The sequence below is a fragment of the Nuphar pumila genome, chromosome 16, assembly GCF_984573655.1.
Source record: "Nuphar pumila chromosome 16, dmNupPumi1.hap1.1, whole genome shotgun sequence".
In the NCBI taxonomy this organism is placed as follows: Eukaryota; Viridiplantae; Streptophyta; class Magnoliopsida; order Nymphaeales; family Nymphaeaceae; genus Nuphar; species Nuphar pumila.
Window position 1 is genome coordinate 68,820,159 of NC_143264.1, and position 72,089 is coordinate 68,892,247.

The following is a 72,089-nucleotide window of genomic DNA, read 5'->3' on the forward strand; positions in this document are numbered from 1 at the left end:
GAGTACCAAAAGGAGGTGTTAGACAGATTGTAGTCCTCATTCATGGTATACAGTTGTTTCTCATAGTTAATGTGTTTCATATTTAATTTATTTAAGTAATGTCTACTAACTTTCTAAAAATATTTGTAGGCTTCGAATCACTTCGCAACTACGGTGGAAGAAAATGATACAAGGAAGGTGTGGCAGAAGGTGGCTGCCAATCGATTTGCAGACATGTTGCACACACAATATGAAGACTGCAGCAAAAAAAACATCTGGCGTAATAGATGATCCACTATAATGGAAGGGTCATGGCCCTATTACTATCAGGAAAGATTATTGGGATGAAATATGCGATAAGTGGGCGGAAGATGCATTTCGAAATCGCTCTGCGAAGGCTGCACAAAATCGAGCGAAAATGCCCGAAGCCCATCTACACACAGGTGGATCTAAGACATTTGGGAGCCACCTGAAGAAAATGGTAACTCATCAATATATCATATTAATTTTATAAGTATTGTTGCAAACTTGTGAACTAAATCTTTTGTCATTTAACTTCGTAGGAAGCAGAAAAGGAGACATTGTACCATATAAGGATGTGTTTGTTGAAATAAATAAACGGAAGACCACGGGAGTCTTCGTATCAGAGAAGGCGAGAACGACAACGGTATGTATTTATTCTATTAATAATTGGTTGAGTTTTTATGAATGCTCTTTTTAAAAGATAAATTTTCAATAAAATCTTTGGAAAATCGTCAACCAAAAGTAAATAACCGACTTTCCACAAAAGTGGTAAGCACGGGTCAAATCCACAGGGAACGAGAATTATTCAATTATTTCTAAGAAATTTGATTTATTAATCAACAAATACCAGTCAACAAATACACTGTTAATAACAATTACAAATTAACCCTAAATCTAACTAGAAAAGCAGTTCAATCTTCTGTTGCATGTCAAGGGTATTTTTGTCTTTTTGTCACTTATCAAGTTTTCGCACTTGGACAAGAATCTCCTGGAATGTTTAATATGCTTTTCAACCTAATAACACAGAAAAATGCAAAGTTAGTAAATGATTCAATGAAATTAAACTAAAATTTAAACTAAACCTAATTTTGAATAAATTAATATAAGCAAAATCTAATTAACATTAAAATAACAAATGAAATATCCAAATAATTATAAAATTAAACAATCTAGGTCTAACTATGCTGAATGATGCAGATTCAGCAACTAAAATGCAGAAAACAATGAAAATTGACAGAAAATGACTAAAATAATCAAATGACTATCTTACCCCAAAATAGTGCAAAAATGACTTCTGAAAGCTTTTCATAAATAGACTTTTTGACAGAGCAAACAAAGTCCAAATTTCTCGAAATTTATTCTATTCTGTAACCAACAGATTCAAAAATCTGACAGTTTTTACAGAATTAAAAAATGATATCTGAAACTCCAGATATATGTGTTTCAAAACCAGGGAAAATCTGGATATCGCAGATCCCGAATTTGAAAACCCGAAAAAAACTGTTTTCACAAAACGCTTAAAAACCAGACCAAACCAACTCAGAATGAGCTGAAATTTGGTGTGCAGACAGTGAGCACGTCAATAAAGAGAACAGAAAAATAATTTTTAGAAAATTCAAAAATTTTGCACATAAAATGATGAGTGTGTGACAGGGCAAAAATCGAGTTTTGAGTTCAATGCACTATTCACTTTGGAAGTCTATCTTTAGCACTAAGAATGCAATCTAACACTAATACAGACCTAAATACTGCTGAATGACAGTCAATATGCAAACAATGAATGCAATTATACAAAATGCATGAAAAAGCAACTAACACACTCACTGCACGATTAAAGCTAATCTATCAAATGCAAATTAGTCTAATTAAAATAGAAATCCTAACAACAATGTCTAAGTGTTTAAACTAAGTACTTTTAACCCAATACTCTAACTGAAGTACTACAATAAAACGTGAACTAATCTAATGTTAAAAACAAATAAGGTTAAATATGCAACTCATGACCAATGGGGCACGGCTATAGGTTTAACTTAGACTCGGTTCACGCCCCTCCTAGATGGGTCAACTAGGTTGACTCACTCAGATAATGACTAACTTAGAAACCGAAAAAGTGAAACCTAATTAATTAAAAATGACAATGACAATTAAAACTAAAGACTCTCTATACCTTACACGCCTAACTTAAATAAATTAAATCCTAATTAAGACTTACCTACTAAGGACTCAATCATGAACCTAATGTTAATTTAAACCTAACTAAAATACTAAGGCTAAAGTTAATCTAGGTTAATATAGAAGTGAGTAAATAGGCTTAGCAATGTTAAAAACGAATTTGGTAATGTAGCTATTCTAATAAATGCTTTGTTAAATCAAATGGAAAGTCTCAAAATATAAAACCGTCCAGCAAGAATGGGGCCCCACATGTTTTCAACTTAGCATTAAAAGCACTAGACAATGTTTGAAAATATTTCCCAAAGCCTTGTACACGTTTTTAGAAAGAACTTTAAAACTTAAAATTAATTTCCAAAAGTGTAAAGGAGGAAAAGCTTGCTATATTTGCTGGACAAGAGGAGTTACACTTTTTATTCAATGAGAATCCACGAAATTGAATGAGTCTTGCAAGTTACCAAATTCGTTTTACAACCAAACTTACCTAAGTACCCTCCTAAAAATTAATTTTCTTAACTAAGTAACCTACCTTATTACTAAATTATTATATGAATTAAGTCAATAAGTAAAACTGAAATGTAAAACACGAATTTGAGAAAGACTAATTTAGCTAATAATCAAATTAACACTTACCAAAACACAACCCTAAAAAACGTTTCCTAAGTTAAGACCAATGAACCTAGACACTATCATGAACCTTCTATATTCGAAAGGACCTACCAATTGAAGTCTAGAGATCTACTGAAGCTCTAATGGCTGACGCCCCTACTTGGGGAAGATGACTCTCTACACCTAAGACTCGATTTTACATAAGCTAACGAAATCCAAATTTTTGTTCTTGCTTTTCAATATGACAAACTTACCCTAACAACAACTAACTTAACTATTCGACAAATTAGCTATTGAAAGTGCTGATCATGACTTACTGGGATTTCAGCAGACACAAAACAGAAACACAAATTAAACCAATCAACAATACATCAAACGAGACATGACCTAACTCAACAACTACTCGAACTTGACAATCCTAATTTATGATCAATGACCCAATACGAACACCACTAGCTTGCTGAAATTTCTTGAACAAAATAAATTCTGGAACGAACACTACTACTAACGAAATACAGAATTACGAAAATGCAAAACAAGAAAATCGATTAGACTGGATCTAACCGATTGAGCTATGACTCAATGAATGTTCAAAAAACAATCACACAGCACAATTAAACTAACACCACTTAAAATATCTAATCAAAACATACTGAGAACAACTAGAACAGAATATGATTGACACATTTTACTTTAAAAAACAATATGCAGCACACATACACGATGCAATACCAAGATCGACTAGGATGAATCTAGTCGATTCTTGGGTTTTGACTCAAACAAGACCCCAAAACACATCCAACGACAACATGGACATAAAATAAATTTTGAAATATGTTTTATCTGCTAAACTAATACAGAAAACCAGAAATAATTAAAAACAAAAATCGGCTAGAAAGGGTCTAGCCGATTTTCACATTTTTTTGTTGAAAACAAGATAAAATACCCAGAAACAAACGAGCAACCTAGATCTAACGGGTTGGTCTATGCACGAAATCTGCCCTAAGGCTGGAAAGATAAAACACAGTACACAAACAGAAAAACAAAACAAGCAAAACTTATCACACACGATTTGGGTTTTAACTAGAAGAAGGGAACGAAGAAGACCTACCTCCAGGGCGATCCAACGATTGTGGGGAAGAAGTGAGTGGAAGTTGACTTTGGATTGGTGTTCCGGATTGTTTAATGATGCTGGAACGTCACCTTGAGAGTGGGTTTTGCAGCTGCACCACATTGGAAATCCACCAAGGATGGGAAAGGGGCCGATTCGCGATGGAAGGGCTTAGAAAACTGGATGGAGGTAGAGTCGGTTCTTCTTGTTGGAGTGTCTCGCACTTCCACGCAAGATAGATGTTTTCCACCTCTGCTACACCTGCAAAAACACAGCAAAACAAGATTAGATCCAGCAAGGAAGACAAAGCAATGGAAGGAATGGTGAAGGGAGATAAAGAGATGTTTGATTTTCAAGCAAAACTTGATCCTCAATGCAAATGGTGTGAAATGGGAGGTTGGAAGAGGGGCTGGAGCAAGATTCACAAGGGGGCCATCAGTTCCAAAGCCAAAAACGTGTAGGGTTTGCTCCAAAGAACCCCAAAATCGACCCGAGAAGATGATCTAACTTAGTTTGAGGATGTTTTTCTGGATTCTAATCCGTTAGATTCGTTTAGAGGTATGTTTTCTACATTCTTAACCAATGAAATATGAGATTTACCCATTAAATGGGCTAAATCCATATTTTCAAAGGAAAAATCAATTTCAGCCATGGATTCCCTATATTTTTTTATTTTCTTATTATATTAGTGTATTCTAGCATTAAATTTAATTTCGTTATGCTGTTTATGTATTTTTTTCATTATTTTCCATGTTTAAATCATAGTTTTTAATGTTTTATTAGATTTTTGTGTGTTTTGATTCCAGGACTGTAGAAATCATGTTGTTTCACATTTAAATATTCGGTAGAAAATTTTGATTTTTTAATGGTCAATCCACGGATATGTTATAGCTCCCTATAAAAAAAAATCAGAAGGTTTTGGGTTTGGAAACTCTGTCAGAAAAATACAAAGTAAAACTGTGATTCTTGTTACTTAAAATCGCTATTGATATTCAGGTATAAGTTTCAGATATGATATTTTTGTCATCTAGGATCTGATTCATGATCCATAAATTGCAATAGCTTAGTATTAAAATATATTATTTACTATAATTTTCTCATAATTTTCTGTCACTGTCTGTTATTTTTCCTCTGTCAGAAGGTAGGACCAACTTCATAGAACTCATTATGCTTTATTCAAACCCTAATTCAACTTGTATTGATTGTATCTCCCTAACTGGAGATTCGATCGATGATCTATAAAAAGAGAAACTCTTTATCTAATTGTATTCTATTCACTGCTAAACTTTTAGAATTTTCTGTTGTGGTTTGCTATTTTTCTCTATATTTGAAACTGGAAGTATCTGTTTTGATAGATTTTATATTCATTAAATTCAAGTACAGATTGCCAGAATGATATCGCCCTAACTGGAGATGATTTTTTCAATCTGTAAAAAGGAAAATCTCTATTTTTCTGTCTATTATGTCTTTGTAAAATCTTATGAATTTCTATGGTGATTTGACCCCTGATTTAGGTCTGACACTGTGACAGGTACGTGCGCGCGGGTAAAAATAGCATATTTTAGAGTTTTGGTATAATTTTTATATTTAAATTATGTCAAAAATAGATTTTTATGATTCCAGTTTAATTTTAGGGTTATTATAAGTTCACATGTCAATTTTTATTAATTTTGGAATTCATTTGATGCTTAAATTGATTATATTGTGAAACAGGGTGCCTGCAGGATCCCGAAACATTGGCAAAATCATAATTTTTTTGTGATATTTCTGATTTTTTTATATAAGTTCATGTTTTTAATCATATAGGAGTGCTTCACACTCGATTTTATGGTTATTTGACATTATTTAATTTCAAAATCTAAAGTTTTACCAAAATATTTTTTGAAAATCCTAATTTTAAGGCCATAGTCTTGTTTTTAGGAGTATTTTTGTCAATTTTCCCCAAATTCTGAATTTAAAAGTTATTTATATTTATTATTTATTCAATTTTATTTCATATTTCATTATGTTTATATCTAGAAAATCATGGAAAAGGGCTTATATCTTGCAAAATCCTGTAATTTCTATATATTACTAGATAAATCTAGAAAAGCCAACATATCTTCACTAACAAGTTTTCTAGTTTTGCAGGGTTATTTAAGGCTATATTTTCTTTTATTTTCATTTATTTAAATTCAATTAGTGATGTAAATTGTAAATAAATTTAGAATAAGAATTTCAATTTCTGCTTAGATTAGGATTTGCATGTGCATATAGTTTGATTTCTATAATAATGTTAATGTGTGATGAATGATGATTCATGCATATTCAAACTCACCATGGTCAATACGAATGACATGTGCACTAGATTCTAGGGAGTTAGTGAACTTGATCGAGTTTGTATCTATGGTCATAGTCAGAATACGAACAGAATTCAGATTTACCATCTTCTTTTAAGCCACAATCAGCCTACACTCTTAGGCTATCTTCAAAAACCATTGCATATTTCAATCTTTTATAAATATTTTCTCCTTTTATAATCAAATGAGATATATTTAATCCATATCTGTGGCCATAGTCAGGGATATGAGGCAAATTTATTTCATCTAAGTTCTATAAGGCACAAAAATTCTTTTATCAATGATTTCTCAAAAATTCTTCAGAAAATATCTTTGGCAAATTACATTCATGCATAATCTAGGTTTAGATGGCATCATAAACATATTTCACAGGGCCACACGCCCATCCTTTTGATGAATTTTCCAAATCCCATCTCATAAAATTGATTTTCTCAAACTTACCCTGATTTCCTTCAAAAATGATTTTCTCAAGAACCTTTGGTTTTTCGAGGATGTTTCAAGTATTTCCCAATCTCAATCCATGAATTTCCAAGTTATATCCTCAATTTTAAAGACCAAGTTCAGAGAAATCAACTTTCGCTAAGTCATTTTAAACTTTCTCAAAAATCGTTTTTCTTAAAAATCTCTAAATCTTTTTCCAGGATTCAACTTTCTCAAAAGATCTACTTTTCTTCAGAAATTGACTTTCTCTTTTTTCAAAGAGCATTTTCCAATATGATTCACGATTTTTAAAGTATTCTCTTTTCCAAATACTTCAGATCTTCAAGCAAACATCATGTTTTCAAACCTGCATTTTCAGAAATTCATAGCACATGCCTGATTCTTTGTGTATTTAGGAAATAGACCATGATTTAGATAAGTTGAGAAAATCAAAGCATTTGATTGATCCTTGGTTCAATTACCCCTGGTAAAGGTGCCAGGAACGGTTGAACCTCGTACCGATAGGCGAGTTCCATTCTATGAAATTTTTCTGCATTTTATAATGGAGACGAGTTATTTTCAAAATCTTTTTCAAAGGTCAATTTGACTTGCAAAAGTAAAATTTTACAATGATAATAGTAATAGCAGCCCACTACACCATTTTTCCCGAGATGAGGCTGATAGAGACTCCAGCAGTGGTGCACTCTTAAAAATATGCTTCACAAACTTCAGTTCAGGCACTGAGCCCTTGAATGAGCTGATGGGCTATATCATAAGTCACTTTTACGTATTTGTCTTCAATATACTTTAAGATAAATATGTAAAAGAGATTTATGATGTAGCTCATCGGCTCTTTAAGGGGACAGTGCCTGAGCTAAAGTTTGTTAAGCATATTCGCAAGGTGCACCATTGCTTGAGTCACTATCAGCCTCAGCCCGAGGGAAATGGTGCAGTGGCATGCCATTACTAATGAGCTTATTTTCTTGGAGAGGATGTATCCACAACTATAAATAGAATCGCTTTGCAGCAGGAAATGAACTCGATGATGAACGATACAGATGTTTTGGTGATCGCTTCTGTAAAAATGGGAGTCTCATAAAGATAGATATGCGTTTGACGAAAATGTCCTCCCATAAATAGCTTTCCACATTCCCGCACATGGATTACATTAGAAGCTCATCACTAATTTGGATGTGGGTTTCATACTTGTGATGATATCTGTTTTCTTTATTGATGATGGTCATGTATTGTATCTAAGCCAAACCATTGGTCATGATGTATTGTATCTAAATTCTAATATTTTTTGTATATGAATGTGGTTTTAATTCATGTGGATTTGTAGTTACGAAATTACGGCGAGAACGATATGTGTTTGTAAAAGCAAATCGCAATAGCACGTGGCCTTCATACGTCATTGTGTAAATCGCGATGGTACGTGTCATTCACTTAGACAAACCTCATTGTCTAAAAGACAGATGTCATTAGGTAAATCACGATGGTATAACGATTTACATAATGATGTTTATGTCGGCCACATCTGGATAAAAATTATAGCGCATGAGTACAGAGCACGTTTGTGCAAATCGTTTCAGCCGTTTATCAAAATTTATGCAAAGTGATTCATTACTAGTAGATTGCTTTTATGTTTCATAATTCACCGTTTCAGACATTTATTAACTCAATTGTATAAATCACAATAGGAACAACTCGTAAAAGCAAATTAGTGGCATTTTCACTGTACACAACACTAAATGATTGTTTGATTTTTATTTATGAACGTCGATCATTATAACAATTTGTTCAGTGATAATGGTTTAGTCCATTTTCCTTTGTTATGAAAATATTGTCATAACATCATACAAATCAATATGAAAATTCATGTTGATAGCTTATAAATCAATATACAGAATCAGCATATAACTTGATATTTAGAATCATAACGATAACATATAAATCGATATTAAGAATCAAAAGAATAACTTAAATCGATATAAAAAATCAGCACAAAAATTGATATTAAGATTCAGAACAATATCTTAAATCGATTTGGAAATTCGTTTTGATATCTTAAAAATTAATATTTAGAATCAAAACAATATCTTAAATCAATATTAAGAGTCAAAACATTTTCTTAAATCAATATGGCAAATCCTATTGATATCATAGACATTGTTGTAATGTTTAGTCAATTTGCTTTTATTACAAAAATATTGTCATAGTATAACACAAATCGATGATCAAATATCATACAAATCAACATGGAAATTCTTGTTTATAGCTTATAAATCGATATAACAAATCATCTTCATAATCAAGGGTTTAGGTATAGGGTTTAGTTTATAGGTTTTAGGGTTAGGGTTTAGGGTTTAAGGTTTAGTAATATATTAAGAGTTTAGGGTTTAGGGTCAGGGTTTAGTAAGATATTAAGGGTTTAGGGTTAGGGTTTAGTAAGATATTAAGGGTTTAGGGTTTAGGTTAAGGGTTTAGGGTCTAGGGTTATGGTTTAGTAAGATATTAAGGGTTTAGGGTTTAGGGTTTAGGTTTAGGTTTAGGGTTTAGGGTTTAGTAATATATTAAGGGTTTATGGTTTAGCATTATGGTTTAGTAAGATATTAAGGGTTTAGGTTTAAGGTTAGGGTTTAGTAAGATATTAAGGGTTTAGGGTTATATTAAGGGTTCATGGTTTAGCATTACTGTTTAGTAAGATATTAAAGGTTTAGGGTTTAGTAAGATATTAAGGGTTTAGGGTTTAGGTTAAGGGTTTAGGGTTAGGGTTTAGGGTTAGAGTTTAGTAAGATATTAAGGGTTTAGGGTTTAGGTTAAGGGTTTAGGGTTAGGGTTTAGGGTTTAGGTTTAGGGTTTGGGGTTTCAGGTTTCGGGTTTTAGGGTTTAGGGTTTAGGATTTAGGTTTAGGTTTTAGGTTTTAGGGTTAGGGTTTAGGCATTAAGGGTTTTAGGGTTCCTGCTTTAAACGTACAAATCGGTGCTTCAAACGTACAAATCAATATAGAAATCACACCCTTTATAAGTACATATAGTTGTAACGTTTAGACTTCAATATTAAACATCATTGTACGATTTACCAAACTTGATTACAAATCTTGTTAACTTTATAAATCATAAATCTCTACTGCATTAAATGTATAAATCATTGCTTCTTTAAATGTGTAAATCATGAATCATAAATCATAAATCATAAATCATAAATCATAAATCGCCACAACGATTTACCTTTGTTACAAAAATATGTCAGTCATTTGTAAAAGAAACGTCGTTTTACATCCCGCTCGTTGTTAAAAATCGATATGCCTTGTGAGACCTAGATTCCGGTTGTGATGTTTACAATTTAAGCAATGACGTCTATGTAAGCAACAACGATTTGCCTTTATATAGAAAATATCGGAATAATATAATGCAAATCGCGGTTGTAGTAACATACTATCGATTTGCGAGATATTGTTTTGTTTGTTAATATCAATTTGTAAGCTATTATGCTGAATTTTTGTATCAATTTATAATATATTATGAGATATGTATATTGATTTGTAACATATTATGTGTTTGCTAGTGTCGATTTGTATGATATTTGTATTATGATATTGAAACGTGTGCATGCGACATTTACATTGTTGCACGATTATAGTGGCAATGTGTATATTCAATTCGCTGTTCATTTAGCGATTAAAATTAAAATCGCTTCGCAGCGTCGTAGATGTCATTAAATTGTTGTCTCTTGAATCGCTATTGTCAACACACATATACAATAAGTCATTTCTTTTATTGGCATGATAAATAACAACTCGATGCATAGTATAGTGCGATGCAACTGACGATCATGACAGATAATATGACGAATGATGTGCATATAGATTTAATTTTGCATGGTCGGCAGGAAGAAATCATTTTGCCTCATAAGTGTGCATAGTTTTAATTCTCCTCCTCCTTCTTCCTTTGTTTTTTCTTCTCATCGTCATCCTTCTTCTTCATCATCTCTAGTTCTTCCTCATCTTTCTTCGTTTGCTTTTCATCTTTAATATCTGATGGATGAGGCTTCGCATAATAAATATCCAACAATTTATTCCTGTCTTTTTCATTCTCAATGTTCTTTACATAACCCTCATATATATCAGATTGGCAAATGATTTCTCCAAGAGTCATCATCGCAAACGGCGAAGGCTTTCTTGTCTTACGAATTGTAGTCATTGCTAACCTGCACAACACATAAATTTAACTGCATCATTATCTGTTACAACCGCTTTCTCAAGTATATATTATTACAAATTATCACATTCGTTACACAATCACCAACATTACAAGCCGTTGTAATATTTGGCTTCATAAATAAACATCGTAGTATGATTTAGCAAAATTAAGTACAAATCAAGGTAACTTCATATTTACACATCGCTACTACATCACACGTATAAATTGTTGCTACTTTAAACGTATAAATCGTTATACAAATCTCACTCTTCATAAGTACATATCGTTGTAACATTTTTGCTTCTTAAGTAAACATCATAGTACAATTTAGCAAACTTAAGTACAAATCGTGGTAACTTCATAAATCATAAATACATATGACTACTGCTTCAAACGTATAAATCGTTGGTGCATCAAACGTACAAAGTGCTCCTCCAAACGTACAAATCGTTCTAGAAATCGAACCCTTCATAAGTACATATCATTGTAAATAAAAAATCGTTGCTGCATTAAATGTATAAATTGTTGCTGCTTTAAATGTATAAATCATGAATCATAAATAGTAAATCGCTACTTATTCAAATGTATAAATCGTTGTTGCATCGAACAAATTGCTACTGTATTAAATGTACAACTCTTTGTTAATTTCAAACTTACAAATTGTTGTAGAAATTTAACCTTCATAAGAAAATATCGTTGCCTTTCACAACTCTTGTTTGAGTATGAAAATAGGTGTTATTTAGCATGTATAATACAACCAGTTGTAAGATTTAGCATTCGGATTTACAAATTGATTTGTTTACATAACGAAAACTTACACAAAACTCACCTTCTAGGGTACAAGTTTTGCTAATCCGACAGTGGAGGAGAAACACCTAGAAGGTAGATACAGTCGACGGTGGCAACGGTGCTCTGACTATGCTCCGGCGGTAGCAAATGACGACAAAGGGTGCTTCGACGACAACAGACAACAAAGGCTGCATCGTCAAAGGGAGCTTCTGTTACAGTAGATGGTGCATCGTCAAAGGGTGATCCAGAACGTATAGGGTGACATATTGCGAGGAGCGCCTATTAAAGCAGAGGAGTTTACTCCTTAGGGCAAAAATCACTACAAGAAAATTGTTAATTAGCGACGGAAATTTGCGACGGATTTTTTCCGTCGCTAATTAGCGACAGATTAGCTAGAGATACAATCTGTCGCTAATTCGCGACGGATTAGCGAGGAAACAACTTTTATCGCTAATCTGTCGCTACTTAGCGACGGATTAGCGACTGCAATTTTTTGTCGCTAATTCTTATTACAAGAACACCATTTTAGATGGATTTAGAGAGGGAACTCTGTCGTCGCTAATCCGTCGCTAATTAGCGACGGCGTAACGACAGAATATATTCCGTCGCTTTTTTGGTATTTTGATTTACGATGGCTTAGCGACGGAATAATTCCGTCGCTAAATGTCGCGTAAATCCCTAATCCCATCCCTCTTTCTCTTTTTCCTGTTTCGCTGTCTTGCTCCCGCCCGACGCCCTCTCCCTCCCGTCGGCTCTCGCCACCGCCCGGCCGCCGCCGCTCGCCAGCCGCCGCTCCCCGTCCACCGCTCGCCAGCCGCCGCTCGCCAGCTGCCCACCGCTCGCCAGCCGCCACTCGCCAGCCGTCCACCGCTCGCCAGCTGCCGCTCCCCGTCAGCCTCCCGCCACCGCCCGGCGACGCGCAGGTAATCATTTACATCTGCATTTTCTTCTTCTTCTTCTTCTTCTTCTTCTTCTTCTTATTCTTATTCTTCTTCTTCTTCTTCTTCTTCCTCATCTGCATTTTTGCTTCCTCTGAAACTATCTTTTTATGATTATGTCTTCTTTTTCATTTTTTCCATGATGTTCAATGCTTCTTCTGACACCTCTTGTACGAGAACAACTTTCAAAGCTTGTTCTTTGAGCAGAGATAAGCAAACTGTTCTGAGCGATTTCCTCCATTTCTGTTATTTTTTGCATTTTGTTTTATGGTTTTCATGTGACATCTTTCTTACATTATCTCCCGCTATTTTTCTATATTTTTTTATGTATTTATGTTATGTCCATGATGATTATTTCTTCTTCTGACACCTCTTGTATGAAAACTATCTCTTGAAGTTGTTCCTTGAGCACATGCAAGCGACTATCTGACCTATTTTCTATAATCTTTTTGAGGTTTTAACCGAATTACCAGTTTGTTTTCCAAGTGTTATTATTTGGAATATTTGTTTGGGCTAATGTTTGTTGGATGGGAAGATGTAACATCTTGTGCCATGTTTGTGTTAAGAAAAGGATTTTTGTCATTATTTTCCTTCTATTCAGTTTAATTTTCCTTTCCCTTTATTTCTTTTAATGATTGGGGAAACAAAGGGCATGATAAAAAAATATGAGTTTTAAAAGATTTTGATTGAGAAAATGGGAACAGAGAAATCCTAAAGAGAGTATATCATTATCCCATTTTTAATTGGTTGTGGTTTAGTTTATTGTATATTTTGCAAATAGTTTCTTAGTGTGTCTCTCTTTTTTATAATCTGTTAGGCAAATGGTTGTTTAGTATTTCTCTGTACTGGTTTATGAAATTTTTGTTTTGTCACCTCTTGTATAAGAATGATCTTCTATAGATCGTCCGTTGAGCAGAGATGAACAATTTATGATCCATTTCCTATTTTTTCTTTGTTCTATTTTTCTTTGTTTAGTCTTTTTGCTTCCTTTGCATAAGTGTTTGTGTTTCCCTAATTAGTTTCAATATTCATTGCAGTACATTACTTGCACACTTTATTTCATCGCATTTCATCATTAGATATATCATCAACAGTTTAGTTGTTTTTTGCATTGCATAAGTGTTTGTGTTTCCCTAATTAGCTTCAATATTCATTTTAACACAATGTTTTTTGCAGATTTCTCAACGGAACTCGCTTGTGCCCCGCCACCCGTGGTAAGTAAGTGACAAAAACAATGCAAATCGGGTAAATACCCGTGGTGAGTAAGTGATGCAAGCGCATCACATGTTATTTAATTTATTGAATGTAACACTTTATTGTTCACACACTCACTTAGTTGTTGATATCTAGGACTGCTTTGTTGGAGTTCGGAGATCATGCTGAGCATGATTTTAATGTATGAATATGGAAGTGTTCTTATTTTTGGAGTACGGAGTCCATGCTATGCATGGTAGTAGTTAGTGGGATATTGAAGTGTGTTTGATGCAGGTACATGTTTGACATTTGTTTGATATGAATTATTTCGATGTATTGCAATGTTTGATGTGATTGTATCCATGCTTACATGTAGTTACTTTCAATTTGATTATGTCTTTCATGTGAAATTGTATACTGAAAGCATGCTTCAAATGAATGTATTGTGTCATGAATAGTTTGCACATGAAAATATTAAGTTATCATGCATGCATCATAATTCTTGTGATTGTATGACATCATATATTGCATGATAAATTTGATATTTTCTTCATCATAGCATTCTGATGGTTCTCTTTTAACTGGTTAGGATACTATTCGTAACATCATACGACAGAATGACTGCAAACCGTGAATGGATGTACCGTAGGATAGTGAATAATGAGTTATCGCATGAATATATGGATGGTGTTGACAGTTTTATTGAATTTGCAACGACAAGTGTCGGTACGGTAGATTCCACAAGTCGGATTAGGTGTCCCTACAAGATTTGTAAGAATAATCGATTTGTAGAACCTCATGGCGTTAGACATCACCTATACAGGAAGAGTTTTGTGAGTGATTATCAGAACTGGACGTTTCATGGAGAAGAATTTAGAAACAATTTTGATGCACGGGTGAATGTGGTGCACGATAATCCATATACGAATTTGATATTTGATGCCGCAGGAACAGAACTGGGTTCTGCTATGAGTTCTAGTGATGTAAGAACTGCCGTAGATGAAGAATCACCAAACAATGCAGCTAGTAGATTTTATGATTTACTTAGAGATGCTGATGAGCCACTTTGGAACGGTTGTGAAAGTCACACTATCTTGTCTGCAGTTCTTCAACTAATGAATTTGAAGTCCGAGTATAATTTGAGTCAATCATGTTTTGACCGTTTGTGCATGATTGTGAAGTGTATGTTGCCTAAAGATGAGAAATTGCCACAAAATTTCTATCGTGCGAAAGTTATGATCAACGCTCTAGGTATGGGTTACAAAAAGATTGATGTTTGTCCAAATCACTGCATGTTGTATTTCAAAGAGCAGGAAAACGACATATCATGCCCGTCATGTGGGCATCCTCGGTTCTAGCCAAAGACAAGAGGCAATGGTAGCACGAGATCAAAGGAAGTTTCATACAAGTCGCTTCGCTACTTTCCTATCACTCCTAGATTGCAGCAATTGTATATGTCTTCAAGGACAGCTAAACACATGAGATGGCATGCAAATAAAGTTTGACACGATGAAAACAAGATCACGCATCCTGTTGACGCTGAAGCTTGGAAGCACTTTGATCGTACTCATCAGAACTTCGCAATGGAAGTGCGAAATGTTAGACTCGGTCTATGTACAGATGGATTTAATCCATTTGCGGGTAGATCAACTCCATACTCATGCTGGCCAGTATTTGTAACTCCATACAACCTTCCACCAAGCTTGTGTATGAAACGTCCAAATCTTTTCTTGTCTCTGTTGATCCCTGGTCCGACCTCACCTGGCCAAAATCTTGATGTATATCTAAGGCCATTGATTGATGAATTAAAAGTACTGTGGGATGACGGTGTTACCACGTATGATGCCCACAAAAAACAAAATTTCAACATGAAGGCCGTTGTTCTATGGACAATCAGTGACTTCCCTGCATATAGTATGTTATCTGGTTGGAGCACACATGGGAGGTTGGCTTGTCCGTACTGCATGGAGGATTCCAAAGCTTTTAGATTGAGGCATGGAAGGAAGCCTTGCTGGTTTGATTGCCATCGTCGATTTCTACCCAGCGATCATCTGTTCCGACGTCAAAAGAATGCATTTAAAGCAGGCACAACTGAAACGGAAGGTCCATCCTCAAGATTGTCCGGCATAGAGATTCTAAGAAGATTGCGATACTTTCCAGATATATTAACAGATGCCCGCAGTCCTACACCCTTCCGTGGATTTGGGAAGGATCACAATTGGACGAAAAAATCTATTTTTTGGGAACTACCGTATTGGTCGACCCTATTGATACGACATAATTTGGATGTGATGCATGTAGAGAAAAATGTGTTTGATAATGTGTTCAATACAGTAATGAATATTAAAGGAAAAACGAAGGATAATCCGAAGGCCCGTATGGATTTAAAATTAATATGTAAAAGACCAGAATTGGAACTCAAAGAGTATAATGGCAAAATACTGAAACCAAAGGCGAAGTACGTGCTCGAACCTGATCAAATAAAACATGTATGTCAATGGTTGAGACAACTGAGATTTCCAGATGGATATGTCTCTAACATTGCTCGGGCTGTGAAGATTGAAGATGGACAGTTATATGGGTTGAAGAGCCATGATTGTCATATCTTTATGCAACGATTGATACCCCTAGCATTCCATGATATGTTAGACAAACCTATATGGGGGATATTGTCTGAGTTGAGCGGATTTTTCAGAACATTGTGCGCATCGGAGGTCGTTGTATCAGATGTAAAGAATCTCGAGGACTCTGTCATCACCACTGTTTGTCTGTTAGAAAAGATATTTCCGCCAGCATTTTTCGATGTTATGAAACATTTGATCATACATCTGCCATATGAACTAAGGGTTGGTGGCCCTGTGCAATATCGATGGATGTACCCATTTGAAAGGTATATGTTTTTTTATATTTGTTTCTTTAATGACAGATATTTAAAATTTGAAATGTATATTCTTGTCAGATGCATGTTCGACCTAAAAAAAAGGTTCGTAATAAAGCAAGAGTAGAAGGCTCTATTTGTGAGGCGTACACTTTAAAAGAGATTTCAAATTTCTCATCTATGTACTTCGAACCTCATATTCCAACACGTTACACATGCCCGCCCCGTAACGATGATGGAGAACAAGTAACTGTAGCTGACAAGCTGTCGATATTTCAACCACTTGGGCATGCATTTGGTAGTTGCCGATCAAGGCTATTAACAGATCGAGAGCAAGATGCAGCACACATCTATATTCTTTTTAATTGCTCAGCGATCGACCCATACATCGAGTAAGTATATGTATATGCAACTCAATTATAAATCCTTTTATGTTCTATATGTGGATACATGGCTCGGTAATATAAGTATTTGTGGTTTGCAGACGATTTTATCTGGAGTTGCAAAGCGAAGTTTCACATCTCACTGATGCAGAAGTACAAAAAGAACGTGAAACTAAGTTTGTGGAGTGGTTGAAACAGTTGGTAAAGAAGCTAACATAAATTTTGTACTTATAAACAACACTAAGTTACTTAATTGATCGTGATCACAATAATTGTTTATGTCTGTGCGTAGGTTCGCCATGGTGATGTTAAAGATCAAGGAATATGTGATTTATAAAATGGTCTGACCAAAGTTATGCAATGCTACAACGGGTATATCGTAAATGGTTATCGATTCCATACAAAAGACTACGGTATAAACAAATCAACGATAAATAGTGGCGTGTGTGTCAAGGGTAGCAGCTACGGTGAAAATGAACATGATTACTACGGTGTTATAGAGGAAATAATGGAGTTGACTTACTTAGGCATGAATAACAAGGTTACGATATTCAAGTGTCATTGGTTTGATCCAACTGCAATAAGACTCGACAAAGCTTCAGGCATTGTGGAGGTGAATCATAAATCCAGGTTTGGAACATATGAACCATTCATATTAGCCTCGCAAGCTCAACAAGTTTATTATACTTCATATCCGAGTATAAAAAAGTCAGATAGAAATGAATGATGGGCAGTTTGCAAGGTGAAATCCAAACTATACCCCGAGTATGATCAGTTACAGAAAGATGAGTTAGCTGAAGACAGTGATTACTATCAATCAGATGATGTCTATGACTTCGCTTATGGTCACGATGTTGCGCATGATATGCATGTCATATCTCCATTGGCCGATGAAACATTCATAGAGGAATGTGATCCAAATGATGTACCAAGTGGATGGGCAAACAATGAAGAAGAAGAAGAAGAAGAAGAAGAAAGTCAAACTAGTGACGAGGAAGAATTCTCAAGCTAGTGAGCAAAATCTTATACTACAAACCTCTATTTAAATGCATTGTAATACTTGATGTGAGTTGTATTGCAATACTAGGTGTGAATGATTAAAAATTTTATTTGAATGTATACTTGATACGAATGATTCGAATGCATTGTAATACTTGATGTGAATGATTTCAATTATCTGAATGTATTATAATTTATGCAATTAACGAATGATTTGAATTAGTGCAATACTTGATGTCAATGATTTGAATTATTTGAATGCATTGCAATGCTTGATGTGAATGACTTGAATGCATTGTAATACTTGATGTGAATTATTTGAATATATTGTATGACATATGTTATTTGTTAGAATATGGTTCGTGGAGGTTATAGTGGTCGCTCATCCAGTAGTAGCCAGGCTCAGCCTTCATCTTCACGGGCTCCTGTGATAGGTATATCATATAACTAATTAGATGCTTGATTAGTTCAAATGCACATTTTGAGAATTTCTAATGTATTTTTTTACAGATGATGTTGCGCCTGTACACGACTCACCTACACCAGTTGATCACACAAGTCAACAGCCAACACAGTAAACAGGGTCTTCTCAGGCTGGCACAAGAAGACTCATTCGAATAGTGTATATCGATAATCGACCGTAAGTATTTTGTTTTCAATTATTGCATATCTTTTAAATATTTTATATTGATATTTACTGTGTAACAATTCATGTGCAGCACGAGGTTTGCGCCACAAGAAGTAGTACGGGAGATTAGGAATTCACTTCTTCAACATCTACCAGGACCAGTTGCTCAATGGAAAGAGTACCCAAATGAGGTGTTAGACAGATTGTGGTCCTCATTCATGGTATACAGTTGTTCCTCATAGTTAATGTGTTTCATATTTAATTTATTTAAGCAATGTCTACTAACTTTCTGAAAATATTTGTAGGCTTCGAATCGCTTCGCAACTACGGTGGAAGAAAATGATGCAAGGAAGGTGTGGCAGAAGGTGGCTGCCAATCGATTTACAGACATGCTGCACATTATGAAGACTGCAGCAAAAAAAGCATCTGGCGTAGTAGATGATCCATTACTGTGGAAGGGCCATGGTCCTATTACTATCAGGAGAGATTACTGGGATGAAATGTGCGATAAGTGGGCGGGAGATGCATTTAGAAATCGCTTTGCGAAGGCTGCACAAAATCGATCGAAGATGCCCGAAGCCCATCTACACACAGGTGGATCTAAGACATTTGGGAGCCACTTAAAGAAAATGGTAACTCATCAATATATAATATTAATTTTATAAGTATTGTTGCAAACTTGTGTACTAAATCTTTTGTCATTTAACTTCGCTGGAAGCAGAAAAAAGAGGCAGTGTACCATATAAGAATGTGTTTGTAGAAACACATAAACGGAAGACCACGGGAGTCTTCGTATCAGAGAAGGCGAGAACGACAACGGTATGTATTAATTCTATTAATAATCATTGCAATATATATGCAAGTTATCATAATATTATCATTAATTATTAATGAATACTTTAAACATTATTTTGTAGGAGGCATATAAGCAACAGATGGTAGAGCGATATGGCGATGACGCTACTCAGCATCCATCATTTGATCTTACAGCATGGGTGACTGCAACAGGTGAACCCAAAAAAGGTTGCGTGTTCGGGTTTGGGAGTAATATGAACACTTCACCAGTTATTGGTTCTTCCAGTTACGGCTCACCGACTTCTTGCGCCGACATAAGCTCCAAGCAGCCGACTATTCTTTTCGGTGATGATGTACGCCAGATCATTAATGAATCACTGAATAACTACTTTCAATACACCGTCGCCCCCTTTCTCCGAAATGAGATCAAGGCCGCTGTTCAGGATAGGGGATCTTCGATTCCAGGTCCCTCTCAGGTATAATCACATATTCAGTTTTTTGACTGCCTTAGAGCACATATGAGCATTCTATAATAACATATAGAGTTTTTTTATTGCATTAGAGCACATATGAGCATGCTATAATCACATATAAAGTTTTTTTGTCTGCCTTAGAGCACATATAAGCATGATAGAATCACATATAAAGTTTTTTTGACTGCATTAAAACACATATGAGCATGCTATAATCACATATTCAGTTTTTTGCCTGCATAAGAACACATATGAGCATGTTATAATCACATATTCAGTTTTTTGACTGCCTTAGAGCACATATGAGCATGCTATAATAACATATAGAGTTTTTTTATTGCATTAGAGCACATATGAGCATGTTATAATCACATATAAAGTTTTTTTGCCTGCCTAAGAACACATATGAGCATGATAGAATCACATATAAAGTTTTTTTGACTGCATTAGAACACATATGAGCATGCTATAATCACATATTCAGTTTTTTGACTGCCTAAGAACACATATGAGCATATTATAATCACATATTCTGTTTTTTGACTGCCTTAGCACACATATGAGCATGCTAACATATAGAGTTTTTTTACTGCCTTAGAACACATATGAACATGCTATATATCATTTATGATAGAATCACATATAAAATTTTTTGTTTTGCCTGCCTTAGAGCACATATGAGCATGCTATATTCACATATTCAATTTTTTGACTGCCTTAACACACATACGAGCATGATCGAATCACATATATAGTTTTTTGCCTGCCTTAAAGCACATCTGAGCATGGTAGAATCACATATAGAGTTTTTCTAGATGCCTTAGAACACATATGAACATGCTATAATCACATATTCAATTTTTTGACTGCCTTAGCACACATATGAGCATGATAGAATCATATATATATATATATATATATATATATATATATATATATATATATATATATATATAACTTTTTGTCTGCCTTAGAGCACATATGAGCATGATAGAATCACATATAAAGTTTTTTTGACTGCATTAGAACATATATGAGCATGCTATAATCACATATTCAGTTTTTTGCCTGCCTAAGAACACATATGAGCATGTTATAATCACATATTCAGTTTTTTGACTGCCTTAGAGCACATATGAGCATGTTATAATAACATATAGAGTTTTTTATTGCATTAGAGCACATATGAGCATGCTATAATCACATATAAAGTTTTTTTGCCTGCCTAAGAACACATATGAGCATGATAGAATCACATATAAAGTTTTTTTGACTGCGTTAGAACACATATGAGCATGCTATAATCACATATTCAGTTTTTTGACTGCATAAGAACACATATGAGCATATTATAATCACATATTCAGTTTTTTGACTGCCTTAGCACACATATGAGCATGCTATAATAACATATAGAGTTTTTTACTGCCTTAGAACACATATGAACATGTTATATATCATTTATGATATAATCACATATAAAATTTTTGGCTTTGCCTGCCTTAGAGCACATATGAGCATGCTATATTCACATATTCAATTTTTTTACTGCCTTAGCACACATACGAGCATGATCGAATCACATATATAGTTTTTTGTCTACCTTAAAGCACATCTGAGCATGGTAGAATCACATATCGAGTTTTTTTAGATGCCTTAGAACACATATGAACATGCTATAATCACATATTCAATTTTTTGACTGCCTTAGCACACATATGAGCATGATAGAATCACATATATATATATATATAACTTTTTGTCTGCCTTAAAGCACATATGAGCATGATAGAATCACATATAGAGTTTTTTTATTGCCTTAGATCACACATGAGCACATGATAGAATCACATATAGTGTGTAATTTATTTCATTATATTTTGTTTATCAATACTGACTATTCTTTTCTTGTGTAGGCTGCTAGCGATAATCAGGGTAGTGGAGCTGAAGGGACAGATAAAGACAATGAACAAGAAGACGCACAAAATCTTGACGATGATTAGAGGACTGTGTTGAAGAAGTTCTATTTTTTTTATTTTTCCTAATTGTAATTGTTGAATTGTAAATAATTAAACTTCTTAATTTTAAGGTGGAACGATTAATTGTTGTAGATTCTTGTTATATGAATTTTTTTGTGTGGTTTGTTTTTTATTTACAGGAAATAGAAATTGTACAGTTCTCGGTATTTAATTTTCAAATAATTTTTTTTTAATTTTTTTTCGTGTTTGCGACGGATTAGCGACGGCATAGCGATGAAAGTAAATCCGTCGCCAAGCTGTGGTCGCTGTTTAGTACCGGTGGATTGGCGACGGAATATAGCGCTCGTTATTCCGTCGCAATTAGTGACGGACCTGGCGACAGAATAATTCCGTCGCCAGTTAGCGTCGAAATATTCGCGACGTAAGCATACTGTCGCCTCGTTGTCGCTAATCCGTCGCTAACCATGTTAGCGATGGATTAGCGACGGAATGTGGTCGTCGCTAATCTATTGCTTTGTTGTAGTGTACATCCATTCACGGTTTGCAGTCATTTTCGTATGAAGTTACGAGTAATAACCTAACTAGTTAAAAGAGAACCATCAGAATGCTATGATGAAGAAAATATCAAATTTATCATGCAATATATGATGTCATACAATAACAAGAATTATGATGCATGCATTGACAACTTAATATTTTCATGTGCAAACTATTAATGACACGATACATTCATTTGAAGTATGCTTTCATTATACAATTTCACATGGAAGCCATAATCAAATTGAAAGTAACTACATGCAAGTATGGATACAATTACATCAAACATTGCAATACATCGAAATGATTCATATCAAACAAATGTCAAACATGTACCTGCAACAAACACACTTCAATATTCCACTAACTACTACCATGCCTCGCATGGAATCCGTACTCCAAAAATAAGAACACTTCTATTCTCATACATTAAAATCATGCTCAGCATGATCTCCGAACTCCAACAAAGCAGTCCTAGATATCAACAACTAAGTGAGTGTGTGAACAATAAAGTGTTACATCCAATAAATTAAATAAATGTGATGCACTTGCATCACTTACTCACCACGGATATTTACCCGATTTGCATTGTTTTTGTCACTTACTTACCACGGGTGGCTGAGCACAAGCAGGTTCCGTTGAGAAATCTGCAAAAAACACTGTTTTAAAATGAAGTCACCACCTGCCAAAAAAAAAAAAACGAGGCAAATGAAAACATCTTGCATAGGTCTTGAGAAGCCCAACACTCAATGACCTACCGAAACGCATGGGGTCAACCCCCTGCCAAAAAACGCATGGGGTCGACCCCCTGCCGGAAAACGCAGGGGATCGACCCCCTGCCGGAACCGCAGGGGGTCGACCCCCTGCCGGAACCGCAGGGGGTCGACCCCCTGCAGGAATTTTACAAATTACCTGTCTCCGGGCGGCGGCGAAAGGCTGACGGGGATCGGCAGCCGGTGAACGGTGGGGGCCGGAGAGAGGCCGACGGGACAAATAGGGCGATAGGAGGGAGAGGGCAGCGGGCGGGAGTGGGAGCAGCGAAAGAAGAAAATAAAAAGAGGGCTGGGATTAGGGTTATGCAACATTTAGCGACAGATTAATTTCATCGCTAAGCCACCGTAAATCAAAACACGAAAATGGCGACGGAATATATTTTGTCGCCAATTCCGTCGCTATTTAGCGACGGAATATTTTCCGTCGTAAAAGACGTCGTTAAATGGTGCATCCATTACGACAAAATATTCCCTCACAAAATCCGTTGCTAATTAGCGATAGATTTTGCGACGGGATATATTCCGTCGCTATTTTCGTAAATTTCATTGATTATAGTGATGGATGCATTTCTCTCGTTAATATGTCACTCACTAGCGATGGAATTATTCCGTCGCTAAATTTTGTCGCTAATAACCTATTTTCTTGTAGTTAGTATGCACCCACCGCCGTGCCGGGTTCGGGTAATTGGCTCTTTAAGCCCATATCCATCAATCATAAAAGATATGTTGGATTCAGCTATGATCCCGTAGAAACATGAATGATTTGATGAGAATGATCCTTCGATCATGGATTTTATAGAAAGATATGTTTTTTTTTAATCATAATATCATGCTGAATTCAGCTATAGTGTCGCAAAATGATGTAAACAACCCTGCTGAATTCATCTACAGTGTCAGTGTCTCTGAGAAACTGCCCCATGCAAAGACCTAGCGGTGCAAGCTCAGCCTGACATACTACGGTCTATCTCCATGTTGGCATAAAACTTCAAGGGCTTACCCCTCGAACCCAGGGAGTCGCAGGGGTAAGCCTTCTGAGTTTTATGCCTTAGTACCACAGGCTGAGCCAGCTAGGTTAGGTCTTTGCATGGGGCGGTTTCTCATAGTAAAAAAAATAGCACATTAGATGAATTCAGCTGAGTTGTTTCCGTCAATTTGTGACACTGTAGATGAATTCAGCGTGATCCATTTGATGTTTTTTATATAAATATATGTTTTTTTTTATAGATCAACCCTTCAAGACCTTCGCCTGGGTGTCAGCTTGTACATGGAGGTGACCTTTTATTTTTTTTTTATAGGTAAACTGGGGTTAGGCAGACCCCTACCAAAACACCCTCCCCATGTGGCAGAAGGATTCGATCATGGGCCTTCAGCTTGACACAGGACCCCGCTTACCACATGGGATCTAATGAAAAACATATATAGATCTAATGAAAAACATTAATTCAGTGATCTGACTTGCAAAAAGCCTTAAGGCCCTGTTTGGAATCTTCCAGTCGGTGGTAGCTATGGAATCCCCAATATTTGTGGTTTAAGCAAATCCACACGGTTGTTTGGGTGAGTGGAATGGTTCAGCTGAGGATGTAGCACTTCCACTTATGCCGTTGTTTTGGAATGCAATTGAAAAGATGAAATTAATATTGGAAGAGCGTTGGGAAGGTCGTCGGATTTGGCACCGGTGTGGGAGCTGGTGTAGTATTTGGCAACTACCACTTCACCTACGTGGGAAGTGAAATGTGGAAACCAACCCATGCAGTTTCATCATTTCCTACAATTGCATCTATCCCAAACGACTTTTGCACTGGGTATTTCCCACTTTTCACTTTCCAAACAGGGCCTAAATATAAGTCTGAATTCAGTACGGGCACACCTAATCGTGCGTTAATTGTATTTTAAGATCCATGTCCACGAATAATGCATAGGACTTGGATCAGACGCCCAACAAAATTCATTCAATTTTCACCCAAAGTAGTGGAACTATTTGCAGCTGCTTGGACTTTGAACGACCTCTCTTACCAAAAAGAGGTTGTTTTTCATTTTTCTTAATCTCTAGCTTTTCACTTACTTGTATGAGAAATTAATCTTGTTGGATCCTCAATCCAAATTTGCATGTTTTTCCCTTTATGAATCTAAAAAAAAAAAAATAGTTTTGAACTCATATTTAAGTGAACCTTATTCGGTTCAAATATATTTTTCTGAATTTATGTTCACATATTGATCAAAACTGATTTTTTAAAAGTTTTTTTCATATAAAATCTAATTTGCATTTGAAATTAATTTAGATCTACAATAATTAAAAACTTAAATCCAAATCACGCTGCCGACCTTAAGTACGGCAGGCAAAGCCAGTGCGTAAATATCAAAATAAAATTCAGTGTGACAATCATGACATTTTAGACCCATTTTCCAATTGAATATTGAGAGAGACAGCTCAACCGTCGAGGGAATGCATGCGGTCATGCAGATTGTTTGTCAACGAGGGCATGATTGATGGCACAGGACAAGTTTTCCCCCAAGAAAAACCTTTGGGCTTTCCGTGGGACTCACGCACCATCAAACACGCAATATGCAGGTCGGTCGGGTCTGACACTTGCCCACATGGACACACAGATCAAACACTAGGAAAGGACACAAAAATACTAATCAAAGATGATAAATGAAGCTTAATGGTGGTGGGCATTTCACCTTTTTTTTCACTTCAGTGCATCTCTTAAGCCTTTAACCAAAAAAATATCGTTTTCTTAAGGAAAATAAAGAACTTTTCGTCAAGGAAAGAAAATATTTGTCACTTTACATGAACAAATGAACGAGTGATGCGGTTCCACGCAAGAGAAACCATAAACTCTATAGGATGGAATGACATTGTACGTGTTATTGTTCAAGATACACAAGGATATTATAAGAGAGAAAGAAGAGTCTCAGGTCGGGGAATCTGATACAGGAGTGGAGCAAAAGACCGGGGTCATTATAAGAATTCATTTGGATTTCATTTATATTTTATATTTTTTGTTATTTGTATCTTTTGTATTTGGATCATTTTTAATTTTTGGTTCATTTGTAGTAAATATTGGATTATGTATTAGATGCAATATCTAGATTTTATTAGATCAAAATAAAATCGTGAGACTTTTTATCCCCATTTTATCGATGGTTACAATTTGAATATTGAGAGAGAGAGATCTCAACTCTAAGACCAGTCCTTCCTTCCAGTTGAGGTAATGCATGTGGTCATGAAGATTGTTTGCCAACAAGAGCGTGTTTGATGGCACAGGATAAGTTTTTTCCCCCAGCTTTTTAGGACTTACCGATTTTCTCTCTAAGGAGAGAAAATCGGTAAAGAGATTCACCTTTATACTTATCCAAATGAAGCATGTTCAAAAGTTTTTCATTTGGTTAAGGCCCTCTATCGGGCGGTTTCATGCACTGAAGAGAGAGTGGGTCCACCTCTCTCCTCAACACATGAACCCATGCGTAAAACATGTCCACTATGGTCATGTATGACCAACATCTTCTACTTGGCCATGTTAAAATAATCATGATGCCGGGTTTTACCTCCCACTTTTGAAGTATTTCACTTACAACAATGTTTCTGGAATGAGTTTTATACTTTAGTTACTCATTCAGCCATATATTTTATTAGACATCTTAATCTCATACAAGATACATGTTTCAAGAACACTTTCTCTGATATGCCCTTTGTTAAGGGATCAGCAATCATATCAGATGTAGATAAGTAACTGACTTTGATTTCATTCTTTTCAATCATGTCATGAATATAATGATATTTCATCATTATATGTTTACTTTTAGAATTACCTGCTTCACTCTTTAAAAGAAAGATTGCAGCTTGGTTATCATAATAAATTTGAATTAGCTTGTTGGTTATATCCTACTTCAAATCATTAATGAAGCAACTTATCTAAACGGCAAATATGGCAGCTGCCAGGGGCGTAGCTAGGGGGGGCAGGACTGGGCTGTAGCCTAGTCCTGCCTCCCCCAAACAGTTAATTTGTTTTTTTTTTAAAAGCCCAGTCCTAGCCCTGCCCGGATTTCATATGAAATAGATTTTTATCCATTTTTTAGTCCAGCCCTGACTGCAGCAAATAGTTTGATTTGTCCATATGAAATAGATTTTTATTAATAATTGTAGCCATTTTTTATTTTATCTAAAAAAAAAATTCGGGGGCAGCCGAACCCCCGACTATCACACAAATACATTTTTCTTTCTACACCCCTGTTTGCCCCCCCCCCCTCACATGAATCCTAGCTACGCCCCTGGCAGCTGCATTGCATGCAATGTATTTTTCTTCCTGAGTATGCCGAGCTACGCACTCTTGTTTCTTACAAGACCAGAAAATTGCTCCTCCTTCGAGAAGAAAAACATATCCAGAAATGGATTTACTATCATCTATGTTGTTTGTAAAGTCAACACCAAAATATCTAGTTAATTCTAAAGCATCATCTTGAAAACATAGTTTCAAGTTTACAGTTCCTTTTAAATATCGAAATATTCTTTTTACTACTTGCTAGTGAGGCTAACTAGTATTACTTTGGTAGAAACTAACGAGGCCAACAGAAAAGCTGATATCAGGCCTTGTGCATGGCATAGCATACATCAAACTTTTAACAGCTTGTGCATAAGGGTCATTCAGTCTTTCTTGTCCATCACCATGACTACCATTCTTACTCAATTTGATACCTTTTACCACAAATGTTCTAACAGACTTGTAATAACTCATTTTAAATTTCTTAAGTATATGATTTATATACATTTCTTGAGTATATGATTTATATACATTTCTTGACTCAAGCTTAAAAGTTTAGAATTTTTATCTCGAGTGATTTTAATTCCAAGAACATAGGATGTCTCCCATGTCTTTCGTCTCGAATTGAGAATTTAACCATGACTTTGTTTTAACAATCATATTATTGTCATTTCCAATCAAAAGAATGGCATCCACATATAGTGAGAGAATCACAAATTTGCTCTCACTTTTCTAGACATACACACAGTGGTTAAATTTATTTGCCACAAATCCTAATAACGTAATTGCCTTATAAAACTTTAAGTACCACTGACGTGGTGATTACTTGAGTTCGTATAGAGATTTTTTCAACCTATATACTTTATCTTCCTTGTCTTTAATTATATAGCCTTCAGGTTGTTCCATGAAAATGGTTTCCCTAAGCTCACCATTAAGAAATATGGTTTTAGCATCCATTCGATGTAGATCTAGGTCGTAGTGAGAATTATCCTTATCGAAATAAATTTTGTAACATGTGAATATGTATCAATATAGTCTAACCCTTCTTTCTGAGAAAATCCTTTAGCTACCCACATTGCTTTAAATTTATCAATACTACCATCGGATTTGAATTTCTTCTTTAAAATTCATTTATATATAATGAATTTTCTTTTCTTAGTAAATCAGTCAATTCCCAGACTTAGTTTTTCTCAATGGACTCAATTTTCTTGTTTATGGCTTTTACCTAGTTTGTTGACTCATATAATTTTAATGTCTCATCATATGACAGGTTATCTTTTATGTCTTTCAGGTCTAAAGCATAACATAGTTCCTCCGACAGGTAGACATAATAGTCATCTAAGTAAGACGGGAGAGCTCTAGACATTTTGTGGTCAACCTGAGTCTGGTAAAAAAAAGATGGAGAACTAATAGATGGTTCATCATTACTTAAATGTTCTTGCGAGTCATCAGAGTCATAATACAAATCAAGAGGATCATCTTCATTTATTTTAGAAATAATTTCTTCGATGTTTTGATCTTCCAAGAATATTACATTTCTACTTTCGATTAAACCCTTATCAGGATGTTAAAATTTATAACCATTGGATTTGGGATATCCAATAAAGATACACCTTATAAATATTGTATCGTGCTTATCTCGTGATTGCTTTATAACCTTTATATGAGCTATTGAACCCCATCTATGAAGATGACTTAGGTTAGGTTTTCTTTCTGTGCATAATTTATAAGGTGTAGAGATAATGGCCTTACAAGGAACCCTATCTAAAACATATGTTGTTGTATGTATTGCTTCACCCCAAAATACTTTGGGTAATAAGGCATTAGATAACATGCATCTAACCGTGTCATGAAGGGTCCTATTGAATCTTTCAGCCACACAATTTTGTTGAAGAGCGTCTAGAAATGTAATTTAAGATCTGATCTCATTAGCATTACAATATTCAGAAAATTCATTTGAGGTATATTCTCCTCCTCGATTTGACCGTAAAACTTTAATTTTTCTACCAAGTTGGTTTTCGACTTCTTGACAATATTCTTTAAATTTGTCTAATGCTTCATACTTATAAGGTATACATAACTATATCTTAAAAAGTAATCAATAAAAAATATAAAATATTGCATTCCTTTATGAGTTTGAGTCTTGAAGAGACCACAAATATCAGTGTGTATGGTTTCTAATAATTCAAATGCTCTAATTACATTACGTGAAAAAGGTTTTCTTGTCGTTTTACCATAAATACAAGGTTCACATCTGTGAAAAAAAAAATCATCAAAGTTAGGTATTAGATTTAATTCAACAAGTTTCTTCATTTTTTTAAATTAATATGTCCAAGTCTTTGGTGCAAGAAAATGAGTAGAGTATGCTAATGCTGCAAGGTATGGTTGTGATGGGTAACACAGAGCACCCAGGTTACTATTGTAATAATGGATGCAGGTGACTATAAAGTGGTTGTGCTTGGGAGTGAAGATGTCATGGGGGTTGAAGGTAATATTGAAGGTGCAAGTGGAAGTGCACAAGTGGTGAACAATGAGTAAGTGGAAGTGCTGTGAGGAAGATAGGGGAACCCAATGGATGCTAGTGTAGTACTGCTATAGGGGTTAGGAAAGCTACAACAACCTTAGGGTTGTTGTGCTATTGAGGCACAAGAGGTGTCGGCAGTAGTGCAATGATATGTTGGGCGATGGAATGGAGTTGGACTGCATACACTCACACTACAAATGTAATACATGGGTGTGTTCACATGATTGGAATGTATATATTCACCACATAGTAATGGAGTGTAATATATAGGTATGCTCATGAAACATAGATCCAAGATTTACAAAAGAGAAGGATGTAGATGGAAACTGAAAATATCGTGCTGGTGACTACAGGAATGTAATGGCAGGGAAAGTGTGATGAAGGTACTATGGGGAATCTGTAGGGGGACACCTGGTGCAGGGATTGTAACAGGGGATGAAAGTGGGTAATGGTCTGCTGTGTAATAGGTAAATATTGGGGTACCGAAGGATACAAATGCAAGGGATGGTGGCAAAAGGATATGAAGAGTCCTATGTAGTAGATACACAGGTGTAGGTGCATATATATCGATGCAACCATAGACACTGGTGGATAGTGAATGAATGTTTATAAATGGAAAATGAAATGGAAGCAGTTGATGTGGAATAAGAAACCAACAATTCCAGCTCAAACAACAGTACAGGAACAATATTCACCATATCAAGCCTCACATTCTTCACGTTTACTATAGAGGAATGTACAGACCATCGATCATGATGATCCAGCATACTTTTGGTCACTCTATACATGGTTTAAACAATCAAACTACAATAAAGATTACACGAACAGAAAAAGTGATATATATTTATTTGTGAAGGCAGCCATCAATTTTCTAAATCTATTTTCCCTCCAATACCAGGGAATAATTAATTTCAGGATAAACAAAACCAACTAAAACACTAGGGGGACAAAATAAAAACCGTAAACATATAGCCCAAAAGTGGGGGAACAAAACGGTATGTGAAAAGAATCAATCTTTTAAACACAGAGGGAACCATCACTGCTATCACAAACAATAACAATAATAATAAGAAAAGGGAAAGGAAGGGAACCTTGCAATTGTCTATTGTCCTTTTTCTGCAACCTTTTGCTTTTCTATGACAATGAGCACCTCTCGGGATGTTGGGTAGGATTGCTATTCTAGATGGATCTGAAACCAAAAGAGAACATACATGCCTATATGATCTGATTTCAGACCACTAGGAGTTGAACTCGCCTGTGGATTAAACATCGTTAAGCCTGGTAGATTGATCCTAGCTACTTACAGCAGGTCGGTCTTCCAAGGCTTAGCAGATCACTAACCACAATTAGCTGAAATACAAATGAATCTGAAATCATTAGCAAATGGATCAATAGCAATAAATCGATGACTAAAAGAAAACAAGAAGATCGTTGACCACCTCCCCCAGCTTTTGTTCAAGCAAGCATCTATCCTCCAGACTACCAATCTGGGTTGCATCTAGAATGGCCTCAGTAAGATAATGAAATTTGCAACAAATTGGTAAACACACTGAACAATTATTGCCCTTTGCAACAGTCATCACCAGTCCTATAGCTCTCACAACACAGAGGATCTGCTTTAGATGGACCCAAAATGGAAAACCCAGTAGATCTCTTATGTCCCTCAGTGACAAACCCATTTGATCAACCTTGTCTGTATATTGTCAACCAACCGGTGTTTCACCTGTTGCTCCAACGAAGTATTTAAACTGGTTTGCTGCAAGTATGAAACAGTTCTTGCATCTCTCATCTCAAGGTTATGTCACTGCAAGCCATGCTTGCAGATATAGGGCCTGAGCCCACACACAGTTGATTTGGGCGATATATGATTCCTAGCATTCTGACAAACGCCAAGAAGGGTCACTTCAGGTGAGGTTCTCGATCTTCTGGAGAAGAGAAAGAGGACCTCCTGAAGTCCTCTTTCTAGATGGCCTCATTCAGTACATGAAGTCGAGGAGATGGTCATTGTCGCTATATATGAGATTACAATTGCAACAAGGATGTTCAAAAGAAATATGAAAGTAAAAGTTGCATCTATACCAATCGGTGGCAAACAAAAGAAAATAAGCTCAATCAAAATGCCAGAAACAACACAGGAATAACAGAATATTGAGAACACAAATTATGATGCGATAAACGAATATACTCAAACAATCTATCAGTGATTCAAGCAGAAAATCCACAGAATATGAAAAACGTTATGCCCATGGTCCATTGTAATTTTAAATGCAGCCAGCATAGTGCTAAGGCCATGTTACTATGGCAATGTATATCACTGAGGCTGCGATAGGCAGATCAGTGATATAGGGTTGCCTCTAGTAGATGAAAAATAAGGAAGAAAGGGGAAAACTGGGAGGGACCCTCGGATGTCATGACCGACCAAACATTAAACTGCAGTTACGATGCATGAAGAAAATGAATTAGCAGCATCTAAAAGGCTATTGCCTACGATCAAATTAAAACAAGAAATTCATTACAGCAGTAAGATGAGGCTATAAAACACCAAAACTATAAAACTATGAAAACATATATGACATTCGTAACAACAGAAAACATAAATCAGAAACGAATGCTATAATGTAGGGAAATACAGATGAAAATCGACATGCTATTGCTAAATATCCCTAATGCTTAAGAGAATGAACCGAAATCCATGAAATAAATGGCAAAGGAAATCTAAAGCAATACAAAAGGGTGAGAAAATCGATTTTAACCAGAAGAAAAGAGGAAGAAAGACATAGGAGATAATGTCGGAACTCATACATTCCAATTGTTTTTGCACATGTGTAGATCAGTCTTGCCATCAACAGGATGACCTTACATGGGTATTCTAATGGGCAAAAATAGGGAAAACCCAGGAAAAATAAAGAAAATGGAGGAGGGGAAGGGTACTTACTTGATTAGGAAGTGGGAATCGACCTCTTTCTGTTTCTTGAGGAGAACCTGAGGAAAAGAACTTGATAGAAAGGGGATCAGAGGGGAAGAAGGAGATGGGGAAGCGGATCGAGAGTGAAAGGGGAAGATGCTGAAAGGGGGAAGGAAAAAAAAAGTCGAGAAGTGCAAGTGGAGGGGTGAAGAAGCGATACCCCAGGTCTTCCCCTTCGTGCCCCTTTTAAAGAGGGAGACGAAGGATCGGGAAATGAGGAGGCTGTTAGGCATCGAGGGTTGAAGAAGAAGGATGACAATCCACCGGTGGATCGAGCGAGCGAGAAAGGAGAGAGGGAGAGAGAGAGAGCCTTCGTAACAGAAAGTTGTTAAAGCCCTTTTAACAAAGAACGAGTCTTTATGTTAAAAGATTTTAAAAAAGGTGGTCCTTTTCAAAAAGTTTTCTCAAAAAAATGGTTTTAGATAAAAGATGTCTTCAAAAGGAGGTTTTTAAAACTATCTTTTGTGTTTTTCTTTCTATTTCGATTTTTTGTTCTTTTTCTTCATATCTTCTACATTTTTTTTTTTTTTTTTTTGAGATAAAAACTCTAAAACTATAGGATTTCTAAACTATTTTTGTAAAAAAATGGAAATATTTACAAAAGAGGGGGTTTTTGAGAATTCGGGGTTAATCTTTTAAAATTTCTTCAGAAAATTTGTTTGGATCCAGGTTTTGAGAAAATATTCGAGTTTTGGATCTTGAATTGAGAAATATAGAGCAACGGATCCAAACGGATATCGGATGAACTGTCTGAGCCTTTCAGAAATTATTTTTGGCATTTTTTATAAATTTTTATCAAAATTTGGATAACGAGGCTCAGATTTGGATTTTAGCACTGGATCTAGATCCAAAATCGAGTCAGATATATAAAATAGATTTAATTCCAGTAAAATTCGAGGAATAACTGAAATTTGGATTGAAACTGACTCAATTTACTCAGAAAATGGGGGCCAAGTTCAAAAAGAGTTTTTATCAGATTTTAAAAAAATTGGGGTGTTCACATTGTCACACAAGAAACCCTTTTCCAGGGAGAGTTTCGATGGAAATTCATCCTCCTTGTAACCCTAAATATCTTTTGTTAGGCCACCCCATCATCGAGGAGCCTTTTTCCAGGGAGAGTGTGATAGACTCGCTCCTCTATGATATCCTTCCCAACCTTTGTTAGTGGTCTACTTTCCATAAGAGAAGCCTAGCGATAGAAAGTTTTGACAAAAACTTTATTTCTCTTCGAAAGTTCATTTTGCAAACACCTCCTTTTCAAGGAAGAGAGGAGTATCTTTTTATTACCTGTTCAGGTAAGGGTCAAGCCTGAGTCTCTCCTTTGAGGAAAGGAGAGGAGAATCTAACCATGGATTTATCAATCCGACATCAAGCAATTTCTTTCACCAAGGATTCCAAGAATATTTTGCCAATTTGTCATGAAAAACAGTTATTGATATCAAAATCTTTATTGCACAAAATTGTACCTCATATCACCTTCAGTATTTCCTTCAAAATGATAAAGCTTTTGGGAAGAAAGAAGAAATTTCAAACTCTTTTTTGTTGGTCAACCAAAAGGATGAAGAAAAATCCTAGATATGACCGACAAAGGAAAAATTCAATGATATTGAAAAGTTGTAAGTGAATCGGTATTGATCATAGTTATGACACATTTTTAAAGATCATTCTTCTAGCAATAAGGCAGTGAAAATATCCTAGGCGATTTGAATAAAATTCATTCAATCTCAATTCCAATATCTCTTCAATCAATCAAGCTACGATCAACTATCCGCAAAAGGGATCTCTCAAATATCGTCAAGTTGAAAACGATGGATGAGTTAGACCCCCGGGAACAAAGAAAATTCAAAGCATCTTCAAGATGAAGGTGTTTGTGACGGATCCTTCCAAGGAAAGTTCAAATCATCGTCAAGTTGAAGGCAGATGCGATGAACCTCCGGCCAATCCCTAAAAGATATTTAATCATTGTAATCATAAAGAGATTTTTAACCAAAGAGACTGTTTCATTAATTTAATTCTTGAGATCAAAGAAGATATAGAACATCTCCAAGTTGAAGGAGTTTATGACGTGTCCTTCCAGGGAAAATCAGAACACAGCCAAGATGAAGGTTGATGTGATGAGATTCTCGCCCAATCCCAAAAAACTCACTTTTCATGTCTCAAAAGAGCATAAACGATCATCAAGATACTTCAATTAAAAGAGACAACATCCTTAATATAATTCTTGGGACCAAAGAAGATGTGGAACATCTCCAAGTTAAAGGAGTTTGTAACGTGTCCTTCCAAGGAAAATCAGAACACAACTAAGTTGAAGGTTGATGCTATGAAATTCTTGTCAAACCCCAAGGAGGACTCAATTTTTTTTCTAAAAGTCTTAAAAGAGTGCAAAAAGATCATCATGGGTAAACCCCGGATATCGAACTGCCAAATTGCCAAGAATCATCTTTGTTTATGTGAAATTCTTTTATCAATATTCTTTCATTAATTGTTTTTATGATATTGAGAACAATTTCCTTTCTTTTCATATCAAGAAAATGGATAGCTTCATTGAAGAAACTCAACAACAATAAATTTGATTTTGATTCTGGATTCTATGGAGTTAGCCTAGTTGGAGGTAATACTGAAGGCAGAAGAGGAAATATTTTTAATATATATGTGCTTACATTTCAGTCATTTTTTAATCAATCACAATTTTTATCTTATTGACAATATTTTGAAGTTATCCTGACATGAAGTGAGAGCTTGATGCCCATTTTTATATATTCTAACATTAGTTTTATCCTTTTTTAGGACTTGATGACGGGAGTTGTTCAAGATCCTTCCCTTCTTGTTTTGATCTGAGCGTCTAGGCTCTCAGATTCACATACTTCTGTGTGTACCCAACTGTCCCACTATAGACAGTCCCCGTTCAGGATGAGGGTTAAACCTGGAATTGTTTCTACAAAAGGTCATCTGTTTTAAAAGTCATTCAGTCTCAGCAATGAGACATTCAAGATCAATCCCTTTTCAAGATTTAGGAAACCTCCTTTCTTCCTTTTGCAAACCCCTCTCAGATTTATTGTGCAAAATTCGAAGGTCCCATCATGGTTTTTTCTTTCGTGGATCCCATTGTCCCTTTCAGGTTAAGGGTTAAGCCTGAACCACATTTTTCTATGAGGTATCGTCCCTTTCAGGTTAAGGGTTAAGCTTGAACCTCATTTTTCCATGAGGTATCGTCCCTTTCAGGTTAAGGATTAAGTTCGAACCTCATTTTTCCATGAGGTATCATCCACTTTCAGGTTAAGGGTCAAGCTTGAACTATGTTCTTCCATAAGGTATTTATCGTCCCCTTCAGGTTAAGAGTTAAGCCTGAACCTCATTTTTCTACGAGGTATCGTCCCTTTCAGGTTAAGGGTCAAGCTTGAACCTCATTCTTCCACGAGGTATTTTTCATCCCATCCAAGTTAAGGGCTAAGCCTGAGCCTCATTTCAATGAGGTGAATTTACTTCTTTATTCTCTATTCCATACCTATCATGATCACCAGAGCTAATTCTTTTATACTCAGTCAGATTCTTCTAACTGGGGCATTTTTATAGTCCAAATTTAGTGTGTTTTTCTATGTCACTAAGCTCGGCTTCCAACCGGCTTAGTAACAAACCGGGGCATCTGTAAACACCCAAAATTTTTACCCTCATCCAGTGTTTATATTTTATATGTCATTGCATATCACTGCATGCATTTGACATATCATTTCATGGCATCGCATGTCATTGTATCTCATTATCGAGATCTAGGACTCTTGTTTTCAAAATATTGAATCCAGATTCGAGTTTTAAAAACTTTTCTTTCGAAATCAATTTCAAATACCTGGGCTTTAAATCGATATTTTATTATTTGTCATTCCTGCACCTGGATTGCATTAGAAGTTCATCACTAATTTGGATGTGGGTTTCATACTTGTGATGATATCTATTTTCTTTCTTGATGATGGTCATGTATTGTATCTAAGCCAAACCATTGGTCATGATGTATTGTATCTAAATTCTAATATTTTTTTTATATGAATATGGTTTTAAATCATGTGGATTTGTAGTTACAAAATTATGGCGAGAACGATATGTGTTTGTAAAGCAAATCGCGATAGCACGTGGCCTTCATACGTCATTGTATAAATCATGATAGTACGTGTCATTCACTTAGACAAAGCTCATTGTCTAAAAGACAAATGTCATTGTGTAAATCGCGATGGTATAACTATGTACACAATGGCGTCTATGTCGGCCACATCTGGATAAAAATTGTGGTGTATGAGTACAAAGCACGTTTGTGCAAATCATTTCAGCCGTTTATCAAAATTTATGCAAAGTGATTCATTACTAGTAGATTGCTTTTACGTTTCATAATTCAGCGTTTTAGACATTTATTAACTCAACTGTATAAATCGCGATAGGAACAACTCGTAAAAGCAAATCAATGGCATTTTCACTATACACAATGCTAAATGATTGTTTGATTTTTATTTATGAACATCGATCATTATAACAATTTGTTCAGTGATAACGGTTTAGTCCATTTGCCTTTGTTACGAAAATATTGTCATAGCATCATACAAATCAATATGGAAAATCTTATTGATAGCTTATAAATCGATATACAGAATCAACATATAACTTGATATTTAGAATCATAACAATAACATATAAATCGATATTAAGAATCAAAAGAATAACTTAAATCGATATCAAGAATCAGCAGAAAAATTGATATTAAGATTCAGAACAATATCTTAAATCGATTTGGAAATTCGTTTTGATATCTTAAAAATTAATATTTAGAATCAAAACAATATCTTAAATCGATATTAAGAGTCAAAACATTTTCTTAAATCAATATGGCAAATCCTATTAATATCATAAACATCATTGTAATGTTTAGTCAATTTGCCTTTGTTACAAAAATATTGTCATAGTATAACACAAATCGCTGATCAAATATCATACAAATCAATATGGAAATTCTTGTTTATAGCTTATAAATAGATATAACGAATCATCTTCACAATCAAGGGTTTAGGTATAGGGTTTAGTTTATAGGTTTTAGGGTTAGGGTTTACGGTTTAGGGTTTAAGGTTAAGGGTTTAGGGTTTAGTAATATATTAATGGTTTATGGTTTAGCATTACGGTTTAGTAAGATATTAAGGGTTTAGGGTTAGGGTTTAGTAAGATATTAAGGGTTTAGGGTTTAGGTTAAGGGTTTAGGGTCTAGGGTTATGGTTTAGTAAGATATTATGGGTTTAGGGTTAGGGTTTAGGGTTTAAGGTTTAGGGTTTAGTAATATATTAAGGGTTTATGGTTTAGCATTACGGTTTAGTAAGATATTAAGGGTTTAGGGTTAGGGTTAGGGTTTAGTAAGATATTAAGGGTTTAGGGTTTAAGGTTTAGGGTTATATTAAGGGTTTATGGTTTAGCATTACAGTTTAGTAAGATATTAAGGGTTTACGGTTAAGGATTAGGGTTTAGTAAGATATTAAGGGTTTAGGGTTTAGGGTTTAGGGTTTAGGGTTTAGTAAGATATTAAGGGCTTAGGGTTTAGGTTAAGGGTTTAGGGTTACGGTTTAGGGTTTCGGGTTTTAGGGTTTAGGGTTTAGGGTTTAGGGTTAGGTTTTAGGCATTAAGGGTTGTAGGGTTCCTGCTTTAAACGTACAAATCGGTGCTACAAACATACAAATCAATGTAGAAATCACACTCTTTATAAGTACATATAGTTGTAACGTTTGGACTTCAACATTAAACATCATTGTACGATTTAGCAAACTTGATTACAAATCTTGGTAACTTTATAAATCATAAATCTCTACTGCATTAAATGTATAAATCATTGTTGCTTTAAATGTGTAAATCATGAATCATAAATCTTCACAATGATTTACCTTTGTTACAAAAATATGTGTCATTTATTTGTAAAAGAAACATCGTTTTACATCCCGCTCATTGTCAAAAATTGATATGCCTTGTGAGACTTGGAGTCAGGTTGTGATGTTTACGATTTAAGCAATGACATCTATGTAAGCAACAATGATTTGCCTTTATATAGAAAATATTGGAATAATATAACACAAATTGCGGTTGTAGTAACATACTATCGATTTACGGGATATTGTTTTGTTTGTTAATATCGATTTGTAAGCTATTATCCTAAATTTTTGTATCGATTTGTAATATATTATGCGATATGTATATCGATTTGTAACATATTATGTATTTGCTAGTGTCGATCTGTATGATATTTGTATTATGATATTGAAACGTGTGCGTGAGACATTTACATTGTTGCACGATTAAAGTGGCAATGTGCATATTTAAATCGTTGTTCATTTAGCAATTATAATTGAAATCACTTCGCAGCGTCGTAGATGTCATTAAATTGTTGTCTCTTGAATTGCTATTGTCAACACACATATACGATAAGTCATTTCTTTTATTGGCACGATAAATAACAACTCGATGCATAGTATAGCGCGATGCAACTGACGATCATGACAGATAATATGAAGAACGATGTGCATATAGATTTAATTCTGCATGATTGGCAGGAAGAAATCATTTTGCCTCATAGGTGTGCATAGTTTTCATTCTCCTCCTCCTTCTTCCTTTGCATTTTCTTCTCTTTGTCATCCTTCTTCTTCTTCATCATCTTTAGTTCTTCCTCATCTTTCTTTGTTTGCTTTTCATCTTCAATATCTGATGGATTAGGCTCCGCATAATAAATATCCAACAATTTATTCCTATTTTTTTCATTCTCAATGTTCTTTACATAACCCTCATATATATCAGATTGGCGAATGATTTCTCCAAGAGTCATCCCCGCAAACGGCGAATGCTTTTTTGTCTTACAAATTGTAGTCATTGCTAACCTGCACAACACATAAATCTAACTGCATCATTATATGTTACAACCGCTTTCTCAAGTATATATTATTACAAATTATCATATTTATTACACAATCACCAACATTACAAGCCGTCGTAATATTTGGCTTCATAAATAAACATCGTAGTATGATTTAGCAAAATTAAGTACAACTCAAGGTAACTTCATATTTACACATCGCTACTACATCAAACGTATAAATCATTGTTGCTTCAAACATATAAATCGTTGTACAAATTGCACCCTTCATAAGTACATATTGTTATAACATTTTTGCTTCCTAAGTAAACATCGTAGTACAATTTAGCAAACTTAAGTACAAATTGTGGTAACTTCATAAATCATAAATACACATGACTACTGTTTCAAACGTATAAATCGTTTGTTGGTGCATCGAACGTACAAAGCGCTCTTTCAAACGTACAAATCGTTGTAGAAATCGAACCCTTCATAAGTACATATCATTGTAAATAAAAAATCGCTATTGCATTAAATGTATAAATTGTTATTGCTTTAAATGTATAAATCATGAATCATAAATCGTAAATCACTACTGATTCAAACGTATAAATCGTTGTTGCATTAAACAAATCGCTACTGTATTAAATGCATAACTCTTTGTTAATTTTCAACTTATAAATTGTTATAGAAATTTAGCCTTCATAAGTACATATTGTTGTCTTTCACGACTCTTGTTTGAATATGAAAATAGGTGTTATTTAGCATGTATAGTACAACCACTTGTAAGATTTAGCATTCGGATTTACAAATCGTTTTGTTTACATAACGAAAACTTGCACAAAACTCACCTTCTAGGACACAAGTTTTGCTAATCCAACAGTGGAGGAGAAACACTTAGAAGGTAGATGCAGTCGATGGTTGCAACGGTGCTCCGACTATGCTCCGGCGGTAGCAGATGATGGCAAAGGGTGCTTTAGCGACAACAGACGACGATAAAGGTTGCATCGTCAAAAGGAGCTCCTGTTACAGTAGACGGTGCATCGTCAAAGGGTGATACTACAAGAAAATTGTTAATTAGCGACGGAAATTTGCGACGGATTTTTTCCGTCGCAAATTAGCGACAGATTAGCTAGAGAAAACTTTCTTTATGAATCCGTCGCTAATTAGCGATGAAAGTTGTTTCATCGCTAATCCGTCGCTAATTAGCGACAGATTAACGACAACAATTTTTCGTCACTAATTCTCAATACAAGAAAACCATTTTAGCGAGGGATTTAGCGAGGAAATTTTTTCGTCGCTAATTAGCGACGAAAAAATTCCCTCGCTAAATCCCTCGCTAATTTTCGATTTAAACCGAGCGTAAAATTTTCCCTCTCTCCTCGTTCGAAATTTAAATTGACCGCGTATGATTTAAACCGCTCTCTCCCTGTCGAAGAGCGCGCTGGAAAGCATGACGGCGATGAGGCAGTTTCACGGAGGACGGCGATGCCGGCGGACGACGACGACGGAGGACGGCGACGATGGAGGACGACGACGATGGAGGACGGCGACGACTTCGGAGGACGGCGACGCCAGAGGATGGCAACGACGACGACGCCGGAGGACGGCGACGACGACGACGATGACTTCGGAGGACACCGTTTCACGGTGGATGGCGACGAGGCTGAGCGATTGCTGGAGGATGGCGACGCCGGTTCACGGAGGACGGCGATACCGGAGAGCGCCGGTTCATGGAGGACGATACAAGTCCGGCGACGAGGCAGAACGATCGTTCTGTGCAATGCCTGTCGGGTGCGGTATAAGTCTGGCTTATTGCTGCCGGAATACCGCCCGACAGGGATCAATTTTTTTTTATTTTTTTTTTAAATTTAGCGACAGATTAGCGACGGATAATGTATGTCGCTAATCTGTCGCAAATTTGCGACGGAATTAACGACAGATAAGTTTTTCGCCAATTAGCGAGCAAAAATTCACGATGACCTCTATCCATTGCTAATCCGTCGCTAAATAGTTTAGCGACGGCTTAGCGATGGATTAGCGACGGATTTAGGTCGTCGCTAATCCACAGGTTTCTTATAGTGTGATCCAGAATGTTTAGGGTGACATATTGCAAGGAGCTCCTGTTAAAGTAGAGGAGTTTAATCCTTAGGGCGAAAGCGATGATGATTTTAACCCTTTTTGATAGGAGGACATTTTTGTTCTTTACTTGAAATATTGTTTTATGACACCCATGACGAGAAAGAGTACTTAAGTATTTGCAAACTTTGGCGGGAGAACATTTTTGTCCTTTACTCGAAACATCAATTCATGACACTAATGACTGAAAAGGGTACTTAAGCCTTTGCAAATGCACTAAACTTTAATGTTAAGTGATGTAGACACACGGAAAACGAGCTCCACACTTACATACGTGACACTCATTCAGAACCCGAGAACACGCACCACCTATGTGTTTGTGGGGAGGGGGGAGGCTGCTTCGCTACGGCAGGATACCCCAGGACCGCTCAACCCACATAAACGACGTGCTTTGCGAGACACCACCACGTGAACATTACTTGGTATGAACAGCTTAAGAACGTCACGTATCTGCAGATATTTTTTTGTCCTTACAATGCAATGATTTGTACCATTGCATGTTGTTGATATTATAAACGCGAGGAGTGTCATGTCTGATGATCACTCCCACGCACAATGGGCTTCCACTCTTCGTCCTTGGTCTATCATGCCCACTCCTCCTCCTCAAGGCTGCTCCTCCCTACAAGCTCCCACCATTCCACACCATGCACCATCAAGGCAGAAAAGCCCCACTCCCTCACCACCCACCAAACCAAAGCTCATCTTCCTCACCATGCCTCCCTGTTTGTCAGAATTTGCGATGCTTTGGATAGACGGATCGATCGATTCATCGAGCGGCAGCCTATCCCACCGTTCCTAGACCCATCCCGTGTCCTCGCCCACAACTTCGCACCCGTGGGCGAGCTCCCACCCACGGACTGCACCACCATCGAGGGCCAGCTCCCTCCTTGCCTTGATGGCGCTTACATGCGCAACGGCCCGAACCCGCAGTTCGTGCACCGGCACGCCTACCACCTCTTCGAAGGCGATGGCATGATCCACGCCCTAGACATCTCCTGCGGCCGCGCCACCTTCTGCAGCCGTTTCGTCAAGACATACATGTACGAGACGGAGCGGCGGGCCGGCATGCCCATGTTTCCGAGGTCATTCTCGGGCTTCTACACGCTCGCGGGCCTGGCGAGGGTGGCCGTGTTCCTCGCGCGGATCCTGACGGGGCAGCTGAGCCTGCGTGGAGGCTCGGGTCCCGCGAACACGAGCCTCTGCTTCTTCAACCACACGCTCATGGCCCTGTGCGAGACCGATCTCCCCTACGCGATCCGGCTCACTCCCACCGGAGACGTCGAGACGCTTAGCCGATTCGATTTCGGCGGGAGGCTCTCTGTCTGCATGACGGCGCACCCGAAGATCGATCCCGAGACGGGGGAGATGTTCGCGTTCCGGTACGGCCTCACTCCCCCGTTCCTCAACTACTTTTGCGTGGACGAAAGTGGAGAAAAGAGCCCCGACGTTCCCATCGACTCGCTACCCCAACCGTCGATGGTCCACGACTTCGCCATCACAAAGAAGCATGCGGTGTTCCTCGACACGCAGATGGTTATCAAGCCCTTGGAGATGCTCATGGGGAAGGGTCCCCCCGCGGTGTACGACGCAGGGAAGCAACCGCGCATCGGAGTCATGCCAAGGTACGCAACCGATGGGTCCGCGATCAGATGGTTCCAAGCCCCCGGTTTCAACTGCGTCCACACCATCAACGCGTGGGACGACGGCGGCGATGCGCTCGTGTTGGTGGCGATCAACACGCAGCCCGTGGAAGAACTGGTGCAGAGGATAGACATGGTTCGCTTCACCGTGGAGATGGTTCGGATCGACCTCAGGGAGGGAGAAGGGAAGGTGGTCTCAAGGAAGCGTCTCTCAGAGAAGAACCTCGAGTTTGGGGTCATAAACCCCAAGTTCTTGGGGAGGAAGAACCGCTACGCTTACATGGCGGTGGGAAGCCCCATGCCGAAGGCGTCTGCGATAGTAAAGTTGGATTTCGAGAGGGTTGGGAGCTGCGTCGTGGGGAGCAGGGAGTTCGGAGAGGGATGCTTCGCCGGAGAGCCGTTCTTTGTGGCGAGAGATGAGGGTGGTGGTGAGGGTGAAGAGGACAACGGCTACCTAATGACGTACGTGCACGATGAGGGGAACGGTGAATCGAGGTTCGTGGTGATGGACGCCAAGTCTCCTGATTTAGATGTTGTGGCGTCGGTGAAGCTGCCGCATAGAGTGCCCTACGGTTTTCATGGTCTCTTTGTCCCGTCTAAAGATCTTAAGGAGCAGATCGAATGATGGTAGAAAGGCACACTATATTGAGAGATTGAGAGTAAAGGCAGAAGCTGAAAGAGCAAAATAGAATAAGCATGGTCTCCTCGGTGCGATGGGAAGACATGAAATCAATGGCATGATTACCGCTGCTGGAAGTCCTAAATAAAAACAGTGGTGACCAACGTGCTTTATCATCCTCCTTAAATGTAAGACTTGTGTATTAATAATCTCTACTGCATTTGAATACAGCAGCAGCATTGTCACGGGCCTATTTCCTTCAATGGGCCAGCGCGGCGCGACGGTCCTTTCTTACCGCCGCAAGCCTACTCGTCAGCTCGCTTGCCGGTCGCGGAAGCTTGTAATCAGAGTGCAAGAGAGCAAGAGAGAATAGAGGGAGAGAAATTGCAATCACAAGAAGCAATCACAACGAGGGTGAACAAAAGAAAGCTCAACGCATTTACTTCATTCACAATTTTGCTCGCAGGCTATTACAGTTCAAGTATACGGGCTGCCCCTTCGGGGTATTAATTCACCTGAACCGGGCAGCTTACATCAGACTCAACAAAAGCAAAACAGACTCTAAGTGCAACTGTACACTGTAAGTCGCAAGGGAACATGCTCCCCCCTTCAAATCATGCGCCGTCCTCAGCGCCATCTGTTTCGTGGTAAGCCCTGACTTCAGTCGGGTAGCGGCTGTTCATTCGAAATGCAGGCTCCCACGTTGGTTCCGTTGTTTCCTCCCACTGCACCAAGTATTTCTTCGCTTGCCCCAAGTAGTTGACCTTGTGGCGAAGGATCTGACTGAGGTGCTTCTTGGCCCGTTGTGCTGCCGGGGCCCTCTGCATGATGGGAGCGTGTTGCGGCACATTGCGTTCCGGGTCTCCATCATCTGGATGGAACTGCTTGAGGTTGCACACGTGGAACACCGGGTGCACCTTGAAGTCTGGGGGCAACTCCAGCTTGTATGCCAGCTTGCCCAACTTCTTTGTGATGGTGAAGGGTCCCTCACACTTTCTGAGTAGTCCGCGGTGCCGCCCGCGAAAGATGCCTGAGCGACCAGGATATAACTTCACCAACACTTGGTCCCCAACTTGGAACCCTGCGGGCCGACGGGGTTTGTCCGCCCACTTCTTCATTCTCTTTGCCGCTTTGTGTAAGAATGCCTTCGCCAACTCATTCTGCTCGTGCCAGTCGCGAACAAACTGATAGGTGAAGGATGACCTTCCCTTTTCTTGTGCGGCAAGCGTGTGCGGGGTCAGTGGCTGCTGCCCCGTGGCTATCTCGAACGGGCTGTGGCCTGAGGACTCGCTCTTCTGCAGATTATAACAAAACGGTGCCACATCAAGAAGCTTCACCCAATTTTTCTGATTGGCACTAACAAAGTGCCTAAGGTACTGCTCAAGGATCCCGTTGATACGCTTTGTCTGCCCATCAGTCTACGGATGGAAGCTAGTTGAAAACAGCAACTCAGAGCCAAGTAGCCGAAATACTTCACGCCAGAACTTGCCCGTGAAGCGAGCATCACGATCACTCACAATGCTCTTTGGTATGCCCCAGTGCTTCACCATATGCTTTACGAACAACTCTGTAGTCTTCTCTGCAGGGCACTCCTTAGAAGCTGAAATGAAGGTGGCATACTTTGATAAACGATCCACCACAACCAAAATAGAACTAAGGCCCTCTACCTTTGCCAGACTAACAATAAAGTCCATGGAGATGCTATCCCAAGGACGTTCTGGAATTGGTAGAGGCTCAAGGAGACCAGCAGCCTTCTGGTTTGTCCCCTTATCTTGCTGGCAGATGAGGCATGTCCGCACATACCCCTAAACATCGTCTCTCATCTGCGGCCAATAGTAGCCGCGCTCAAGGAGTGCTAAGGTCCGCTCCTGACCAGGATGGCCGGCCCATAGTGTATCATGGCACTCCTTGAGTAGCTCTCGGCGAAGGCTTCCCCACCGTGGTACAAAGATGCGTCCCCCTTTTGTTGCGAGGAGGCCATCCTGTAGCCAAAATCGCTGAGTCTTCCCTGCCTGCGCCAGAGAAACAAGGTGTTGTGCGGTCGGATCTTGCTGCGTACCCTCGCGGATGCGGCTCAACAATGCACCCTCCAAATGCACTTCAGAATACTCCGCACGCGCAACTGCCAGTTCATCCCTACGGCTCAAGGCATCCGCCACAACATTGGTCTTTCCAACCTTATACTCCAAGGCAAAGTCGAACTCAGCCAAAAACATCTGCCATCGAGCTTGTTTAGGCGTCAACTTTTTTTGTGTCTGAAAATAGCTCGTGGCCACGTTGTCCGTCTTGACGACGAACTCGGCACCCAAAAGGTAGTGCTGCCAGGTCCTGAGGCAATACACAATGGCGGTCATCTCATGTTCGTGCACTGTGTAACGCCTCTCTGCATCCTTCAGCTTACGACTCTCATATGCGATCGGATGACCGTCTTGCATAATAACTCCGCCAATGGCAAAGTCTGAGGCATCAGTGTGGACTTCGAAGGGTCTTGAATGATCAGGCAGTCGCAGCACTGGCTCCCTCACTAAGGCTTTCTTCAAGCCGTCGAAGGCATCTTGGCACGCTCCTGTCCAGAGCCATACTCGATTCTTCTTTAACAAGTCTGTGAGGGGCGCAACAATGAGGGAATAACCTTCGATGAAACGCCGATAATAGTTTGTCAAACCAAGAAATGACAGCAATTCTGGCACTTTGCTCGGCGGTACCCATTCCTGGATGGCCCTTATCTTCTGCCCATCCATACGCAGCACACCACGCCCCACAACGTGGCCAAGGAAGCTGATCTCCTCCTGCCCGAAGAGACACTTCTCTCGTTTGACACAAAGGTCATTATCCTTCAGCACCTGAAACACTGTTCGCAAGTGCCCGACATGTTCCTCCATGTTGCTGTTGTAGATCACGATATCATCCAGGTAGACTACCACAAACTTGTCTAAGTAAGGGTAGAAGATTTGGTTCATTAAAGTCGTGAAAGTGGCTGGAGCATTTGTCAACCCGAATGGCATTACTAGAAATTCGTAAGCACCATAGCGGGTGACGCAAGTTGTTTTCAGCTCATCACCTTCGGCAATCCTCACCTGCCAATAACCCGATCGCAGATCTAGCTTGGAAAAGATACGGGCACTGCCTAGCTGATCGAACAAGTCTGCTATCAATGGCAATGGGTACTTGTTCTTCACCGTGACCTTGTTCAAGGCACGGTAATCCACACATAACCGTTTAGAGCTATCATGTTTCATCTGGAAAAGGACCGGGGCACCAAATGGGGCTTTTGATGGACGAACAATGCCTGCGTCCAACATCTCGTCTAACTGCCTGCGCAGTTCCTTCAGCTCAGCTGGCCCCATACGATATGGAACCATTGCAGGAGGCTTCGCTCCCGGGGTCAACTCAATCTTGTGGTCGACCTCGCGCCTTGGCGGAAGACGCTTTGGCGATTCCGGGGGAATCATCCCCCGAAACTCCTCCAACAGTGGGGCTAGGGTCGGTGGCACTGCTGCTTCCACCTTCCCTTCCTCTGCGCGCACTGCCACTAAGAATGTCTGCTCCCCATGCTTGACACCCTTCTTTAGTTGCATTGCCGACAACACTGAAGACTTGCCTTTCTGTGTAAGGCACTGCACTGTGTGGGACAGGTCTGACTCCATGATCGTCAGCGTGTTGAATTTTGTCATCATCATAACATTCTGGCTTCGTAGAAACTCCATACCCAAAATCATCTTGAAATCGTCCAGGGGCACCACAGAGAAGTCGGCTTTACCGACCCAACTTCCCACTTGAATAGTCACATCCCTTGCTTCACCAAGGATGGGCTTGGCCTCAGAGTTTACCGTTTTAATGGTCCTCTGCTTTGGCCCATGCTTCAAGCCCAACCGCTCTGCCTCTTCCCGCGAGACAGTTGTGTGTGGCCCCGGAGTCTATCATTGCTGAAGTAGACTTTCCATTCGTAATAACTTCAGTGTACATGAGTTCCTTACTGACCTGCATGTTTTTAGCTGCACAACTTCTGGCTGCATTAATCGATCGCATGACGCCCATCCTCGGTTGCATGGTCTCAGTGTCACTGCATTCAGTATCGCTGCATTCTTCCTGCGCAGCATTGGCTTGCCCGTCGTCCTTTACAAGGCGCTTTGGGCATTGCCGAGCGATATGTCTATCACCACAGAACCAACATGTCACAACCGCACCCTTGTTGTTGTTGTTATGCTTTGTGTAGTTCTGTTTCTTTTCGGATTGATGGTGTGTCGACGCCTCACCTTTATCGTTGCGCTGCTCATCCTTCTTGCCTCCGTGGTCAGGCTTCTTCCCAACTTTGGTTGATGGGGTGAAAGGCTTGCGCTGAGTGTCAACTAAGCGCTCAGCTACCACATATGCATCTTCCAAAATATGGGGGTTGCTCTTTTCCACTTCAGACTGTGCCTATGGTTGAAGTCCCACAATGAACCAGTTGAGCATGTCGTCTTCTGGCATGTTAGGTATCTCCAGCATAAGCTTCTGGAACGTTCTGACATAGTCTTGCAACGAACCAGTATGTTTGAGCTCACGAACCATCCGGTAAGCCTGTCTCTGCGCATTTTTTGGCATGAAGTAGTTGCGCAACTCTACTTTGAAGTCGTCAAAGGTGTCTATCACACATTGACCCCTCTCCATGTCATTGCGCTTCCGCCTCCACCAAGCAATAGCATCACCATCAAGTAAGGCCGCTGCAACCTTGATCCTCAGATCTTCGAGGGTCACATTCTGGATATCCAAGTAGTCTTCTACTTGGAACAAGAAGTTCTCAATGGCCTTGCTGTCGCGAGAACCATTGAATTTTGTGGGTCTAGGTACATCAATCTTTGATGGTCTCTCACAATTTTCGCCATTCAGGGTCACTGTCCGCTGCAACGTACGGTTTCTCAACTCAAGATCGGTCACTGTAGTCGTCAACGAAGTGACCTGCCCCATTAGTAAGTTAACCTGCTCTTGCAGGCTCGCCACCACATCATTCAATCCATTGAATGATTCACATGCACGTGAAATCGCTTCATCATGCGAAGTCACATCTTCCACCAGCTTGTTAACAGTTGCAGCCAACTCTTCTTGGCCCCGAGGTGAACCCATCTCCTCAGCTTCGGCAACTGCCTTGCCTCTGGTGTTGCGCAAGTGTTGATAAGGCGCCACGATGTCTTGCTCACAAATCGCAGCCTGTCGGCGTGTCTGTCGACACCGACTCCGGAGTCCCTTCCCCAGCACGAGAACGGGCTCTGATACCACTTGTCACGGGCCTATTTCCTTCAATGGGCCAGCGCGGCGCGACGGTCCTTCCTTACCGCCGCAAGCCTACTCGTCAGCTTGCTTGCCGGTTGCGGAAGCTTGTAATCAGAGTGCAAGAGAGCAAGAGAGAATAGAGGGAGAGAAATTGCAATCACAAGAAGCAATCACAACGAGGGTGAACAAAAGAAAGCTCAACGCATTTACTTCATTCACAATTTTGCCCGCAGGCTATTACAGTTCAAGTATACGGGCTGCCCCTTCGGGGTATTAATTCACCTGAACCGGGCAGCTTACATCAGACTCAACAAAAGCAAAACAGACTCTAAGTGCAACTGTACACTGTAAGTCGCAAGGGAACAAGCATAATGCACTTATTAAATAAAAATTCTCAAGATATCATATGCATGTACATCAATTAATTACACCAATGCTTGTTTGAAAAACAAAAAAAAAATATGTGAGAAAGCAAGAAAAAGGCTAAAGAACCTCTTAACTTCGCACCATCTCCACGGTGCATGGTTGTGAGTGATCATGCCCTTAGTTTATCAGCCCTAGTTGAGAGTATTATTTTTTATCCCGGATCGGTTGCAATCACATGGCATAAAATTTGTGCATTATGCACCCTGACCGCCCTTCATCAGGCCTTGGGCCCCACAACTGACAGGGGGAGGGTGAGTAGGTTCTTAATGCACCAAATATTTGTGAAATAATATTTTATTGCACCTGATCTTTTCACGAGAAAGGTTCTCTCTCTCTTGAGTCATCGACTCTCCTTGCAACACGAACGGTTACTGCGAGTTTAGCACACACAAGATACCACAATAAAAAAAACTCACTCAACCTATTTAGCGTTTACCACAGTAAAACATAAAGAAAACCTCTCTTGATCTCTCTGTCAACATGAATCTATAGCCACAAGAGGCAACCCTATCATTTTTTTTCTTTTTTCTTTTTTCTTTTTTACATTTAAAAATTGTGGATCCTAATTGAAACTAGGTTGAAGCAACTATTGAAAATATGTGATAAATGCTATTGAAAGCTCCACCATTAATAATTGAGAAGAGTGGTTAAAGGTAATAATGTGTTAAATATCATTTTCAAAACTGACGTCAGCACTAACAATGCAACAAACACTATTACTATTTTCAATGTTTCATTGAATGGGCAACCAGACAGATCTACGAGGACTTTCCCAATAATAAGAGTTCTTTCGGACTCAAGAGTGGGGTTCTATTAGGACAGTCAGACTTGGATTCAGATTGAGTGACTTTAAATTGGAATTTGAATATGAATCCAATTAAGCAAAATTCGACCAAGTTGGATTCAGTAATGCTTAGATCCAAACTGAGTTTGATCCCTTTATATCCAAATAGTTTGGGCAGCAACTTGGGTCCACGTCCAAACTAAGGATGACAAGTGAGGTTGATCCGGATCCAAATTCAAATAAGGTAAAAATCTTTTTTTGGACATAACTTTTGATCTCGATGTCCGTTTCAAGTGATTTTTAGTGTGTTAGAAAGCTTATGATCACTACAAGAAAAATGTCAATTAGCGACGAAAATTTATGACAAAAATAATCCATCACAATTTTGCGACGGATTAATAAGAGAAATTGAGTCGTCCCTAAAATTTGATTTAGTTGCGGAATTTGCGATGGAACAATTCTGTCGCCAAATCTGTCGCTAAGTAGCGACAGAATTACATCCATTGCAAACTATGTTGCAACTTAGCGACGAAATAGCGACGACTTTTTCCCGTCGCTACTCCGTTGCTAATTAACGATGGTGTTTGCGACAAAATGTTTCTTTCGTGAATCCGTCACCAAGTAGCAACCGATTTAGCGATGGAATTATTCTGTCATGAATCCGTCGCTAATTTTTGATGTAAAACGCCCATCTAGGACACAAAATTAACTCTCTCTCTCTCTCCTGCCCTTCTCGCCCCGGCCACCTACCTCTCTCTGGCGATCGCCCCGACCACCTACAGTCCTTCGACGACCGCCCAGCCCACCTTCCACCCTCCAGCGATTGCCCCGGCCACCTCCTCCTCCCTGTGTCTGGCAGACACCCCGACGACCCTGAAAACCCCCCCCCTCACTTTGTGTCTCCTCTTGTTTCCCCAGCGGCCACTGACGATTAGAGTCATTGACGACTGCGTCGATGATCTCCCCATCATCCTCCCTCTCTAACCTCGCTCTCCAAGAGGCTCCCTCGGCCAATTACCTCTTTTCCCCAACGACATCTCCCCCTTTGGCTCAGGTAACCCCCGACTCCCCTCTCTCTTTTCGTTGCATCATCGACAGATTCATTTTTCACCAGAGAGCGGCCGAGCCTCCTTGTCTTACGGGATGCGAAAGAGGGCCTCAGCCCCCTCATTGTGCTTTTTTCATCGGAGAGGGGCCGAGCCCCCTCCCTGTCTCTTTGTCTTATGAGTTGCGCTGGAGGGGCTCGACCCCTTCCCTTTTTTTCGTCAGAGAGGGGCCGAGCTCCCGCCCTATTTTTTTTTGCCAAGGAGGGGCCGAGCTCCCTCTCTGTCTTACAGGATGCGAGGGAGTGGCTCAGCCCCCTCCCTGTTTCCCTGTCTTACGGGATGAGAGGGAGTAGCCGAGCCCCCTCCTTTTTTTTTTGCTAGGGAGGGGTCGAGCCCCCTCCCTGTCTTACGGGATGCGAGGGAGGGACTCTGACCCCTCCTTGTTTCCTTTTTCGCCAGGGAGGGGTCGAGTCTCCTCCCTATATTATTTTGTATATTTATGCTTTATAGGTATATTGTTGAGCTAATTGTGCGATGCTAAGTGCTAAGCATCACATGTGGCTAAAAATGCAATGCAAAAAGAAATAAGAAAAAAATGCAAAGGCAAAAGCAATTCAAATTGGGTAAATACTCGTAGTGAGTAAGTGATGCAAGCGCATCACATGTTATTTAATTTCTTGGATGCAACACTTTTCTGTTGACACACTCACTTAGTTATTGATATCTAGAACTGTTTTGTTGGAGTTTAAAGATCATGTTGAGCATGATTTTAATGTATGAAAATAGAAGTGTTCTGATTTTTGGAGTACGGATTCCATGCTAGGCATGGTAGTAGTTAGCAGGACATTGGAGTGTGTTTGCTGTAGGTACATGTTTAACATTGTTTTGATATGAATATATTACAATGTTTGATGTATCTGTATCTATGCTTGCATGAAGTTATTTTCCATTTGATTATGCCTTTCATATAAAATTGTATCATGAAAACATATTTCAAATGAATGTATCATTTTATAGAATGTGATTTCATATTTTTAAATATCCTTGTAATGTGTATAAATATGATGTGATGGTGTTACATACGAAAATATTGAATTATCCATGCATGCATAATAGTTCATGGAATTACATTTTATGTTAAGCATGTTTGTAGTATAGAGGAGAAGAAAATTTACGCATTAATTGAAACAAAAAATTGCTCACAAACAATCACCAAATAAGAATTAATAGATAAATTAGATATTTTTTTCATCATAGCATTATTAAGATTCTCTTTTAACTGGTGATGATAATATCTGTAACATTATAGGATAAAATGGTTGTAAACCGTGAATGGATGTATCGTAGGATAATTGATAATGAGGTGTCACATGAATATATGGATGGTGTTGATAGTTTTATTGAATTCACAATGACAAGTGTCAGTACAGTAGATCCCACCGGTTGGATCAGATGCCTCTACACGATGTGCAAGAACAATCAATTTGTAGAACCTCATGGCAATAGACATCACCTATACAGGAAGGGTTTTGTTAGTAGTTATCAAAATTGGATGCTTCATGGTGAAAAATTTTAGAATAATTTTGATGCATGGGTGGATGTGATGCACGATAATCTATATGTAGATTTGATATTTGATGCCGCAGGACCAAAAATGGGTTCTGCTATGGGACATAGTGATGCACCAACTGGGGTAAATGAAGAAGCAACAAATGATGCAGCTAGTAGATTTTATGACTTACTTAGAGATGCTGATGAGCCACTGTGGAATGGTTGTGAGAGTCATACTATCTTGTCTGCAGTTCTTCAACTACTGAATTTGAAGTCAGAGTATAATTTGAGTCAATCATGTTTTGACCGTCTGTACTCTATTGTGAAGGGCATGTTGCCCAAAGATGAGAAATTGCCAGAAAATCTCTATCGTGCGAAGGTTATGGTCAACGCTCTAGGTATGGAGTATCGAAAGATAGATGCTTGTATAAATCACTGCATGTTGTATTTCAAATATCAAGAAAATAGCAGATCATGTCTGTCATGTAGGCATCCTCGGTTCAAGACAAAGATAAAGAAAAATGGTAGCACGAGGTCAAAAGAAGTGTCATACAAGTCACTCCGCTACTTCCCTCTCACCTCTAGATTGCAACAACTGTATATGTCTTCGAAGACAGCTAAACAAATGATATGGCATGCAAATAAAGTTTGACATGATGAAGACAATATCACATATCCTTTTAACGCGGAAGCTTGGAGGCACTTTGATCGTACTCATCAGAACTTCGCAATGGAAGTGAGAAATGTTAGGCTAGGTGTATGTACAGATGAATTTAATCCATTTGGGGGTAGATCAAACCCATACTCGTATTGGTCGGTATTTGTCACCTCATACAACCTTCCTCCAAGCTTATATATGAAGCGTCAAAATCTTTTTTTGTCTTTATTGATCTCTGGTTTGACTTCTCTAGGCCAAAATCTTGATGTATATTTGAGGACATTGATTGATGAACTGAAAATACTGTGGGATGACAGTATTCTCACGTACGATGCCCATGAAAAATAAAACTTCAATATAAAGGTTGTTGATCTGTGGACAATCAATGACTTTCCTGCATATGGTATCGTATTTGGTTAGAGTACACGTGGGAGGTTGGTATGTTCGTATTGCATGGAGGATACAAAATTTTTTAGATTGACGCATGGAAGAAAGTCGTGCTGGTTTGATTGTCATTATCAATTTCTACCCAACGACCATCCATTTCGATGACAAAGGAATGTGTTTCGAGCAGGCACAACTGAAATGGAAGGTTCACCCACAAGGTTGTCTAGCATAAAGATTTTAAGAAGATTGTGATACTTTTCATGTAGACTGACAGATGTCTGTAGCCCAATGCCCTTCCTTAGATTTGGGAAGGATCATAATTGGACAAATAAATCTATATTTTGGGAACTATCATATTAGTTGACCTTATTGATACAACATAATTTGGATATGATGCATGTGGAGAAAAATGTGTTTGATAATGTGTTCAATACAATAATGAATATGAAAGGAAAAATGAAAGATAATCCGAAGGCCCGAATAGATTTAAAAGTAATATGTAAAATACCAGAATTAGAATTCAAATAGTACAATGGCAAAGTACTGAAACCAAAAGCAAGGTACGTGCTTGGACCAGATCAAGTAAAGCAGATATGTCAATGGTTGAGACAATTGAGATTTTCAGATGGATACGTCTCTAAAATTGCTCGGACTGTGAAGATAGACGAGGGACAATTATATGGGTTGAAGAGCCTGATTGTCATGTCATCATGCAACGATTGATACCCCTATCATTCCATGATATGTTAAACAAACCTATATGGGGGGTATTGTCCAAGTTGAGTAGATTTTTTAGAACATTGTGCACATCAGAAGTCGTAGTACCTGAGGTAAAGAATCTTGAGGATTCTATCGTCACTACTATTTGTCAGCTAGAGAAGATATTTCTACCAGCATTTTTGATGTTATGAAATATGTGATCATATATTTTCCATATGAACTAAGGGTTGGTGGTCTTGTGCAATATCGGTGAATGTACCTATTTGAAAGGTATATATTTTTTTATATTTTTCTCTTTAATGTTATTAAAAAATTTATTGTAATCTGAGATGTATATTGTTGACAGATGCATGTTTGACCTCAAAAAAAAGGTTTGGAATAAAGTAAGAGTAGAGGGCTCTATTTGTGAGGAGTACACTTTAGAAGAGATTTCAAATTTCTCATCTATGTACTTTGAACCTCATATTCCAACATGTTATACATGCTCACCTCGTAATGATGATGGAGAAAATTTTATTGTAGCTGATAAATTGTTGATATTTCAACCACTTGGACATGCATTTAGCAGTTGCTAGTCAAGACTCTTGGAAGATCGAGAGCAAAACACAGCACAAATCTATATCCTTTTTAATTGCTCAGCAATCGACCCATACATCAAGTAAGTATACTTAATATGTAACACTAAGTTTTATACATGCATACATGGTTGGGTAATATAAGTATTTGTTAAGTGCAGATGATTTGATCTGGAGTTGCGAAAAAAACTTTCATATCTCGCTGATGCAGAAGTACAGAAAGAATATGAAAATAAGTTTGTGGCATGATTGAAAGAGTTGGTAAGGACGATGACATACATTCTTTTTGTGTAAACAATAATAAGTTACTTAATTGGTCGTGATCACAGTCATTGTTTATGCTTGTAGGTTCGCCATAGTGATGTTAAAGATCAAGGAATATGTGATTTACAAAATGGTCCGACCAAAGTCGAGGACCAAGTGGAGGTCGTAGGATATCATTAGGTAAATGTCTTTGTGTTATATTTAAATATAGGCATTCATTATGTTTTTGCTTATATGTTGATATAAATATTGTTACTTGTTAATCATTTTTATAGGATCCCAGCTCAGTGATAGGCAGACTCAGCCTTCGTCTTCACGCAATGCTTTAATATATATATCATTTAAATAATTATATACTTGATTATTTTAAATGTGCATTATGTGAATTTCTAATTCATTGTTCTGTATGTGATGTTTTGCTTACACATGACCCACCTACACCAGCTACTCATACACATCACGAGACAACGCTGGATGCAGGGTCTTAGCAGTGTGACACAAGATGACTCATTCAAATAGTGTATATCGATAGTCGACCGTAAGTATTTCATTATCACTTGTCTAATATTTATATAATAAATAGTGTATATCGACAGTCTATTGTTAATGTGTATCAATTCATGTGCAGTGTGAGGTTCAAGCAACAAGAAGTAATACAAGAAATTAGGAAGTCACTATTGCAACATCTTCTAAGACCGGTCACGCAATGGAAAGAGTACCCGATGGAGGTGTTGGACAGATTAATGTCCTCATTCATGGTATGTAATCATTTATCATAACTAATGTGTTTCATATTTAATTTTTTGTTATACTCATGTGTGCTAACTTTCTGAAAGTATTTGTAGGCTTCCCATCGCTTTGCGACTATGAACGAGAAGAAAGATGCAAGGGTAGTGTGGCAAAAGGTGGTTGTTAATCGATTTACCGATATGCTGCACAATATGAAGACTGTAGGAAAAAAAGTAGCTGGTGGGATAAATGATCTACTGCAGTGGAAGGGTCATGGGTCTTCTACTACCAGGAGAGATTATTGGGAGGGCATATGAGACAAGTGGGCGGGCAATGAATTTTGAAACCGCTCAGCAAAGGCTGCACAAAACCGAGCGAAGATGCCCAATGCCCATCTACACACAGGTGGATCTAGGACTTTTAGGAGCCACCAGAAGAAAATAGTAACTCATCAATATATATATATATATCAATATATATATATATATTGATAAGTTACTATTGTCAAATTTATAAGTATTTTTGCATATTTATTAATTAATTTTTTATCATTTAACACTGCAGAAAGCAGAAAAATGAGACATTGTGCCTTACAATGATATGTTTGTTAAAACACATAAACGTAAGAGCACGGGAGATTTTGTATCAAAGAAGGTGAGGGCAACATCGGTATGTATTTATTGTATTAATAAACATAGTAATATACAAGTTACTATGAATTACGTTATCATAAACATTGTAATTCTTAATTATTAATTCAGATTCTAATCATTACTTTATAAGAGTCATATGAGCAGCAAATGGTAGAGCGATATGGCGATGACTCAACTCAGCATCCGCCTTTTGATCCTGCAACATGGGTAACTATAACCGGTGAACCCAAAAAAGGTCATGTGTTCAGATTTGAGAGTAACATGAACACCACAACAGTCGTTGCCTCCTGCAGTCATGGCTCTCAGAGTTCTCCTGCTAGAATCAACTTCCAACGTCTGATTGACCCTACTATGTCTTGGGATGGTGTCTGTCAGCGTCTTGAGGACAAAATACAATACTTTTTAAATGAAGTCATTCCCAACATTATTCATAATGAGTTGTGCAACTTTTTTCAGGACAGGGGAACTTTGTCTGCATTCAACGTCAGGTATAAAGATTCATGTCATTTGTTTCATGTCGTTAGATTTCAAGCTAATATATGCATGATTGAACACATATGTGCATGATTGCCTCACTATGAATTTTTTTGACACCTTTAGAACACATATATGCATGATTGATTCACTATACAATTTTTATGACACCCTTATAACATATATACGCATTATTGAATCACTATAAAAGTTTTTTTACAATCTTACAATACATATATGCATGATTGAATCACTATAAAAAAATTTTAGTGCCTTATAACACATATATGCATGATTGAATCACTATGAAAGCTTTTTGACAACCTTAGAACACATACAAGCATGCTTTCATCACTATAACAACCTTAGAACACATATGAGCCTGATATTAACATATATGAAAGTTTTTTAATGTCTTATAATACATATATACATGATTGAATCACTATAAAAAAATTTGGCTGCCTTAGAACATGATACGCATGATTGAATCACATATAAAGTTTTTTTACTGCCTTAGAATACATATGAGCATGATTGAATTACTATGAAAGTTTTTTGACTGCCTTATAACACATATATGCATGATTGAATCAATATGAAAGTTTTTTGACAACCTTAGAACACATATATGCATGATTGAATCAATATGAAAGTTTTTTGACAACCTTAGAACACATATATGCATGATTGAATCACTATGAAAGTTTTTTGACAACCTTAGAACACATACAAACATGCTTTCATCACTATGAATTTGTTTTACTGTCTTAGAACACACATATGCATGATTGAATTGCTATAAAATTTTCTTTAGAACACATATATGTATGATTGAATCAATATGAAAGGTTTTTGACTGCCTTAGAACGCATATATGCATGATTGAATCACTATGAAAGTTTTTTGACAACATTAAAACACATATAATCATAATTTCATAACTATGAAAGTTTTTTGACTGCCTTGTAACACATATGTGCATGATTGTGATACATAACGCATTTATTTGACAGCCTTATAAACCATATATGCATGCATGAATCACTACGACATTATTTGACAACCTTAGAACACATATCTGCATGATTGAATCACTATAAATTTTTTTTCCAGTCTTAGAATACATATCTGAATTCACTTAATGTCCTTCAGTTTATTGCTAGTCTATGTGTCATTCAGCCATTTACTTTGTTGCATTAAATTAGGTGCATTGCATATAATTTATTTCATTATATTTTGTTTATAAATACTAACATTTTGGTTCTCTTGTAGGATGTTGGAGATGATCAGCGCATAGGAGCTGATGAAGGCATGGAGGGAGGGACAGATCGAGAAAATGAAGAGGATGATGCCCAGAATCTTGGCGAGGATTAGATTCATGTGTTTAATTTGTTTGACATACTTATAACTAATTATAACTTGGCAAGGACTGTATTTGGTTGTTAAAGTTGTTTAACTTAGAACTTGTGTTAAATTTGTTTCACTTGTATATGCATTTTTTATGTGTACTTTGTTTTTTATAAGCAGGTTATATGAATTGTATAACGAGAAATTTTTCTTGAGTTTTAGAATATTTAAAAAAAACATTATTTTTTTTAAATTAGCGACGGATATTATCTATCGCTACTCCGTCGCCAATTTAAATCAGTCGTTGGTTTGCGATAGAATTTAAGCCATCACTAATGTCTGTCGCCAAATTGGCAATGGACATTAGCGACAGATACGTATCCCTCGTTACAGATTAGCGACAGATTAAATTCCGTCGCATAACCAAATCAGTCTCTATTTAGCGACGGACATGATTCGTCGCTAAGTAGTGACGAATTGGCGATAGATAAATTTTGCCGCAGTTTAGCAACTAGGGTTATGTGATGAACGTTGTTCGTGGATAAACACGTTAGTGATGGATTTTGTGATGGATTAGCGATAGATAGCGTCCATCGCTAATACACATTTTTCTTGTAGTGGATGTTCTCTTTAACTTCTCTTTTAAAAGAAAATTTTGCAAACAACTTTTTTTTGGGCCAAAAATATATTTAAAATAAATTTAGTAGTTTTGGATACAAGACATTGGTGTTTCGAGAAAAAAATCACTTGGATTAAATCTATAAAATAATGATTGGTAAAAATTGAGGTGTTTATAGATTCTCCTCTTTGTTGTCGAGCATGCAGAGCTCGATTGATAATAAAGAACTAGAGACACTAATTTTGGAAGACAAAAGACAATCTTTGAAAAGCTTGACAACCATGTATGACATCTTTTCAAAGGTTTTTTGGCAAATGACATTGAATTAAGTGTGCTTCGTATCTTAGACATATGTGTGGCTTTACATGCAGGTCACTAGGTTCTTCACCTATCAACAAGAGGTCTTTCCTAGAGAGGTCAGATTTTACATGACAAAGCCAACATCTTGTACCAAACAAGGGTCTCCCTAGCTCTTCACCATTCAAAGTGTGAGGTCTTGCCAAACAAAGTCCGATTAAATAAGACAAAACAAGTGCCTATGGGAAAAAATATTGCACAAAAAATGGAAGACTCAAAAGATATCTTGAAGTGATATGAGTGATAGAATTGATCAAAAGACATTTAATTCAATTGACCAAACCATTTTGAAATGTAGTGACTGTTTTTTTTTTTAATGATGATAGGAGGACACTTGTTTGCTTGGAAAAGGTGTTTTGGTTTGTGCACTCATCTTTGGGTGGTGGACTATTCCATTAATCACCTATGGACCTAATGTCTTTCTATCTATAAGATGATTCTAATATATGAATGGGTAGGCTTTCCTAATAAGATAATTGAGTTCCTAAGAATTATGTCAGTTGCAAGAAAACGTTGGTTAGTAACATGCAATAAAATGCATATAAAATGGTAATGCATGATGAGATGCTTTTGATAGATTTGACATTTTTTTGTCAAGTTTATCACAAAGCAAGTTCTCAAGACAAACTTTCTAATTCATGAAAGATTAATTTTTTGAGAAAACAACATAAAAGATACTTGATCTTAGCTTGCTTGAAAAAAATATTGAAAATTTTGACAAAAAGATTATGCATTGTCAATTGTTCCTTCCTCTTCAACTTAATGATGAACCGTTCAAGGTGGGAGGGTCTTGCCAATAACCAACCATTAGTTTCAAGATGAAGTAGAAATGTTGTTTCACATGAGGGTCTCCTCGGTTCTCAAGGTGGAAGGTATTGCTGATGACCAACCATCAATCTCAAAATGGAAAAAATAAATAGACAAAATGCAATGGAACAATAACACATTTTAAAATTTTGACTTGTAATGTCACCTCTTGCAAAAAGTTATACCATGGATTCGCGCATTGTCAAAAACCTAATTTTGGATAAAATTAACAAAGATAACATAAAAAATTGCCAAAATCAATCTTGTTGCAAAATCAACTTATAGACCTTTGTAGGGTCAAATGAGACAACGTAAATGCAATTGATGCAACAATCAAAACATGATGCCAAAGAATTTCTGGACAAGATAGAGATCACACTCATGAATGACAACGATGCATGACATAATGCAAAGTGATATAAAAGTGATTTGTGATATTTCATATCAATGATGACCTGAATCTAAAAAGATTTTTCAAACGACTTTTTTTAAAAAGAAAACAGCCCCTTGTCGATTTTAGGAAATGAATTTTTGAGAAAGAAAATTTTCATCACTTGAATGAATGTTTGCTTTTGAAAAACATAAGAAGAGTATGTGCAAATTAAGTGTGTGCACTTTGCATTACTTAGCAATAATTCAATTCTTTGTCAATGTTGTCCAACTTTACTTTTTAGCTTTTGCCTCTATTTGAAGTCATCATAAAATAGATAAGCTTGATCTTCTTCACTAGAATAAATCCTTTTTTTTACCCTCAAACTTCAGAGGAACTTGTCAAAAAGGTGCATGTATTAAGTTTTTTGCTTCAATAGTTGTCAATCTAATCCTACAAAGATTGAGACTCTAGAAACTTTCACATGAACAAGACCCCTTGGCCATGTAGGCCTGCAAAATAAGAGCTCCAAGTGTGTAAAAGTCTGCGACTTTTCATTCTGATGCACTTTAATCTCCTCACTCCAAACCATGCATCAAACTTATCCATGTTGAAGATTCTCAAGTGGTTAATCAGTTTCCAAAGACTTTAAAGGAACAATAGGACATAGGTTATCAAACTTTAGGAATAAAATGGTAATTAGAATAATGGCAATGGATGAGATAATAATGATAACTTTTTTTTTTATGTAAATGAACTTTAGGCATCATGAGACTCAAAAGGAATAACAAAGAAAGATGGCTATTTTATCTTTACATGTGAGGTTAAAAGTAAGAAAAAGAAAGTTGGATACAACACTCTCAAACTTACTAAGGTAAAACAAGGGGTAAGGGATCTTCAACATCTTCTGCTCAATTCTTCAATTACAAAGGAAACATTGAAACTTCAAGTGCTTTCTTATTTTTTTCTTTTAATTATGCTCTTTTTTCAATAATGCTTTTTTTGGCATTTTTTCATATTTTTCTCTTTTTATTTGCAATAACTTTTTGTGAGGACTTTTCTCTTAATGCTCCCCTTTATAAGGCATAAGGATGTGCCCCAGGATAAGGATAAAATGGGTAGATTTTTCTTTATAGAATGAGATGACTAACTTAATCCTTTTCAGGGATGTTAAAAACAATACTTGGAAGCAAAAGATATGGGTGCATATAATGAAAAAAACGTATGACCGATCAAAGGAGGGGATGTGAAGCAATGACAAAGCGGAAGGAAAGTCCTGACATTTTTTAGCCTAAATAGTTTTTCTTCCAAGTGGATCATCATGGTCTTAAATCATAGAACATGAGACTGAACATGCCCCTATATGATTCGACATTTGTTAATTTTAAGCTTCACAAAAAAGAATTATTCATCTATTTCACTGCAAGCTTTCTTCTCATAACAAATTCTAACTTCAAGCTTTTTTTCATAATGAAAAAAAGCTAACTACTGCTAATGATGCAAAGATTGAGATAAAGTGCATGTGAACTTCTCACAAATGTAACAACTTCATGACAAAATTCATTCAAGTGGTAAAAATGTTGCTGCAAAAAAGGCAATCTTTTTGAAAATTTTAATTTTTTTATTTTTTTGGATTTTAAAATTTTTTATTTTTTTGAATTTTTGATTTTTTTTAGATTTTTCTAATAAATATTTTCAATAGATGATCAAAACAAATTACTTACATTATCAAAAGATATGAGAATGATGAATGCATGACTTTGGATCATAAGAGGTTGAGAGAAAACCTAATTCTAACGATATAAATTTACTTTTAGTGATTTTCTCTAAACTGACATGAAACCTCATTTCAAGCTTTGCTTGAACTAAAGTGGGGTTGACAATGCTTTTTGAATATGCCCTAGCAATGGATTTGAGATGCCATATGGATATGATGATGACATGGCCCATATTCCAAATTTGTCCTCCTTTTTTCCAACCTTGATCTTTGGTGTAAGTTTTGGAAAATGACATTTTATGTAAAAACAATGTGAAAGTCAAACACCAAAAATATAAAAACCGGCTCGCATGAGTAGTGGAGTCCGGGTCAAACTTAGGGAACGAGAAATACTTGTATTCAAATACACAAGCTAAACTACTCTTTATTGCCAAAATAAAAAGAATTAATTCAATAATTAACTAACTAAAGGAGTACGACCCTATGCAGATGGCTTAAACAAAATAAATAAATGATTTTATTATAAACGCAATGAAATAATGAAATAAATCTTAATCTAAAAAGAAAAGAAAAGGTCTTCAGTGCTTTGAGGTCTTCGTGTCCCCTTTGTGTCCTTTCTTTTGCTTCCCTCTTGTTGTTGCTATAATCTTTCCTTTCTTTAGGGGGTTGCTTGGTTTTATGAAGGGCCTGAAGAGCTTTTTGAGGAGACCTTTCAGGGACCTCAGAGGGCACTTCGAGGGTACGAAAAGGGCTCTATCGCATGTTCGATCATTCCCTGCAAAACAAAAAACAAAACGAAGTAAAAACGGACCAAACTAAACAGAATCTAAGACTTAATTGAATAAAAATCAACAAAAGGAATGGGTCTAAACTAAAACTAATAACACACTACTAAAAGACGAAATAGCCTAACTAACTAACAGACTGTGATAACAAACTAATACCATCTACAACATACATGAATTAAGAAATTGATATAAACTATTCTAATAAAACCGATAATTGAAATAAAGAAATGAAAAACGGTTAAATTGATTTAACTAAACTACTTTATCTAATTAATTGCTAATTACTCTAATGACGTAAAACTATATATCAATCTAAATATTGAACAGCAAGATTTAACCTGAAATTAAACTTACTAACTATACTAAAAAATATTAATCTATGCTAATTCAAGATACGTTGATAGTCTAACTATTAGATTACACATTAACGACATTACTCTCTACCTATGAATGTAGTAAATCAAGAAAGAAAAACTTGTGATATGCTACCTACCAAAGTTCAAAAATTAAACCTAAGTTAAACAATCTAACCACTAACTAGTTAATGGGTAAAATAGAATATATGTTCACTATATAACCTGGATATGTATATCATAAAAGACACATTAACTCACTATTGCTAATAAATCTTAAATTGATGACATGACTAAAACAGGCTTAAAACGACCTGCATGCTTAGCTACACATAACAACAACAATTATGATAACAAAGCAAGAAAAGTAACAAATCGTTATGTTAGAAATTAATTAATCCCTTCCAGCTAAATATGTGTTGCTAACCTGTAAAATAGATTAACGTCAATTGCTAAAAAAACACCTTAGCTAATGAAATAGAATTGAAAAACCTAGGTTACTTGACTACAAGATGCACCGAACTGTTAATTGCAACCTAAAAAAAATATATAACTAAAGTAAGATGTTTAGCATACTTGCTGCTAACAGCACAAAACACGTTCTTTCACAAAAGAACAGAAACAACGTTTCACTTAGATTGACGTTGGACGTTGATGCTGTTTCGACCTTTGCATCCACGTAAACAAAATATCAAATCTTACTACCACGACACTAAAAAATATTCTAAAATACTCAGATTAAATTATCTACTCAAGGATTTTAAACAGGAACTAAAAATTAAAGACGCTTAGCAAACCCCGACAACAATCACTCTGGTACATGATTGACGTCAATTTCAGAAACTAAATTAAACCTAAATCTAATCTATTCCATGGTGAAACCAACGATCAAATCTATACTATACGAAATAAAATCCAATTTTTATTCTATGTGAAAAAATATATAAATCTATTTAAAATAGAAACTAACTATGATGTATGAGATGATCCTAAACTACAGAGATGGAGGAGAAGAAGCTCACCTTGCGGATCACCTCCGACGGACTGGTTGATAGGAGAAAGTGGTTGGTCCCAGCTGCATACAAGCCTCCCCGATGAAGAAGGTAAGAAAAGCCGATGAAGACAGGGTTTAGAGGATCGATGAAATAAAGAATAAGAAGAGGAAGAAGGAGAAATAGAAGGAGAAAAGAAATCGGCCAAGAACGACGAAGAAGAAGAAAGAAGGGAAGATGGAGGCAAGAGGTAAGGGAGGCAAGAGGGCTGCTGGAAAAAATATTTTTCCAGCCCTCAAAACTATTATTTATAAGTCTAATTAGGTTAAAAACAAAGTTTTCAAAAGGAGTCTAAAATATTTTTCAATTCCCAAAACAGGTCCCCTCTTAAAAACGTGTTTTTAAAGGGGGTGTTTTCTAAAACTAATTCAAAGTAATAAAGTAAGTCATAATCTAACTAAACTATGAATTAAAAAAAATCTAATAAAAATACTGAAAAACACAGGGTCGAATCGAAAAATATGATTTTTTCTGAAAATTGGGTTTCAAAGCAATTTCTCAAAAACAACAATAAAGATGAGTTTTTAATGCGATTTTACACTAGATCATGCATAGAATAAGATGAATAAACATGTAAAATGTATGCATGATTAATCTTTCAAAAGATTGAAATTTAGAACTGGATTTTTGTTTCAATTTTGCCCTAGGTTTAGCTTCAAAAAATGACAGATGATGTTAATCTTGTATCATTGAAAAAGTGTGTTGGCCTTTAGGCTCTCTTGCCCCAACATAGACTCGTTTGGATTGGCAGTGATACACTTACACTTCATTCTGTGAAGATTTAAAAAAAAATCTCAACAAGTTCTATCTACATGTTTAATCATATAGGTGAGAGGGCGGGGGGGGGGGGGGGGGGCACATTTTGGCAACCACTACACATCGTGTGAAACACGACCAGTGCACTATCTATGATACGTGGGGCAATGCCATAAATCTTGTTCTTAGAAAAATCTCATAATGTTTAAAAAAACTAGTTTTTTTTTTAAGATTTTTATTTTTTTGGCTAGCAAAGGAAAAACTTCCCATCACCGACTAGCACACATTGGTAGTTTTCTGGTTGGTGAAACTCTTCAGGTCCCTAGTGCCCACCGAGAAGTAGACCTATCTTAATTCTTGTGGCAAGGGATGCCTTGTAACCACTTGAATGCTCGGATACAGAATTACTATGGGGTGAAGTATACGTTGTTACGCTCAAAATACTAGGGAGGTCCATACTCTCAACTCACTTACAATTTGAATGCCTTTCTTGTATCGTATGTTTCCATACTATTCCACTGCATTTGTAATCTTGTAAAGAGTTCAAGTTTGAGATACATCCCTGGGAGAAAACCCTTCAGCCCCAAGAGATACATCTCTTTGCATTTTAAACATAGTGACTATTGGAATAGCCCCCAACAGTCACCTTATAGTCATATAGTCTTACATCTCCCACTTGGTCATAAGGGATATCCTGTATTTATATGTTTGCTCTCAACTGAAACCTTGTATACATACTTTCTGAGTGATCTTTACTCACTCATCACTTAGACATAACTGAGTCCCATCTGACTCACATGTCTAGTGAAAACATCATCAGTGATTGCCTTGGTTAGCGGATCTGCTACCATGTCACTTGAAGGAATATAGTCCACTGTTATTTTATTTTTCATAAGCATATCGTGAATATATTGATATTTAACCTCAATATGCTTACTTTTAGAGCTATCAGCTCCTGTTTGTATTAGTCTTATAGCAGCTTTGTTATCACAATAAAATTGAATTGGATCTTTTAAAATATTCAATTTCAACTCATTTAGGAAGCGATTTATCCACACTCCAAATATGGTTGTCATGTTACAGTCAATATACTTAGCTTCCTGGGTATGTTGTGCTACACATCTTTGTTTCTTGCATGACCACTTTATCTCTATCACCAGCAAAGTCAGTGTCTGAATAACCTACAAGGTTTAAACTATTGAACTGATAGCATAGCTTGAGTTAGTTCCCTTTAGATATCGAAAAATTATTTTCACTGCTTCCCAATGAGAGAGCCCAGGATTACTTTGATATCTACTCACTAGACTTACAACAAAACTTAAATCAGGTCTAGTGCAAAGCATTACATACATTAGGCTTTCAATTGCTTAGGCATAGGGAACATTCAATTTTTCTTGTTCATCTTTTGGACAATCTTTCTTACTAAGTTTTAGACCTTTTACTATAGGAGTACCATTTACCTTGATACTTTCCATTCTAAATTTTTTTAGAATGTGATCAAGATATTTTTCTTGACTTAGACATAGGAATCTTGATTTTCTATCTCTTTGTATCTTAATTCTAAGGATATATAAAGCTCCATCCATATCCTTCATTTCAAATTGAGAACTTAACCACGATTTAGTCATATTTATCATGTCTATGTCATTTTCTGCAATTAATATATCATCAACATAGAAGGATGACACATTAAACTTACACCCACTATTCTTGGCATATACACAGTAGTCTAAACTATTTGCCTCATAACCCAACTCGATTATAGGATTATGAAAAGTCAAATATCACTGTCTTGTTGACTACTTAAGTCCATACAATGATTTATTCAACATGTATACTTTATCCTCTTGATTTTCAATTTAAAAACCTTCTGGTTGTTATATGAAAATAATTTCATTTAGTTCACCATTTAAGAAGGTCGTTTTCACATCCATTTGATATAGGTCAAGATCAAAATAAGCTACCAATACCAAAATAATTTGAATAGATGCCAGTTTGGCAAATAAGTTTCTTCACTCGCTAAAGATGTACTTATTTCTATTTTCTTATTCTTAAATGATTATGAGAATACCCCTAGCTACAGAGCCAGGTAGTAGCTATCCTATCTATAATCGTTGGTGAAAGGACAAAAATATAAGAAAGGTTAATGGCTTGCTTTCCATCCAGAAAATACTCCAAATATCTCCCCATTTAAATGAGGTTGATTCCTGTGCTTGTTGATGAATGTGAAATGAGCAATAAAACCCCAACCATAGCCTTCATAACCCCACTCTTAATCACAATTTGTTGAAGGCATTTGCTATTCACAATCTCTTAATATTATACCCCCACCTTCCTTGGCTCCAAGCTCAAGCTCCAAAACTATCAAGTTGTCATTAATGAACCTTAGCCCCCTTCGCAATCTTGTATCACATCATAAAACTTAATCTACTACCACCGTGGGGGTGGGCCGCGTGGCATGGTGGTTGTGAGGGTGATGAAAGCACCAAATGAAAACCCATTGGCGCAACACACTGATGTTGTGTTTTGGTAGCTTTCAGAGGTGGGCTACGTAGGGCAAAGTGGTCGTGAGCCCCACCCGGGGTTTTCCTCGCTTCGATGAGGGTTCCTTGTAATCCAAAAAAGATCTAATTTGCTTTTTTGATGGCGAAATCAAGAAGTTAAAAGGTTATTTGGCCGTTCTTGCTTTCTGACCCTTTTTCTTTTTCTTGTTTTTTAAACATTGTGTTATTAATTGATGTACATGTATATGATATCTTGAGAAATTTCCTTTAATAATGATAATTGCATTATGATGTTGCATCCAAATGCAGTAGAGATTACTACACGTGAGGATGAGCTTACCTGGAAGTTCTCTAACAATAGCCATTTTTCAGTGTCTTCTTCTTACAGGTCCTTGTATCCACCCTCTATTTCATGGTTACTAGGAGTGCTTTAGGGTAATGGACTCCCCCCAAGGGGTTCATTTTCGAGTGGTTGGTGATTAACATGAAGGTCAAGATGGATATATATTTGAAGAAGTTGGGATTCCAAATCACAAGCCATTGTTCTTCATGTGGCTACGGGGAGGAAACTGACTCATCTCTTTAGAGATTGTGGCTTCTTTCATTCACTGTTACAGTTTGCATGGAAGAATCAGGATTGGGAAGGACAACTGCAGGGTAGGTGCCTTCGGTGCATGCTTATCGAACCACCCAAGGGTAAGTGGTTCTCTTGGAGGTGTTGGTTTTTACTGGCTTGGAGAAGCTTCTGGTTAGAGAGGAATAACATCTTTAGGGGAAAGCAGAAGGGCCCTCAAACTATTCTTCCTTCTATTAACTGGGAACCAAGCGAGAGGACCAAATGGAAATGGCCTGACTAGGGGTCCAACTTGCTAGCTCAATTGAATTAGCTTTTAACATATGCTCCTATGGTCAAGTGATATCTCATCACTTGATACTCTGTACTGTGATAATTCTGCCCATCTTTAATAATAACTTGGCTCGCCTTTCTTTAAAAACAAAATAGAATATGGTATTGGACACATCCTATCCAAATCTGAAGCATTTACATCCCTACAAGTGAGCTTGGTTGATGTAATTTTTTATATATTTAAAAAAAAATATTTACAAAACCAAATTTGTATCTAAAATATCCAAAAGGTTCAAAAAATATAGGGAAAAAAATACATAATCAACAAACTTATACCACGCAAAATTTTAAAGCAACACCCCCACATCAGGTATTATACACTTGTTTGTAGCTTTGATTTTGAATAACAGGTTCTTTTTTTCCTTTTTGAAAGAAAGTTATAGTTTTATTCAATGTATGGAAAGTGTAGGCAAATGACAGGGTGATGACATATCAACATTTACATAAACAGGCACATAAACATAGTACCAAAACCCAAGAAATGACACTACAAGAAAAACCGCTTTTACTAGCGTGCCAATAAAAGAGAATTTTAACTAGTGCTATTTTAGGTAGTGCCAGTGAAAATGTTGGTTATACTGGCGCTAGGGAGACTGTACCAGTATAATGAACATTTTTTGCCACACACAGAAAGTGCGTAAAGTAATTTTTTCTGGTGCACATAAAAAGTGTGCCAGTAAAATGCATTAATTTTTTTTTTAATTCCCCCTTCTCTCTCGCGCGCATGCCTCTACTCCGGTGATCGACTGAGGACTGCCTGATGCCCTCTGGTTATGCCCTTTAGACTATCAACCACAAGTGCTCTCTCTGTCGTTGTTGCCTCTTTACCCCAGTAAACGGGTGAGGATCGTTGGCCACCACATTGACCTGGCCATCAACGCCATTTGGTTCTGCCCTTCGGACTGCCAACCACCACCGCCCTCTCTCTCTCTCTCTCCCCTCTATCTTCACTGCGTCTGACTGGTGGCCACCATCATATTCCTCTCTCTGGCATCCTTCACTCCTGACAGCATCATCTTTGGCGTCCTCATCGAAGGTGCTCTCTCTTCCCTCACATGCAATTAGGAGTTTTAGTGGTTTAGAACCCAATTTTTTGCAAGGTGTTTCATTTTAAATCTGATTTGGTTTTTTGGTTAGAGAAGATTTGAAAGGTTTTGCAATTTAATGATTGAATGCATGCAAATTTTAAACTTTTTTTATGTTTTGCTTTAAATTTTCAGGGTTTTGCAATTTAAATAAGATTTTTATAATTTATTGAGTGAATATGTGCTAAATCTGATTTTTTGTCATGTATGATGTAGATTTTAGGGGTTTTTCATTTTAATCCTTATTTCTGTAATTTATTAAACATGCTAAATCTGAATTTTTTTCTCATATATGCTTTAGATTTTAGAGGTTTTGTATTTTAATTGATATTTTAGAAATTTATTTAGTGAATGCATGCTAAGTCTAATTTTTTTTCAAGTATGAGCTAGATTATAAGGGTTTTGTATTTTAATTGTTAATTTTTAAATTTATTGAGTGAATGCATGATAAATCCAATTTTTTCATCATGTATGTTTTGATTTTAAGGGTTTTATATTTTAATTGCTAATTTAGAAATTTATTTAGTGAATACATTGTAAATCTGATTTTTTTCAAGTATAATTTAGATTTTAAGGATTTTATATTTTAATTATTAATTTTGTAATTTATTGAGTGAATGTACCTTGAATCTAATTTTCTTTTTTAGTATGAATTAGATTTTATAGGTTTTACATTTTAATTATAAATTTTGTAATTTATTTAGTGAATGCATGCTAAATTTATTTATTTATTCAAATTTAATTTAGAATTTAGTGGTTTTGTATTTTAATTGCTAATTTTATAATTTATTAAGTAAATGCATGCATAATCCAATTTTTTTGTTCAAGTATGATTTAGATTTTATGGGTTTTGCATTTTAATTACTACTTTATAATTTATTTAGTGAATGTATGTTAAATCTAATTTTTTTAAGTATGATTTAGATTTTAGGGGTTTGTATTTTAATTGCCAATTTAGGGTTTTATTTAATGAATGCATGCTTAATCCATTTTTTTTAAAGTATGATTTAGATTTTAAGAGTTTTGCATTTTATTTGCCAATTTAGGGTTTTATTTAGTGAATGCATGCTTAATCCAAAGTTTTTTTCTATTATGATTTAGATTTTATTGGTTTTGTATTTTAATTATTAATTTATCATTTATTTACAGAATGCTTGGTAAATATTATTTTTTTAAGTATGATTTAAATTTTAGTGGTTTGTATTTTTATTGCTAATTTAGGGTTTTATTTATTTAATGCATGCTTAATCTATTTTTTTTAAGTATAATTTAGATTATATGAGTTTTGTATCTTAATTGCTAATTTTATAATTTATTGAGTGAATGCATGCTAAGTTTGAATTTTTTTCAAGTATTATTTAGACTTTAGGGGTTTTATATTTTAATTATTAATTTAAGGTTTTATTTAGTGAATGCATGCTGAACTCAATTTTTTTCAAATATAATTTAGATTTTATTTGTTTTGTATTTTAATTATTAATTTTATAATTTATTAAGTGAATGCATACATAATCTATTTTTTTTCAAGTATGATTTAGATTTTATGGGGTTTTCATTTTAATTGCTCATATTATTTTTTATTCTATGAATACATGTTAATTCTATTTTTTTTTTCTCATGTATGATTTAGTTTTTTAGAGTTTTGTATTTTAATTGCTAATTGAGGATTTTATT

The 72,089-nt window shown here is 36.9% G+C and overlaps 2 non-coding genes and 1 pseudogene across 2 annotated transcripts; all 3 read left to right on the top strand.

Annotated features, from left to right (window-relative positions):
- Nucleotides 1-12,715: 12,715 nt before the first annotated feature.
- Nucleotides 12,716-12,810, top strand: LOC149813434 (small nucleolar RNA snoR1). Its single transcript, XR_016428392.1, has one exon. It is a non-coding gene; the product is annotated as a small nucleolar RNA snoR1 (small nucleolar RNA).
- Nucleotides 12,811-12,920: 110 nt separating this feature from the next.
- Nucleotides 12,921-13,011, top strand: LOC149813435 (small nucleolar RNA snoR1). The gene has a single exon (XR_016428391.1). It is a non-coding gene; the product is annotated as a small nucleolar RNA snoR1 (small nucleolar RNA).
- A 29,518-nt stretch (nucleotides 13,012-42,529) lies between these two features.
- On the top strand, nucleotides 42,530-44,411 carry LOC149813436 (zeaxanthin 7,8(7',8')-cleavage dioxygenase, chromoplastic pseudogene; annotated as a pseudogene).
- Nucleotides 44,412-72,089: the final 27,678 nt, after the last annotated feature.